Genomic DNA, 72,089 nt, shown 5'->3' with positions numbered 1-72,089 from the left:
ACTCAGCCGATTTTGTCTAGTCGGATTACAATCGTACCTATGTCGTGACAGATTCTGCTGCATCGGACCGAATTCCTAACAATGTTCTGTGTATTTGGGACGGTGTCCTGTGGAACGGGAATGATCTAGACGAATTTTTCATCGCTGTGTTTCTGCCGATTGAGTCCAGATTGCATCCAGATCTTGTCGATTGCGATTGTCAATGATACCCACGTCAGAGTCCCGACAAATACAGAAAACAATACGACTGAGACCAGAGAAAGCCTTTTTCAATGCGATAGAGCGGACCGTGATAGGATTACGTTCCGACAGTACCTGATCATCCCGAGTATGCTGACAGTTTCGAACGAATAACTTCCGTCAGCGTCGGTTCATTGTCTTGTCACTATCTGATCTCTGTCGGATTACATTCGGTAGAATCGGGACGCAGTCGTGACAGACTCGGTCGAATTTTACTTGGCGAAAGATACAAATCGGATTAGAAGCGGATTTAGAACGGGATTGTCGGGATAAATTCGCTTGGAATCGGTTGAATATCGACGCTTCCTGAACAATATCTGATTGTTGTCGTCTTTTTTTAAAGGAGTAGGTTCAGTAAGACCCCTTTTTGGCCCCAAAATTTAGCAGTTTTAGAAAATAGTGAATATGTTATCTTTAAGCTATCTTTTGTAAAACTGCTTTATTTTAAAATTAAAAACGACCCGATTAAAGTTCAAATATGAAAAATCTACCAAATATGCCGAAAAATGTCACTTTTCAGATGGGTTTTGTCAAAAATGAAAGTGGCCGCATCCGCGTTCATCCTCAACTTTTATATATGTTATGTATTATCATAAAATACAACTTGCATTTCAATATTAATGATGAACATGAATGCGGCCACTTTCACACGAAAACCGTCTTAAATTTAACTAAAATGCCAGAATTGTGAAGATTTTAGTAATTTAGCATGACTTAATGGTGCTAGTACCCGATGTATGTGCATTGTATTTAAAAAAAAACCAGCCCATATTTATGTAGCGGAAGCATTCTACTGTCCAATTAATAACTCAAAGTTTACATTTTAACAATTTTGTAAAACTGCTATATTTTTGGCCCAAAAAGGGGTCTTACTGGACCTACTCCTTTTGATAAAGGAAACCGACTTCTTTCTCCTAGTCAAGATTGAAGGAAAGAATTAGTTATCATTTTGTTGTATTCGTCTGTGATATGATTGGATATTTATTTACATTTTAACATGTTTTAATTTTGCGCCCAGTAAACAGTTCATAACGTTGAAACGAAGTATGAAAAATCAAAACAGCGTTGTAACTTTTATGAAAGAATACCAAGGATTTGCTGATTGTATTTAAAAAAACGATCACCCTTGACGAGTATGAAATAAAGAGATATTGAATAATTACCAAAACGACATTCTATCTACCAGATACAAAATAATGTAGATGTTAGCAATTACCATTATTGGTCACCGTGCGGCCTATTCTGATGATTAAAACCCATACCCTATTGTGAGCTATACACGTCACTTACATGACATAATGCAAAACAAATCAAACAAAGAAAACTAACAACGCTGAATTAGCTTTCAGTAATAACGAATACATTAAAAAAAGTAATGCATACATATGGGTTTTTTTAATAACTAAATGGATAGTTTACATTATAAAACTTATGTTCATATTGTTTTTCCATATTTAAGATGTTCACTTTTTGTAATTGCTTGCTTCCAAGAAGTAATTCGCCGACATATTTTCCGTATGCAAGCGACCTTAGCGTGACCCTCCTCGTGCAAATCCTGTGATAGCAATACGCATGTCACTTACAGAAACTATTATCTGATTATGCATGCTATACAAGTTCTCAATATCCATGCTTCTTTGTTGATTGTTTACTATAAGGTGACAATCCGTTAACTACGGCTTCAAAGCACGATATTTAATTACCTGCAATATTTTCACGTCATAACAGACCGAGAGAAAAAAATGACGATAATACGATATGTTTGCGTAAAAAAATATACAATCCTGCACAGAAGACTAAGTTTATGATATATCAATGCATTGGTTCAGGAATTGGATAAACATTGTTTTTTACCAGTCACTCGTTTCTTATGAATTTAAATCCAATTTCGTTCAGATAGTAAATTAGTGATCTATACGGTCAGTGTAAAACTTATCATTTCAAAATCTTTAAAAGTTTTCTCCAAATAGTTAACATCTATGAATTATAACAGGTATACTTTAACATGCTGCATGAATGATAAAATAAACTGTGAAATTAAACATGTTTAGGCAATGCATGTACTTTTTTTATTAAAAATTATTCATTTAAAAATTCAATACTACGTGGCTCAACCGCATATTTGATTCGACGAAGTAATAAGGTAATTTAATTGTTATAAAAAATAAAAATATAATAAAATCTTTAAATCCGAATTAGATTTAAAATATGAATTCTTAAATAAACTTATTAAAACAATATTTATCTTGATAGTGTATGTAGAATGTTTCTCTTAATTTTTTAACGTCCTCTCCGTTCGGTTTCCAAGGTAAAAGAGACCGTTAAATTGCACGGACTTTTACTACTCGGCTGTCACATGCTCAAATTAGCATAATAAGAGTAAAGGACGACTCGATTTGTCGAGTCTCAATACATGTATATGTTAATTCAATAAATTAATTTAATTTGCATTTAATTAAATTCTATTATTTACAGGTAAGCATAGCTTAAAATGCATGTTTGTTTTGTCAAATACACAATTTAAGGAACCATTACAGGCGGAAACTCAGTTGAAATTAAACAAAAAACAAATTAAACTTAATAACTTTTTTGTTATAAAAAGGGTTAAAAAAGTCGAATTGGGTAAATTTGATTTTTTTCTATCTGATCTATGGGCTTTAAAAGTTTAATGAATTTTCCTAATTAAGTTTTTTACGCATCTTATGTATGTAGGTTTACTTATATTTTTGAATAGAGCTTCGAGATATATGTACACTTTTAAATTATAGACAAATTTGCAAATTGTGGTAGGTACAACTTCGCGAGGAATTTTTGTTGCATAGATACAGCCGAAAATAATTCCCAGGAAAAATTATAAATTTATCTAATTTAAACATTAATTTGCATCTCTGCCCCTGGTGTCGTTTTTTTTTAAAATCCCCAAAACTGGGAATGATTTCATCGAAAGGAGACAGTCGAGTACACCTTTTTATGTTCAGGCGTGTTTGGGTTGACTTTTTGTCTTAAAACATATATAAAACAAAACTATTATATGTGATGCATAAACTCATTCATATTCTACCATGTGTATACATTTAAGCTATAATAGGTTAATACGAAAACACTACACATTGACAAATACTAAAATATAAAATGTATGGGTCAAGTTAAATACCTTTTTGACGAGTCAGTGTGTTCGAATAACACATTTTTACTAAAAATATGCAATGATTCAACTAAGATAAGCAATGGCAATATTAATACTAAGCAGGCTTGTCTATGAACCATTTATTATGAAAACGTTAACATGTTTCAAACTATAAAGTTAGATCTAGTTACACACCCCGCTAAATATCTTGTAAGTTATTATATGAAATTTGTGTGTTAAGGTTTATATACCCTTCTGTAGCCATTTTTGTACGAACTTTTCAAACTTCAATTGTATCAAAACTACAGATAAAATGAATAATAGAGATAAGCCATTTTGTACATATCCCAAGGGGAAACTTGATGCAAAGCATTATTTTTTACTGTGTCATTGCATTTGATAGAAAAAGGGGACTTTGTGGCAAATAAATCAAGACTTTTATAGAAAATCCACAGCCTTTATCCTTGTACTCTCATATTTGGCAATTTGATGACTGATCAATATAGGATTATTGCATGCAGTGCTAGCATTGATTTCCTTAAAACAAGTTTATAAATGTAGTTATTGGTACAAGTATAAATATGGCCAAAATCAAGTACACCTTTAAGGATGCGCTCGACTTTAGTGACTCAGTACGAGGTGTTGTGGAGTTTACAGGATACAGGTTGCCAAAAAGTCTTTTTTTTCTATCAAATGCAATGAAACAGTAAAAAATAATGCTTTGCATCAAGTTTCCCCTTGGAATATGTACTAAATGGCACATCTCTATTATTCATTTTATATTTAGTTTTGATACAATTGAGGTTTGAAAAATTCGTACAAAAATGGCTACAGAAGGGTACATAAACCTTAATGCCACCGGTATTACGTTAAATCCGGATAAAAATTGGTAAAAGTATACCGCTGTTCATTGTCATCAATCGATTCTTCGAAAACAAATCCGGGCTACAAACGAAAACCATGCTAAACACATCAACTATAAGAGGAAGCTTAAAACAACAAAATATCAGAAAGCAAATAATTAACATTTAGGTTTAATATTTTGATAGAATGTTGTGGTCGCTTTACTTAGAAAAGGAAATTAAATCAATAACTATAGTGAATTATAGTCAGACCAACTCTGTAAAGTTATCAACTGTTGAACATATAAAAAATCTCATTTGTGTAATTCAAAATGTTGGAATGATGAACTTAGTATTAATCATTTATGAAATTCAGGACTTAGTATTACCTTAGAAGGGCATACCAGCATCAATAGCTTTTATGTACATACTGAAGTTTACATTATTTAGAGCCAATATATCGTCCAAATATATAAAAGTGTTATTTAATTTTTGAATCGGATATTGTTTCGAAAGGTAATTGCTTAATTTTGTCATAACATGTCACTTACAACAGGTTCGCAATAAGTGGTGTACATTAAGTCTTCATGGGAATTCCGATAACTTGTTGATATACGGCATTTCCATAGACAAACAAAAATGTTATCTTGTAATAGTTTCAAGAGCTGTTACAGTATACAAAAATGTCCAATTGACATAGTTCTTTCGATTATTGCTACTAAAAAAAATCTAAAAGAGTTTGAAAATATATATTCGCATTATGACTTTTTAAATAGATATATATAAGAAGATGTGAAATGAATGCCAATGAGGCAACTATCTATCCAAATCATGACTTGTAAAAGTAAACCATTATTGGCCGATGTACAGTCTTTAACACAGAGTCTTCACTCACGCCGAACAACAAGCTAAAAAGGGTCCAAAAAAAGACTAATGTAAAACAATTTGAATGGAAAAACAGGTCTAAATCTATATAACAAAATGAGAAACGAGAAAGTTATGAACCATATCATCAACCAACAACTACTGAACATCAGGTTTCTGATTTAGGACAGGTGCCAAACAATGCATCGGGTTTAAACGTGTTAATAGATATCAACATTCATCCTCACAGGAAACAATAGTGTAACATCACAACATAAAAAGACACACTATAAAATAACAGTTGAAATAGCTTAACTCAATTTAAAGACATCAGGAGCCTATAATTCAGTGGTTGTCGTTTGTTTATCATGTTTATGTGATACATATTTGTTTTTGGTTAATTTTTTAATATAAATCAGGCCGTTAGTTTTCTCGTTTGAATTGTTTAACATTGTCATTTCCGGGCTTTTGCTGACTATGCAGTATAGGCTTTGCTCATTTTTGAAGGCCGAACGGTGACCTATAGTTGTTAATGTCTGCGTCGTTTTGGTCTCCTGTGCAGAGTTGTCTCATTGGCAATCATACTACATCTCCTTTTTTATAAATGAACACAAACAAGTAAATATACACTGAACTAATAAATTTGATCTATGACACATTGTTAATAGAAAATCAATATATTAAAGGATAAGATAATAAATAATTTGAAAAATCAAACCATAACCTTGAACAAAAAAGGCACCATAAAACGATGTAAACCTTCAACAAAATAGAATTATGCACACACGTAAATGAAAATAGTTTTGTACAGCAATGGAGAACGGAAAAAAAAATTTGTAACACAAATTATTATGTTGTTAATAGCATAAATAGTACGAGAACAGGAGTCATACCAAACAATTATCAAAAGCTGGTATAATTATCAAAAATAGAGAGAAGATCTAGATATAAAATTAAATTAGTAAACATTAAATAACAAAAACAAGTATTACAAATTTTATCAAAGGTCAAGTTAACACAAAAGTACGATTGGAAAGTATTTGCAGGTACTGAAAGCTAAAAAACAATTAATTATAACAAAAAATAATATGCATCAAAGACTTAAAAAAACTATAACAAATTCCAAGTATTTAGTATTAAAACGTCATGGAGAGTCAAAGAAGTTTTTTTTTCCTCAAAATTTTTATTCCTCAAAATTTTTTTTTTCCTCAAATTTTTTTTTCCTCAAAAAGTTTTTCAAATTTTTTTTTTCGTTTCCTTATTCGGTTTCTTTTTCCTTATTCGATTTTCATTTCTTTATACAGTTTCTATTTCCTTATTCGATTTCCATTTCCTTATTTGATTTTCATTTCCTTATTCGGTTTCTTTTTCCTTTTTCAATGTTCATTTCCTTTTTCGGTTTCTATTTCCTTATTCGGTTTCTATTTCCTTATTGGATTTTCATTTCCTTATTCGATTTCCATTTCCTTATTCCATTTCCATTTCCTTATTCGGTTTCTTTTTCCTTTTTCAATGTTCATTTCCTTTTTCGGTTTCTATTTCCTTATTGGGTTTCTATTTCCTTATTGGGTTTCTATTTCCTTATTGGGTTTCTATTTCCTTATTGGATTTTCGTTTCCTTATTCGATTCCATTTCCTAATTCGGTTTCTTTTTCCTTTTTCAATATTCATTTCCTTTTTCGGTTTCTATTTCCTTATTCGGTTTCTATTTCCTTATTCAGTTTCCATTTCCTTATTGGATTTTCATTTCCTTATTGGATTTTCATTTCCTTATTCGGTTTCTTTTTCCTTATTCGGTTTCTATTTCCTTATTCAGTTTCCATTTCCTTATTGGATTTTCATTTCCTTATTCGGTTTCCATTTCCTTTTTCGATATTCAATTTTTGTAAAATATTACAAGTCCAAACTGATTTTTTTTTTCCTTCTAAATTTTTTTCCTCAAATTTTTTTTTCCTCAAAATTTTTTTTCCTCAAAATTTTTTTTTTCCTCAAATTTTTTTTTCCTCAAAAAGTTTTTCAAATTTTTTTTTTCGTTTCCCTATTCGGTTTCTTATTCCTTATTCGATTTTCATTTCCTTATACAGTTCCTATTTCCTTATTCGATTTCCATTTCCTTATTCTATTTTCATTTCCTTATTCGGTTTCTTTTTCCTTTTTCAATGTTTATTTCCTTTTTCAGTTTCTATTTCCTTATTCGGTTTCTATTTCCTTATTGGATTTTCATTTCCTTATTCGATTTCCATTTCCTTATTCGATTTCCATTTCCTTATTCGGTTTCTTTTTCCTTTTTCAATATTCATTTCCTTTTTTGGTTTCTATTTCCTTATTCGGTTTCTATTTCCTTATTGGATTTTCATTTCCTTATTCGATTTCCATTTCCTTATTCGATTTTTGTTTCCTTATTCGGTTTCTATTTCCTTATTCGGTTTCTATTTCCTTATTCGGTTTCTTTTTCCTTATTAGGTTTCTGTTTCCTTATTTGATTTCTTTTTCCTTATTAAATTTTCATTTCCTTATTCGGTTACTATTTCCTTATATTTACAACTATCAAACATCAACACACACCAAACTGGATGTAATTGAAAGATATCTAGATGTCAATATACAGGCTCGAACAAAAGACAAAAAAGGAAAAATATAGCGAGCTTTTTTGGGATGAAGATGTAGTAAAGACCGGACGTCAGTTTTAGTCGGATAGACTTTAATGTTAGTCTTACATGTTGTTCTGGAACTCATTCCTCATTTATTCGTCAAGTGATCATCATTTTATATTGTTAACGTTTCATTGCGTACATCGCTTAATGTGCGCCAGTTTTAAGAGTTTTAAACAGGACAGTGTAGGAATCCATGTTACTTTCCCCTTTCTCTGAATAACGAAAACTGCTCAGCGGGTCATGTGCACAACTACAAGGAACATTCAGCGGACACGTTGTCCAAAGGAACAATTCATGGCTAACCACAGCGTGAGTTACATTTAAAACATTACAAATTGTGTATTTACATCAGCCATGAACTGTTTTAATATCTTTTCTTATGTTATAAAGAAATTATAAACATTTTACCGTTCAAACTGTTCGTATCTGCGATGAAACAACTTAATTCCAGACAGAACCCGACATGTGCAAGATTATTTATCTATTTATTATTACAAGTTTGATCGTTTATATCAATATACAATGTTATTTCCATTGTTTTATGCAATGAAGGTCTACATATAATAGTAATGCTGCAGTTGTTTTTATAAGTTTATGTAAATAAATTGAAAAAAAAACTTCGGTTTCTTTATAGTACAATCTGAATAAAATTTGGATCTATCATAATTTTCATTCGTATAGTTCTGGACAAAATATTCAATTTCATGATGTTTGATGTATAGGGAAAACGGTAGTATTACATTTTCCCAGCATTAGGTTGGCCTTTTGTGTACCCAAGACAGGGCGTAGGAAGTCAACTTAAGAACGCTGTGATTGGATGTATTAAAGGGTACAAGTTATTTTTTTATTTATCTATTAATAACTGCAGTATGTATATTTACAATATAAATTTTAGAACCTATTGAAATATTTTATAGAGAATTATTCGAAAATGTTGCATAATTAGTAAAGGTTGAATCAAGTGCATTTGGTTACTATGCAATTATTCTAAAAATAGTAAAATCACGTGAAGGCCGCGTGGAGTCTGCATGCACAAAGCGTGATAGATATTGTTCGGAACCAAATTGCGTTCTGAAATTCTCTTGACTTTTTATTACTTTAGCGTATTCTCAATCATTTATTTATTTAGTATATTGATATATAATAAAGCCTGACGAAAGTTCATTCGGTTGTTTTGGGATTGTTCTTAAATATTCGGATACATCGGGATTTTTCAATTTCAAAATTCTGAAAATCAAGTCAAGGCTGCTTGGAGTTTGCATGCAGCAAACAAAGTGAAACCTTTGGGGGAACAACGTAAAAGTAGCATGTTCTGACAGAATATTAGACTTAAGTGAAATGTTTTTGACATCTCTTTTGAAAAAGGTCAAAATGGCAGCCGTTGATATGGACACAGCAAAATTTGAAAAGTGAAGCATTTACGGCCTTCAACAATGAGAAAAATCAAATGCATTATATTTAGTTAGAATTTGTTTAAAAAATATGAAAAGTGAAGCATTTACGGCCTTCAACAATGAGCGAAACCAAATGCATTATATTTAGAAGTTGCTTTAAAAAATATGTAAAAATAAAGCATTTTCGACCTTCACCAATGAGCTAATCGCAACTGTTGCTTAAAGAGTGTTTCGATGGAAGTCGCGAATTTCTGTATTTTTCCCATTATCATGTCATTGGTCTGTATTCTTTATTTTTGTTTAATTATTTTGTTTAAATTTCTTTATACTTTACCACCCTATTAGCCTCTATTTTTTTATATTCGGGTATACAAGCGTATAGTATGCATTTACAGTTTAAGATGCCATAAATAAATTAATATAACTTCTGACACTACAAATTCTGTTAATAAGATATTTATTTAGGCGCTCCGTATAAATAACATGCTAAGAATCAATCAAGTTCATATGGACAGGTTACTCTGACATTTTTCTATAAATAGAGAATCAGGTGAAAGCTGCATGGGTTCTTATTATAGGACATTAATCACGACCAGGTCAAAAATGTTGCATAATTAGTAAAGGTTGAATCAAGTGCATTTGGTTACTATGCAATTATTCTAAAAATAGTAAAATCACGTGAAGGCCGCGTGGAGTCTGCATGCACAAAGCGTGATAGATATTGTTCGGAACCAAATTGCGTTCTGAAATTCTCTTGACTTTTTATTACTTTAGCGTATTCTCAATCATTTATTTATTTAGTATATTGATATATAATAAAGAACTTTAACGGCTTTATATATCTACGAACTGTTTATCCGTATATTTTATGGACTTAAATTATCATTGAACACATTGTAAAATTGTATTTATATTTTATTTTCAGTTTTTCATCTTTTGGATTGGTAGTGAAATAAAAGTCAGCTCCTGATTGTTTTATCCTTACAGGTATCAGGTCCGTTCGCGCCCAATATACTTTCGCACCCAACACGTTCGCACCTCGCACGTTCGCACCCAAGGTCCGTTCGCACTCTACACGTTCGCGCCCAATTTTAATTCAAATTCCAGTTGAATATTTGGAAAATCAGGATTGTTGTTTTTAATTGCTTTGACGTAAATACTGAATGTATTTATAGCTTGGTATGAGTAAAAGATTGAATATTTTAAATGATAAATTAAACCCAAAAGATAATTGTTTTTAATAACAGCTTGGTCCCTTTGATCTGAAAGAATGAAATAATGAAATATAGCAATACAGCAATACACTATTATATAAACCAAAACATGATTAAATTTATTCAACTCACAAAAAAAAAAACGTAGTCAGAATCTCACTTCATTTTGAAACAAGTCAATGAAACAAAGTTACAGGCAATACACTAAACAAACCATGATTAAGTGTTATTCAACACAAAATAAAACGTTGACAGAATCCCACTTTAATTATAGAAAGGAATATTATTATTTGTTAACAATACGCTCTAAAAAAACATGATTGAGATTTATTCAACACTTAAAAAGTGCTGTCTCGCTTTAATTTGAAACAATGAAATCAATTATACTTTTAATAATACTACTTGCCAAAACTTGATTGCGCAAAGTTATTAAACACAAAACCAGAGACATATAATGACAAAACCAATTAGAATTGGGCGCGAACATGTAGGGTGCGAACAGACTTTGGGTGCGAACATGCGAAAGTGAAAGGGGGCGAACATGAGTGGGTGCGAACGTGAATGGGCGCGAACGGAGCCGGATTAATCCTTACATTAACCCAGTCATCTTGGTTACACTCACTGGTCCGGCCAGTACACATGTATAGATGTGTATATATATCATTGATTCAGTTGGCGATGGCAAATAGACACTGATAAGTCTTAAATGAAATTTTATAGTTTTGAATGTTTCTTCATCAGTTTACTAAAAATAAGTGGAGGTATGTTCTTATTGCCGACAAGGGAGGCACTCATATTAGGTCCGAGTACACAGTTATCGTCCTTTGATTTTTCGTTGTCTACGAATACAGTCCTTAGTGTGGACAGTGTGTTACTTGCCAATTTTTGTTATATCCCTTCCAAATTTATTTCTCCATGTTTTATGCCTCATATAGCAAGTTGGGGGGTGAAATGACACTGTAAAAAAATTTGAGTCATAAATATTAATGGAAAGTAGTGATTAGGCCCAGCTGAAAAAGGTAAAAAATTAGCACTTCGGAAGCTGTCAAAAGATTTCAAGACCCCCTTAACATAAAATTGTCCATATTTTGAGTTAGAGCTGATGAAGTTTTCTATAATTTTGATATAATTTGTCCCAAAAGTAGTACAACACACTGTAAAAATATTATTGAGAAAGCGCAGGTGGGATTTTTTTAATTTTAATTTATTGTCTAAAAGAAATGCACTACGAAATAACTGTGTACTCGGACCACTCTCAATATATTAATTTGTGCATAAAGCGATTGAAAGTTGTTAGATACTGAATGCTTTTACCACAAATGCGCCTAAGTTTTAATCTGTGTATATATACTTAAAATACGATGATAAAATTTATGTCTTTTTCAGGATTTCTGTCAGATCCAACCATGTAGAAGTCATGTTTGTGAGATATGGTTTTAGTCGATGATGTTCATGAAGGACCTGTAGTACAAAGTATATCACTAGATTGAGCTCTCTGTCTAAGTGTATCATTAAAGTGCTTTGCTTTGAGCTGAGTTCATTGCTGTGCAATTCATTTTTTGTGAAATAAAGATTTGGCAGACAACTCTCATGTACAAGGATTTGTCAAAGTAGTATTCATTATATGTACAATGCAGGGTTTCCCCTGGGTCTATAATTTTTTTCGCCACCTCTTTCGCCAAAACAATATATTTTTCGCCACTTCATCATTTTTTTCGCCAAGTAACACAATTTTTTTTCTTCAAATTTTCCTTTTTCCAGCCCCACCCCCCTCCCCTAAAATAGGAAGTGTTTTTTTTACAACAAAACGAAGCATCTTATAACTTGGAATTGATCGCTCGTGTAAGGTGTAGTCATAACATTGAAGGGTTACTCTCATGCCAACATTTTGAATAGATTTCTTCATAACGACAGTTTTCTTTTCTAAACCATCGTAAATAAGTAAAACAATATGCTTGAAACACGTGTGTAACAGAAACGACTTTGAAGTTCCCATTCAAATCAATGACCTAAATGAAAGTTAAATGATAAAGTTTTAAATCAGAGACCGTTCTTGCTTTTGAACATTTTTCGTCATAACAACAATTTTCTTTTCTGGACTATCATTAAAAGAAGGAGAGGAAGCGTAAAAAATTTGCTTCAAACACGTGCGTCGCAAAGTGGTTAATAAATCCTTTTTGTGACATGTGACAGAAGCCATTCAACAATATCATTTTGTCATATCATACAATCAACACCTTTATTAATTAGTCCTTTGATGTCGATAGCTATGAATGCAATCAGCTGATTATTGATTTTCTGTCTAAATCTTAACGGGTTCAAGGTGAATTCCGAGTATTGTCTGATCGGTAAAGTCAGAGAAACCCGACAAAAAGTAAATAAACAAGATGGCTGAAAATAAATCGTTATATATTTTCTTTCGCCAAATTCTTTCGCCAATGACGAATTTTAATCGCCACAATTTTAATTTTTTCGCAAATTGCTAAAGTGGCGACAGCCAGCGGAAACCCTGCAATGTATGTAATCACTGTGCTTAAACGGCCGTGGGTAACTTAAGTTACCCACATCCCAAGATGGCGGACTCTAAACTTGTTGAGATGATAGTTGATACGAAATCTACTTTTTGCAACGTTTTTCATGATCTATGTAAATATTGATAAGACTTTTGATTGCCATCACTACATATGTGTTAATTTTGACTTCATTTTAGCGCAAGGCCAACTTTTAAAAAAAAGCATAAGATGTCCGTAACTTATAAGTCAAAAATAATCAGACTGTCCGTAACTTTATTTTCGGATGTGGGTAACTTTGTTTTCAAAACTGTAAGATTAACAATTTCAACACTTAAAGGACAATAAACACTATCAAACCCTTTAATTATTACATAGATTTATACAATAACCATATGCTTTAAAAAGCAAACAAGAGTGTCACGGATTTTCCGTTAAATTAAAAAAAAAATATTCCTGGGATAAAACGGGATTTTACGGTACGGCGAAATTGATCTAACATTCTTCTAGCTTTAAAGATTGTTCACTGATGAGTCCTTGGTCGGTGTAGCCGCGGAAAAATTGATATCCTTTCCTTTAAATCATGATATTCTGAATTGTTAGTCTCTTCACTATATCTAGTGTGATGTGTTGTTGATTTCGAGAGAAAAAAAATGCCAATATCTAGGAATAGATGGAAGGCTATATTGTTGAACAGGATTTAGTTTATTATAGCAATAAAAGTAGATTTAAAAGCTTCTAAAAGTTTCATTGACCTCAGGGATTCAATAAGATCGGTTATCAAATCATATATCTTCTTTAGAGGTTTGGACTGATATATCTATGAATTTCTGCTAAGGATTGACCTCCGAAATTGTTCTTCTAATGTCATTTGCATATGTTCACAATTAATTGATTGATCGATTTTTGGTTGCTTAACGTCCAGTGGCAAATATTTCATGCACATCCAGACGGTAACAAGTTCACAATAAATACTATAGGTAGGTCTTGAAATAATAAAAAATCGGGGAAATTTGGACTGCCACTGGAAATTAATGGTATATCGGATAGGGACAGAAATTTTGCCTAGCTACAGGCCACTTACGGACCCATCAAAGAAGTGTTGCAAGGGTTCTTAACGTGCCCTCCTTACACGAGGCATCGGATTTAACGTCCCAAATCTGACCGGACGTGACTGCGTAGTTGATACATCCCGCACAGCCAAACGGACGCCTCACTTCGGCAAGTGTTTTACTGCCGGTCGGGAGAAGACCAAGTGACCATATTTCTATTCCCCAGTCACCATTTGGGGTGTTCACTATTAATGTAATTTCTACAGTTGGAAATGGTGAGATTTATAACCTGCATGTCATGATTTATCATCTAAAACTTAAGCAGTAAACAATCTATAAAGTCAGTAGAATGTATGATTATACATTAATTTTGCCGTACAATTTTCTACATAGGAAAATGCCTGTACCTAGTCAGGAAAATGGCAGTTGCTATCCATTCGGTTGAGCTTTGGATTTTTCCATTTGATAAGGGACTTTCCTTTTTGAATTTTCTTCAGAGTTTAGTATTTTTGTAATTTTAGTTTTTAATGCCTGTACCAAGGCAGGAATATGGCCGTTGTTTTCTATTCGTTTGGTGTGTTAAATTGAGCTTTTGGCTTTGCAATTCCATAAAAGACTTTCCGTTTGAATATTCCTAGGAGTTCGGTATTTTTGTTATTTATCATTTCTTTTTTTTTATAATTAAATCTACGAATAAAGATTCTTTGAAAATTACTGACATCATGCTAAAGTTACGGACAGCCCTATTGGTATAAGGAAAAAAGTTACGGACGAGCTGTTTTGAAGTTACGGACATCATAAGTGTTTTGGAAAATCGTGCTGTAATCAATTATTTTGTAGTAATAAACCACGTTTTACATTGCAGAGTTTTCTTAAAAGATTTATATAACTTTTTAATTACTGAACATTTCTTTTGTATTCATTGTATTATAATCATATACAGGAGCAAACTTCCTAACCGAAGCCAGGCGGCTCCATTTTGGGCTGTAGATAACTTAAGTTACCCACGCCCGTTTAAGCACAGTGATTACATACATTGTACATAGAATGAATACTACTTTGACAAATCCTTGTACATGAGATTTGTCTGTCATATCTTTAACATACTATATAGTAAAAAATCATTTCTGTAGATCACCGAAAGGGGAAGTGGTCTAGAACACAGTATTATTTTATTTAGGGGGTTCACTATACACGCAAATTGTTATTAGTCCTCACAAGGATTTGTATAGTGAGATCTAACTATACAAATCCTTGGTCTTCACTTCAAGGTTAATCGAGCAAATTTTATTAAATAAGGCTTTTTACAGTTTTTTTTACTTTACTACGGGCTCACAAGGATCTTAAATCTGATTGTATTGTTGTGTCCACAATAGACACAGCAATAGTATTCCACGTATTTCACCTGTATCGGTTTGGAAAATTCCATGGACTATTCCATACACACACCATTATGCTTAATGGGTTTTCATATGTCATGTCAAAATGATATAGGCTATTTACCGTTGTTTGCCACAAAAAAAAATCTGGTAAAGTTACTTTTCTGAAAAACCAATATAAATATAGTTAACATATTTATATATTAAATCTAACTGTGTTCATTGACCCGAATGTTTTAATGACAACACACACCTAAAATTCGTTTTGGTCTATTCCGTTCATTTGGAAAATTTTACTATCTATTTTATGTGAACAATTGTCATATGTGTTTGTGTTTCGTACATTTAAAGGATCAACGTTATTTAAATTCCGTATATCTTCATTTGACATCAGGTTTGTACGCATGAAGTCTCTTCTCTAGTCTATAATCTAAACTGAAGGCCGCGAAGGGACACATGTCATGATAAAACGTGCTGCACAATCCCACACATTTCAACGAACAAAAAAGTTACTATTGAATAGACTTTATCAGCTGTTTATAGACATTTATATGCATTTCATCCCCTAATGTCAGTCATGATAACACTGGCATTAACAGCGGAAACCGTGTATTCGCGAATTCTGTCTATGGAAGATTCCATACAACATTGTAAATTAGGGGTTTACATTATGGACGATTCCAAATAACATTGTAGTTCAGGGGTTGTTTACATGTTAAGTCGTATCTGGTATCTTAATGAGAACGATGTACATTATTTCTACATATTTGTATATGTTGAAGTAAACAGCTCAATTTTAGAGGCGGATTTAGGGGGTGGGCGGGCCCCTGCTTTTTGAGAAAAAATTTGGTTGCTTATATAGGGAATCACTGAATCGTGAATGGAGCGAGCCCCCTCTTAGGTCAGTCAGTGGGCCCCCACTTTAGAAAATATCTGGATCTGCCACTGGATATACAGTATCGAACAGAAGATAAACAAGAGGCTGAATCGCTCACCTGAATTTTTTTGGTTAAATCTCTCATCAATGATAATTTGGTTTTTCAATTTATTTAAATGTTCTTTGAATCGTCCGATTTTCTTCAAAGCAAAAAAAAATCAATTTCTCCTATGTTCTTTTTTAGCCATGACGGCCATGTTTTTTGACGAAATAAAAAATAAAGCACAAATTTTATTTTATACACTCTACTGATCATTCAGTTGAAGTTTGGTTGAATTTGGTTGATTAGTTTTAGAGGAGAAGATTTTTTAAAGTTAGCAAATATGATGAATAAATTGTGAAAAATTGTCATTAAAGGACAATAACCCCTTAAGGGGTCAATTGACAATTTTGGTCATGTTGACTCTTTTGTAGATCTTACTTTGCTGATAATTTTTGCTGTTTACAGTTTATCTTTATCTATAATAATATTCAAGATAATGACCAAAAACTGCAAAATTTCCTTAAAATTACCAATTAAGTGGCAGCAACCCAACAATGGGTTGTTTGATTCATCTGAAAATTTGAGGGCTGATAGATATTGACCTAATGAACATTTTTACTCATGTCAGATTTGCTCTAAATGCTTTCGTTTTTTAGATATAAGCCAAAAACTGCATTTGACCCCAATGTTCTATTTTAAGTAACGGCGGCCATGTTTTTTGACGGATCAAAAATCGAAGCACACACTTTGTGCAGGATAATCTAAGGAACAATCATGCTAAGTTTCATCCAAATCCATTCAGTAGTTTCAGAGGAGAAGATTTTTTAAAGTTGGCAAATATGATGAATAAATTGTGAAAAATTTTCATTAAAGGACAATAACCCCTTAAGGGGTCAATTGACAATTTTGGTCATATTTACTTATTTGTAGATCTTACTTTGCTGATCATTTTCGCTGTTTACAGTTTATCTTTATCTATAATAATATTCAAGATAATGACCAAAAACTGCAAAATTTCCTTAAAATTACCAATTAAGTGGCAGCAACCCAACAATGGTTAGTTTGATTCATCTGAAAATTTCAGGGCTGATAGATCTTGACCTAATGAACATTTTTACCCCATGGCAGATTTGCTCTAAATGCTTTCGTTTTTGAGATATAAGCCAAAAACTGCATTTGACCCCTATGTTCTATTTTAAGTAACGGCGGCCATGTTTTTTGACGGATCAAAAATCGAAGCACACACTTTGTGCAGGATATACTAAGGAACAATCATGCTAAGTTTCATTCAAATTCATTCAGTAGTTTCAGAGGAGAAGATGTTTGAAAAATTGTTAACGACGACAGACGACGACGACGAAGTGATGAGAAAAGCTCACATGGCCTTTAAGGCCAGGTGAGCTAAAAAGGGAACACTATGGTGAATTTTAGAGATTAATATTATTTCATGTACATGCATTTGAAATATTTAAGATATATTGTTTCGATTTTTTTAGTTCTAGGTTCCACGGTGACCTAGCTTCCATTTTCGAAAACTGTGATTAAAATGCTAGTCTATTAGAGGGATATTTCCTTTTCATTGGTTGTAGATATGGAATCTTATTTTTACCATGAAGTCAGATTTGAAACTGACTTTGGGAATGAAGATATCGTAAAGACTGCAGAATGTCAGTTTTAGTCTTATATATGTACGTTGACTAAAATTAGGTGGAGGTTTGTGTGTTCTTATTTCCAACAGAGGTAAACTCAACACATATCAATATGTGCATGAAGCAAATTGATAGTTGCTAGATACGGAATGATTATACCACAATAAAGTTTTAACCTGTGTATATATACTTAAAATATGATAAAAAAAATCATTTCTTTTTCAGGACTTCTTAATCCAACCATGTAGTATGGAATGTTTTTGAGATGTGGTTTTGATCGATGAATGTTAATGAAGGACCTGTAGTACAAAGTATATCACTGAATCTAGCTCTTTGTCTAAGTGTATTATTGAATACTTTGCTTTGAGCTCAGTTCATTGTTATGCAAATCATTCTTTGTGAAATAAAGATTTGACAGAAAACTCTCATGTACAAGGATTTGTCAAAGTAGTATCACCTCTATTTACGTACAATGTAAGTATTAGGGAGATAAAGGCATTCTATTTTGATTTGAACCAAACGTATTATAAAAAAAAAGAACAAATTTACCCGAAAATGCTACTTCCACTACTAGCAAACTACCACTACTAGCAAAATGATGCTAGGTTGTTTTAATACATCTGTACTAGCTGCCTACTGTTGACTCGGTTCTGAGTGTAAATGGTCCTTCAACTATATGCGGGGGAAAATTATAGACACATCTAGGCTTATCAATTTCTAAAACAATATTTCATTGTACCAAAAACAGGTCCCAAATAAGCATTTTTCTTGGTTTTTTGAACAATACCTTTAGCATAAGTAAATAGAAATCTATTAAGGTTTATGACCACAAAAGGAAGGTTTGGATTATTTTTGGGAGTTTTAGTCCCAAGGAATAAGGGGCCAAAATTAAACTTTGTTTGCTTTCATAAAAAAAATGAATTATTGTGCTTCTTTGATATGCCAAATCTAACCATGTTAAGATTCTTAATTTTTGGTCCTGTTTTTAAATTGATCTACATTACGGTCCAAAGGGTCCAAAATTAAAACTAGCTTGATTTTAACAAAAATTGAATTTTTGAGGTTCTTTGATATGGTGAGTCTTAACATGTACTTAGATTTTTGATTATGAGCCCAGTTTTCAAGTTGGTCCCAATCGGGGTCAAAAATTATTATACTAATAGTAAGTATTGTGCAATAGCAAGAAATTTTCAATTGCACAGTATTCTGCAATAGCAAGAAATCTTTAATTGCACAGTATTGTTCAATAGCAAGAAATGTTCAATTGCACAGTATTGCACAATAGCATGAAATCTCCAATTGCACAGTATTGTGCAATAGCAAGAAATTTGTAATTGCACTGAATTGCACAATAGCAAGAAATATCTAATTGCACAATATTGCGCAATAGCAAGAAATTTTCAATTGCACAGTATTGCCAATAGCCAGGAATATTTAATTGCACAGTATTGTCCCGTTTTCAAATTGGTCTACATTAAGATCCAAAGGGTCAAAAATTGAACTTTGTTTCATTTCAATAAACATTGAATATATGGGGTTCTTCAATATGCCGAATCTAACCGTGTATTTGGATTTTTAATATTTGGGCCCGGTTATCAAATTGGTCCACATGGAGGTCTAAAGGGTCTAAAATTAAACATTATTTGATTTCATAAAAAAATGAATTCTTTGGGTTCTATGATATTCTGAATTTAACCATGTATTTAGATTTGGGATATTGGACCAAAATAGGTAAATGTCCAATTTAAATTTTTCAAGTTGAAGTTCTAATAGACCACATGCAATCTGTGTCAGAAACCTATGTTGTGTCAACTATTTAACCACAACCCAAATTCAGAGCTGTATCCAGTTTGAATGTTGTGTCCATACTAGCCCCAACTGTTCAGGTTTCCACCTCTGCAGTCGTATAAAGCAGCACCCTGCGGAGTATCTGTTCCATTCATTTGTTATTTCTTAATTTGTGTGAATTAACATTGTTACAGTAAATGTTAATTACTACACTTGCATACCACAACAAATACTGTATTGGTACATGTATCACTTATATTTGTATCCATATAACAAAACAAAAAATGAAAAGGAATAATTTTGCAATACCTTTTGAGTACTAAATAGCTTTTTAGGTATTTGGACATATTAAGACTTATTAAGTAGATGTTGATTATATCTGTTTGACATGCTTCAAATTCGATCGGATTACTTTTGGAGCAGTTATGAGTCTTTGAAGCATGCTCACAAAGGTTCTTTTGGTGAAATCATTTTTATATTGGTCAAAATTTGTCTTTGCTTCGACCAGCTTTGGAGGAGATATAAAGAATTGAAATAAATCAGCACAGAGGTTTACTTCCTATCTTATTTAGCCCCAATAATCATGTCAGACATAAGCCATTGTCATTACTTAAAACCAATAAATGTATTCTAATCTGAGGAAGAAATCCGACATTTTAACAAAAATTTTTACTAATGATACTGACGATCCACCACAAAGTAATGTAAATAAAACCATACCAATAGTAAGCAAATACATATAAAGAAGATGAGGTATGATTGCCAATGAGACAATTCTCCACAAGAGACCAAATCGACACAGAAATTAACAATTGCTCTCCCAGCTACAAAATGTATCCAAAACCAAAGATGTAGAACATGTTCTATCATAATCATTTGGTAACTAATGTAATTACTGTCTCCCCATGTCTGTATTGAACATAAAAAAATATCAAATAAATAACACTTCTAATGCTCAGATCGGTTGTCACCGTGCAACACAGTTATTAACACCATATAGGAAAAACATAGAACTTTATTGTCATAAGACACTGTCAAACATCCAAACATACTATCCACACTCATCTGTGTCCACACTTGTTATTTCACAAAAAATGAATTGCACTGCAATGAACTCAGCTCAAAGCAAAGCACTTTAATGATACACTTAGACAGAGAGCTCAATCCAGTGATATACTTTGTACTACAGATCCTTCATGAACATCATGGACTAAAACCATATCTCACAAACATGACTTACTTCATGGTTGGATCTGACAGAAATCCTGAAAAAGACATGAATTTTATCATCGTATTTTAAGTATATATACACAGATCAAAACTTAGGCGCATTTGTGGTAAAAGCATTCAGTATCTAACAACTTTCAATCGCTTTATGCACAAATTAATATTGGTAGAGTGCCTCTCTTGTCGGCAATAAGAACATACCTCCACTTATTTTTAGTCAACTGATGAAGAAACATTCAAAACTATAAAATTTCATTCAAGACTTATCAGTGTCTATTTGCCATCGCCACTGAATCAATGATATATATACACATCTATACATGTGTACTGACCGGACCAGTGAGTGTAACCAAGATGACTGGGTAAATGTAAGGATAAAACAATCAGGAGCTGACTTTTATTTTACTACCAATCCAAAAGATGAAAAACTGAAAATACAAATATAAACACAATTTTACAATGTGTTCAATGATACGTTAAGTCCATAAAATATACGGATAAACAGTTCGTAGATATATAAAGCCGTTAAAGTTCTTTATAATAATAAATAGATAAATAGTCTTGCACACGTCTGGTTCTGTCTGGAATTAAGTTGTTTCATCGCAGATACGAACAGTTTGAACGGTAAAATGTTCATAATTTCTTTATAACATAAGAAAAGATATTAAAACAGTTACTGGCTGATGTAAATACAAAATTTGTAATGTTTTAAATGTAACTCACGCTGTGGTTAGCCATGAATTGTTCCTTTGGACAACGTGTCCGCTGAATGTTCCTTGTAGTTGTGCACATGACCCGCTGAGCAGTTTTCGTTATTCAGAGAAAGGGGAAAGTAACATGGATTCCTACACTGTCCTGTATAAAACTCCTAAAACTGGCGCACATTAAGCGATGTACGCAATGAAACGTTAACAATATAAAATGAAGATCACTTGACGAATAAATAAGGAATGAGTTCCAGAACAACATGTTAGACTAACATTAAAGTATATCCGACTAAAACTGACGTTCGGTCTTTACTACATCTTCATCCCAAAAAAGCTCGCTATATTTTTCCTTTTTTGTCTTTTGTTCGAGCCTGTATATTGACCTCTAGATATCTTTCAATTACATCCAGTTTGGTGTGTGTTGATGTTTGATAGTTGTAAATATAAGGAAATAGTAACCGAATAAGGAAATGAAAATTTAATTAGGAAAAAGAAATCAAATAAGGAAACAGAAACCGAATAAGGAAAAAGAAACCGAATAAGGAAATAGAAACCGAATAAGGAAATAGAAACCGAATAAGGAAATAGAAACCTAATAAGGAAACAGAAATCGAATAAGGAAATGGAAATCGAATAAGGAAATGAAAATCCAATAAGGAAATAGAAACCGAATAAGGGAATAGAAACCGAAAAAGGAAATGAATATTGAAAAAGGAAAAAGAAACCGAATAAGGAAATGAAAATCGAATCAGGAAATGGAAATCGAATAAGGAAATAGACACCGAATAAGGAAATGAAAATCGAATCAGAAAAAAGAAACCGAATAAGGAAATGATAATCGAAAAAGGAAAAAGAAACCGAATAAGGAAATGAAAATCGAATCAGGAAATGGAAATCGAATAAGGAAATAGACACCGAATAAGGAAATAAAAATCGAATCAGGAAAAAGAAACCGAATAAGGAAATGATAATCGAAAAAGGAAAAAGAAAACGAATAAGGAAACGAAAAAAACTTTGAAAAACTTTGAGGAAAAAAATTTTGAGGAAAAAAAATTTTTGAGGAAAAACAAATTTTGAGGAAAAAAAAATTTGAGGGAAAAAAAAAATTTGAGGAAAAAAAATTTTTAGGACAAAAAAATTCTGAGGAAAACAAATTTTGAAGGAAAAATTTTTTTTAGTTTGGACTTGTAATATTTTTCAAAATTAGAATATCGAAAAAGGAAAAAGGAACCAACTTGTGTCTGGTTCAAAATTTTAATTTTTTGATGTTCCGGTAAAAGGATTAAATTATTAAATAGCCAAATTATCACTTATGCATTATTTTTTCATTACACATTTGCATAATTCAAAATAGTATTGTTTGTTTAACAATAACTTTAGGTTGCAAATGAAAAGCCACTTCAATTTCAGTTATGAAAAATTCTTAGCGACAACCTAGCAACAAAAATATTGCCTAGCAACGGTTACACAAAATGTAAATTCTACCATATGAGGCATAAATAAAGCAATATTTAAAGATTTAGCTATCGTAAATGGTTTTTGATTCATATATGATGTCTGAGTCACTGTCATTATTATTTTTTCTAGACATATTGACCATTGCAACCTAACAGTTGCTAAGCAACAGCCGAGAAAGAAATCATTAAATTGAACTACAAACAACAAGATTAGCAACCAAAATAATGCCTAGCAACGGTCAAATAATGTGTTTTTGTATACCGAAGTAGGACATAAGCTTCATTATTATATTTTGATGAAGTAAATATTAAATTATTATGCTGTTACCAAAAAACAGGGTTGAGATCTAAAAAAAAAATGTTTAACCACGTGTTTTTTTTGCGCCTGTCCCACGTCAGGAACCTCTGCCTATAATCAAATATGTTATTCCAGTGAGAGGTTTAGCTAGCTATAAATCCAGGTTTTAAACACCATTTTTAATTTAATAAAATGCCTGTATCAAGTCAGGAATATGAAAGTTGTTGTCCATTCGATTGTTACGTTTCAGTTTTTGATTTGGTATTTGATAAGAGACGTTTAATTTTGAAATTCCCTCGCAGATCAATACTTTTGTGATTTTTATCTTTTTGATTTTTGGCATGTGTGTTATATACCTTCCCTGAAATACCTTGTTTGATTTTGTCCTTTGTATTTTCTCGTAATCTATAAGAATAAAAAGTGTCTACACACATTTTTTATTCAACATCATTTGTAATTTTCATTTTGTTTGGATAACGTCACCAATTTTTCTAGCATTAATTCACAATATGCCGTGAAAACGTAATGGCAAGCTGACATGACATATGACAAATTTCCAATGTATGACTTGACGTTGATTTCTGTCTCTTTTTTATAAGAATGGAGATAACAAAAGCGACTTCATGCTCCGACGGCATCAATTGATGGTTTGGTTCCGTTGGAGATAACAATATAATACGCTATTTCCTTACTCGTACTAATTGAGAAAAGGATTTCAATACACAATTTATGTTGATTGAAGTAGGAATAGAGACAGTGTTAAACATAAGTCATTGAACTAATTTTACGATTTCTATGTTGTGACTTGTGTATTGTTGTTTGTCTGTTTGTCTTTTAGTCTTTTTTTTTCAACCATAGGGATATCAGTTTATTGTTGATAGATGAAAGTGACACAGAAACGCTATGCACTTGCAAACACTTTCAGTTGTATTTTAAAAATCAAACATAATTTATTAGAAAAAAACAAAAAAAATATCATTAAATGAAAATGTAAATAGTCAGTACAGATCCCATGTACATATGAAACAAGTTTTGCAATAAAAATAAAACAAGACACAGTAATTGCTGAATCTAAATATATAATGTTAAACAACAAATCAGACAGGTTTTAAATCTATTTCACATGTTGTCTTTCTCGTCACCTGATTTGACTGAATGGTATTCTACAGTGCTCGTTGGTTGATTTGTGATTCCACTTGCAGTGTTTTGGCTTACATTATAATTCATATTACCACGTGAAGATTGTTTAAATTTTCTGTAATTAATGAATGCCAAAATCGACACAACAACGACGACAATGATTGCACACACTATTACCGTTATGACGATTCTTGTATAACTAACATCCTACAAACAAATGAGCATATTTGAAAATATTATAAAGTACATTGAAATGCAAAAAATATCTAATTTTATGTTATTTAAAAGAGGTTGAAACATAATTTCTATTATGTTATGCTGAGAACAATAAGGGGATGTGTAGCTTCAAAAACATTTACATATACAGCCCTGATAGTCATAAATGTTTTATTTTAATAACAGTAGAATAGGGAATAATAAATTAAACAAAACTACATTTTGTTTGTATTAAGGCCTCAAGTATTGACCAGTTTGCTCCCAAAAGTAATACTGTTTTCTAAATGCATAAGTTCTAAATGTACTAAATGTCACAAGATTTATAACATTAATTGTGGTAGATATATATATATTTAGAACAGCAGTTATACTTTAAAAGTAAACCATTCAACAACAACAAAAAGTATGATTTTGGTAATGGCCTTTTTTGGACATTTTTATTGACCAGTATAAATGCCGTAATGCGTTCAAGACATTCTATTTTTACAAGTTTATTTGTGTGATAAGTTTTTTAGATTTATGGTTAGACATTACACATTTATATATTTTTTTATCTTTTCATTTTTTCGTACTGAACATTGTATTTTAACAATGTACATATCTGTAACAATGCATAATGTTCCATAGAAAATTTCGTCTTTTCTTTTGTCTTTTCAAAACTATGGATAATAGAATAAATTTATTCACGTCTCTACGGATTTGAGGTTCAAGCAAAACTTACATTTTGGAAATAAGGTTACTGCAGTTTTGGATATTTTTCACCATCTATGTTCAATTTGAATAATTTATGTATGAAAGAGCAAGATAATCTATTTTCTAGATATTCACATCGTAATTTTACCGTTTTGTCTTTTTCTTTTATTGTAACATCTATGTCATAAGATTCCATTGATTTGACAATTTCTCCATCTGACAACTCTATTCTACACAATGCTATGTATCCATCAGTATCGACAGCTGCAATAACGACTGAGGGCGTACAGCAACTTCCTCTGTATTAAAATTAAACAAAAATGTTAATTCATATAACACACGATAGCTATTTTAAAATCATTGCAGAACGGCAACAATGTGGTTTCTTGCATTGAATCTTACATTTTAATATTTAAATACGATTTGGGGTTTGATTTCATACAATGCTCCTTATTGATATAGTCTTCTTAATTGTAACCTGTAATTGGAATTTTATTCATTTCGTCATCCGTCATATGTCAATTGTGATATTTGATGCCATGAAAATTGATTACCTTCTCTCGTATGTTGTTTCCTTAATGTTAATAGTTATTCCAAGTTTTTTTATGATAAATGCATTACCTTATGCTAAAACAGGATGTTTTAATGTTTCATTTTTAATAAAATGAAAATTAAAATGTTCAATTCCTAATAGAAAGTTCATAAAATTTGTAAAATATAGTACAATGTTTCCAATCAAAATAATGCCTAGCATCTGTCTTCTTTATATGAGACTCTTTATTACTATGATTACACTAAAACCAATACAATTTGAGACTAGATTATACATTATGCGAATACAAAGTTAATACACAATAATAAACATAGTATCTAACATTAACAATAAACATTCACTTTTTTTTGGAAGCAGGTTAGAAGTAGAAACAAATGTAAAATCTGATTTTTTTATGACCTTAGAAAAAAGACAAACACTTATTGCATTCCCTGCTTAGATATTTAAAGAAAATAGGGAGGTGTCTTCTTCTATCTTGGATTTTGAAAAAGCAGAAAACAATCGGTCAAGATATTTAATGAAATTTGCAAACTTTGAGAGTACTATTTAATTCATGTCAAACTTTACATTTTGATATAGAAAATGATTTGTTTATTATATTTACGGTTATATTTACCAAAAATCGAATTATTTTAGTTTTTTTTATCTTTTTTGAATTGTGCCAGATAAGGATTGGTGACTCAGATATAAGGGAACATAACTCATAAATAAGGAAACATAACTCGATAAAGTTACTTTTATAATAGATATTGTTGTGAATTTACACATATTTTATTATGTAGCACGAAAACGAGTCCCGTGACCATATCATTTCTTTTCCTTTCTGAAAGCATGTAATTAGAGCTATATTTTCATATTTTATCTTAAAATTCCATGGTGAGGTTTTCTTTTTATCACCCAAATTTGAGTTTTCCATGCATGATCTATACAAAATATGACAATTTTGCTTAACCCGTAGTGTGAAAAAAGCAGTGTGACTCATACATTTTATTACATGATTGAAAAAAAAGTCTGATATAAGCTTCATTTTGACAAATGCAAATTAACAAGAAATGTATGGATTTTTAAATTAAGACCCCACAATCTACCTTAATGTGTATTTTATTTGACGCCGTGTGAGTCATCCTCAAAATGAAAAAAAGCATACCTGATACTGATATTCACTGGACCATATCTCAGACCAGAAATATCATCAATTAACAATTCGGTTGCTGATCCAGCAGATGAAGTTATATTTTCTAACTCAGTTCCTTTGAAAGAAATATTGGCATCTGCGAACCAGTGATATTTATGGCATTGTGCTGTATTCAACGAAGAACGATTACAAGTTCCATTCAATGATACAATTGTGCACACTGGTCTTTCAATGTCAGTCATCTTAAAAGATAAATGTCCACATATGCGTCAAATAAAGTTATCCCGTTCGAGCATGATAAGAGTTTAGTATTTTTCCCCATTCCATCTGCAAAATCAGGAAATTAGTTCTTTTCAGCTTTCCGTAGAAAGACATCTTAATTTTGTTTTGATTATCTTACTTCTTACCAAAACTTTTGATTGTGAAATGTCGTTTTTGTTTCACAACATATTCGTAAAATATTTGCAATTCGAAACTCCCTCTTTTAAACAAAGCATTTTTCATAAGGAAGTTTTATTCCAGTAAAAAATGTAAGGGCTTTTGATATGAGGTCCTTATTAGAAACGCGACTCCTCATAAAGCGTAACAGTTATCAACAAATGGTTTTGGGCAAACTTTAAGTTGCTGCATGGTGCTTCATAGTTTGGTCAAAGTGTTCTGTGGACTTTTTGTGGTACTCGTCACCACTATAATAATCAAGGTTATCAGTGTTGTAGGATAGTTTTTTTTAACCATATACAGAAATAATAAGATGTTGAATGAGCCCAAAAAACCTTAGTGTAAAACAATTTAAACAGAAAAATAAACCAACTCTAACCTATAATAAAAACCGAAAACATTTATGAACCACATCAGCAAACGATAACTACTGAATACTTTTTTTTATATTAGTTATAGATATGAGTTTTTTTGACATGAGATCTTCCTCGACCAGCATTGGAATTGACCGTGTTGTTCTATATTAACTCATCATAGATACCAGGATTATAACTTAGTACGCCAGACTAGAATTTTGTCAGCAAAAACATTGGTCATTTAAATTTGTCGGCAGAGAATTTTAGGTCAATATGGTTAACCTCAAACACTATGTTTTATACTTACGAGGACAGTTTTCGAAATTCTCTGAGTCATTTCTGAGGTCTTACCCATGTAGACTGTTATGCTGAATTTCCTACAATAATTTGTGAATTAATTAGGGAGTATATAATATATATGTATTTCATTCATCCATCCATGTCTTTATTGGTTATACGAACGCATACATGTTTAAGTAATGTAATTAAAAGATACCTCGTAACTAATGTATTTAATAAACAGTGAATTTCATTTCATTCACTAATTCTACCTTTTTCGGATATTTCATAGATATTTATCTTAGAAGAAGTGGGCTGCAATTACTACATTGTATTTCCCCCATTCGCACACAGCAAGTGCATCACATATCACATATGACTTAAATGGTTCAAGAATGTTTAAAAACATGAAAATGGAGAATAATAATGAAAGATCCATGCATATTATTTGCTATGTCCAACGTGGGTTGTGTCTACATTATACTCATTAGTGGATCTATATAATTAAAGTTGAAGTCAAATCCAATCCGAAAAACTGCGCTTTGTTTAGGCGAAAGTAGTATCGCTGTTCAAATCTCATATATTAATTATAAAATGACAATTAAGCTAGCAACCAAAACAAAAGAACATTTTGTAAACTTCAACACACGATTGACCGGATACGTCGACTGGTTCAGTGTGTCTTCTTCTAGGAATGCATCATAGCTATGCTTATTGACAGGTAGCCAACTTCGGAAAAAGTAGACGCTATTGGTTAAATATAGATCAGACAACGTTACTTGCTTTAATCTAAAGTTTTAAGACCGCAATAAACATGTCGCTAGTGAATTGGGACACAAACAAATCGTATCGATCAAACAATTCGTGATTATGAACTAGTAACATATTAAGTGTAGATTTCAGTCATACTTTCCAATTACTTTGTTGTTTCAGTTTTTTTGTTAACTGAGATATATAAAGTAACTTTATAAGATGAGGCTTAGAGGGTATGATCTGTGAAAAACGGGACAATAACAAACTGAAAAGTTAAAATCATCATATTTGACTGTATCTAGGTCGACGTGGACTATATGTCGATATTTCAAGAAATAGATAAATATATGCACTAAACATGCTTTCTTATTTCGAAAGTATCATTTTTAACATAAAAAAAACTAATGCATTTTTCTGGGGTAACAACCTTTAACTTGTATATAAAACGATATTCTTGTAAAATATTTTTCAGGAAATTATTGAAACATAACATGCATTTTTTTCTAAAGTATTAGCCGAGTGGTCTAAGTTGATCACCTACAATCACAATGAATCATCACTTGCCTTTCAACACTGCGATTGTGCGTGCGAACTTCGCTCGTATAGACGAGGTAGAATACAATCTCAGTTGAATAGAATTATCAATGTTTCGGCTGATTGCGTACATTTAACCAGTCAAACGCTTGTTGGACGTATATTTACATGAGTTCTAAACAAATCTGCTGGTATTATTTTATTTCAAATACAACTGATGTTGTAATAAACTAAAGGTTAAGCTAATTCCATACCTTACACTGTTGATCAACTTTTATCCGTGTTTTATTTTTGTCAGCTCAGAGAATTCATGTGTTAAGCAAAATACAATTTGCATAAAGTGCCTTTGGAAATTCTTATTAAAAAAATGAAATGTACAGAAAATGTTCTAATAATCTGCTTAACGACAGGGAAAAAAGGGACGCTCAAGGTTCAAGAAGCTCTTGGAATGATAATGTACAAATCCTGCATTCAAGTGTTTCCTGGAACTAAAGATTGTTTTTTTTAAAAGCAAACTGTTAAAGGTAATATAATGACTCATAGAGTATCATTTTTACCTCGTTTAGCCAAAAGATATATATATATAATCTCAGTCATATCTGGAACAACTTTTTCTTTGTTGTTTTTATCAAGGTATTTATATTTTAACATAATACCCCTCTTGATATTAATATGGTTTAGTTTTGTCTACTAAAATCGAATTAAATCTAGTATTATGAAATGTGAAAACAAAAACACAAGTAAAGGGATCAAAGAATCTAGTATGGTTTCAAAACACTCACAGTCACAAGGAGTATTCCCCTCACCATATCTGCTTCGAACAATATTTTTTACAATTCTACATAGAAAAACATTAAAACTAAAACATCGTATGAAACAGTTACGAGGTTACCACCTTGACGTAAATTCATTATACAACTACATTCTAGATAACATTTTGTCAAGTTTTGTGTAAAAGAAGGTTTCCAATTGAATTTCTAGAAAGAATTTTCAAATGCTTACAATGAGACAATATCTCTTAATAAAACAATAAAAAATAGTATATAAACCACGAGTAAACTTACAAGATAACAGATGATGAGGTAGGCTTCAATGTAAATGATCCATTACTTATGTAACCTGCAAACACTGTATGCTGTCTTCTTTTTGGTAATACTGCAGCAGAGTCGTCGTCTGTTATTGCTACTTCATATGTTTCATTTATTGTTCCTGCATTCTCAACTTCATAATATACCAGCAATTCTTTTCCGATAACTGCGCCTGTGTTGATATATAAACAAGATGATGCAAATTGTATGTTTTTAAGGTAGAATCACTCTTAATTGTATTAACACCAAGAAAAATCAAATTGGTTTACAATGTTAATGTAATAAGCATTCGACCGGCATCTTCTATGGTGTATTTAACTTTTATATCAATAGCTTTTACATGAAGGTAGAATACACGGAGAAAGTTTATGGTAATATTGAAGTCACCAATACTAAACGTTTAACGGATGCCTAAATAAGTCATCTAAATTTTGCAAAATAGCTTACTCGCAGATTCTTCAAGATACAATATGAAAAAGAAGATGAAGTAAGATCGTCAATTGGACGAATTTTCACACGAGTCCAAAATTTCACATTAATCAATAACTGTAGGTCACCGCACCGCCTTCAACATAAGCAAAGCTTAGTCAGCTGTAAAAAGAATGTAAAACAATTCGAACGAGGGCTAACGGTCTATATTTATGTACAAAAAAAAACGGAAAAAATTATGTAACACAGGAACAAACGACAACCACTGAATTACAGACTACTGACTTGGAATATGCATATACAAAAAGTGGCAGGGTTAAACATGTAAGCGGGTGTCCACCTCCCACTTATATTAGTTGTCTCTTTCCTTCGTAGCTTAAGATTTATCACTCACGTTTTACTTATTATGAGTTCTTTTACGTATGTCACATGCCTAACTATATTTAGTGGCGCGGCGGAGAGGACAATTTTAGAAATTTAAATTACCTAAATACCTCATGGGATTTTAATAGCTCGTTGGAAAGCTGAAATCCTGTTCTTTTTGAAAATATGTGTCGTCAATGTCAAATCTGGTACAATAATATCGAAAATCAAGGTCAAAGGTCATCACTTAAAAAATCCTTCTTTCATCGAGAGAAACAATACATGTACCATTGATATTTGTCAAAATTAATAATCTATTCAATAAATTATACGAGTAGTATTATGTAGAAAAACGTTAGTTCATACATAATCTTTCTCATATTTGCAAATGACGTCAGAACAACGTTTTATTTAACTTTTTTGAAGGTAGTCCATGGTACATACAAATTTTAATGCCTAATGGAAAACAGGAACATATTAACATTGATAATTGACATCGACAATTCGTTTCAGTTTTCAAGGATTCGAAGTGTCAACGAGTTGTCTTAAAATGAATTCAAACTATCTCAATACAAGATACCTTTTTATTTAATATAGTTATTGGAGTTTGATATATTACTCAATTAGTGCAAGCGTGTTGTAGATCAAATTCCTAAAATTGAGACATGACCGTTATGGTATCTATGATGAGTTTATTTTCATACCAAATGAAACGTCGAAAACATTATAGCAAATTAAAATAAAGTTACCAACATTTTGACAAAAATCATCAATCAGTGCAAGGAAGACCCTGCTCCTTGCAAACACGTGCTGCCTAGCATGTTTTCTCCCTTACATGAACTAATTAGATCTTGTAGAAAGTCCGATGCAATTTGTCCCTCAAAGAAAACTGTCTCTAACTTGTCATGTTGCGCAGTTTTCCAACAAAGGCACATGGGGAGCCATTACTTCGGTTGGCTAGATTTGCCGACAACCGTACTTTGCTTTGCCATATTGTACGTAGTACGTGATGCTTAAATACGAATTCCCATGCCGAAAGCTTTTCGTTTGAATTGTCGTACACTGTCTTATCGGGGTCTTTTATAGCTGGCTGCGGTTTGGCCATTTGGGCTTTGCTCATTGTTGAAGGGCGTTAGGTGACCTAAGGCTACAAGATTACCGAAACGGCTTGGTTTTGTCCTAAAGAGGTTGAATACCGACTTTGAACCGATTCCAAAAAATAACTTGAAGTGACGTCACACCCACCCAGGGCATGAACGACCGGCATAATAAGACTTTAAATGGAGTAATTATGTTATTACAATTTGACACCAGGCACTCTTCGAGAGTAGCACATTTTCTCCGAATGTCATGCGAAATATTCATTGATACTGAAGAAAAATGTTTCAAAAGACTTTGTCAAGAGACAAGTAACAAAAATTATCAAACAGGTTGACAACATTGCTTCTGGTATTTCCAACGATATGCATTTGTACTTGGTTATTTGCACGATAATAATCCCTAGATATATAATCATTTTCCATTTTTTATCATACAATTGAGGCTGCTTCATAAAGTACATGCATACCGATTTGTCGTTGGTTTTGGTGGAACTACATGTACTTAAGTCGGCTTTTATCTCAACCATTTTTAATTATGCTTTGATTTTATTCGCTGTCTTAACAGCGTCTCCAATGAAAATATCGCTAGCAAAAACAATGCTAGACTAGATTTATATTGTCCTTGTTGAGCAAAAAAGGCAATGGCATCCCTGTAGTATCTCACAAGTTTAGCCTTATTTTTAGAGGAATTACAGTATGTCTTACTTATTTTATCAGGTAAAAAAGACTAATACCTTGTCAAAAGTGATGATAAAATAAGAGACTTTTTCCAAGAATAAGGTCTCTGTCTATAATTTAAACTACTGCTAAATGCCAAATCATACGCAGATTGATCAGTGGATTTTGGTCTATATGCCATGTTTGTGGTCAGACATGCTGCGTGATACACTGCATTATTGAGCAAATTATCTTGCTCTATTCGATTAATCATTTTACCGTCGCATGCTCTAAAAGCAGCATCTATAAGATTGACTAACCTTTCAGCAGATGAAATTGTATGTAATGTTGTCACCCTTTTATGATATTTTTTTGGCAAATAATACACTTTTATGTATTGTGAAAAAAATTTCAGGCACCAAACAATTTATAGATAAATCGGAGTCTATATCTGGTGATTCCTTTTCAACTGATACTGATTTTAAATTCTGCTTACTTGTGTAGCTTTTGTAACATAACCTATAATACCTAAATACGGGTGATTCACTTGCTGTTTCATTGCAGAATTCGTTCAAATGACTGAACAAATCATCATCACGTCTCTTTGCTGCAGCAGTAATCAGACTTTTTCTTCCAGATTCTGTTGATGTTAATAATATTTCATCAAAAACAGAATCGCAGATAACACAAACTTCCACTTTCTTTGTTTGGCATCTAGCGGGACCAGTTTTAACGAGGTTGTTAAATTGTCCATGTGATTGAATAAAAAAAAACAAATCAAACACACCTGAAAACCAAGCGAACCTTAAAATGAAATTCACTTTCCCAGTTCAATTCAACAAAAACGAGTATACAACAATACCAAACAACATAAATTAATCACAAGGCTTTGGAAATGATAAAATGAACAAGAAATATGCTTAAAAATGACTACAAATGACCTTCGCTAAATCGCTGAATGTGTGACTATAACTAGAAACCACAACAATGTCGGTAAATCTGTGACAAATATTCGGACTTGAAATCTGGATAAAAAGCAGATATTTAGTCAAATATTCATATTATTAGGAATTGACTTCAAAAAGTAAATCGGGTCGATTGAAGTATTATACGGCGGCTTCATTGTTGTGCCTTTAAAATACACATATACTGCACGTGCAAATAATACTAGATGAAAAACGATGATTTTACAGTGTTATTTTCAACCATTTTCAGATGCATTAAGCATTAAATTTAGGACTATTTGGAAATGTCCATACATTGTATGAAGTTCACGAATAACTGTATTTACCAATTTCATTCAACAATTATTTTTTAGAACGGGTTTGTCGTGCAACTTGACTACCGAATCGGCAGTGGGGTATTCGATGCAAGTTGGGTAACGTCAGTAAAGGCTATTTTTAACGTCATTTGTACCACATTTGATATTGACGACAAATATGTTTCTAAAGCTGAATAATCGATAAACATTTAAGGACCTTAAAATTCCATGAGGTATTTAGGTAATTTAAAATCGTTAACTAAGCGACTTTTTCAACATTCGCCGCTCCACTAATTTGGTAACCTTAACATAACACGCGAGTTTTGATGGGGATCTAGGTTTTCATCGTAAAGTTTTCTGAGTTATGGTTTTTTTTATTTTGCGTATTTGTCTTAATTTTGCCTATATGCCATCCCTTATTCAATTGTATAATTATTTGCGATTTATCACTCAGTATATTCGTTATAAATGATTACTATTTCATTTTCATTTGTCGATGATTAAAATAGAGAATATCGACAGTCTTACACCAAATCATAAACAAATGAAAAAGTACATGACATTAATATTTACCTTATTATGTGGCAGATATACATCAAATCATCTAATAAATGATCGTGTACTTCAACACTCTGACATGTAAATCGACACCGTTATTTATTCTGATATTTTTCATAAATAAGATTGAAACAGCGTCGCCATAGTTTAAATTTATACTATTTCAATCGTACTTTATTTGGTTTTTTAAACTTTTTTGGATTCGAGCGTCACTGGTGAGTCTTGTAGACGAAACCCGCGTCTGGCGTAAATACATAATTTAATCCTGGTATCTATGATGAGTTTATTTGGTTTCTAGGCCATTTACACGTGTCATATTTTAGATTTCTACTTTTGGTCTCGAGTCCTCTGCTTTAATATTAATCGTTATCACTAAGTGCGCATATAAATGATATATATTTTTCTGAAACCTTTTAGTGATCATGGGGATGTCGAATTGCGGTTTTATAATAAATCGTAAGAAACATGTTCATGAAAGAGATGTAGAAGATACTGAAGGAACACTCATAGTCATATCTCAAAAATTAAAAAAAGATGCTTTTTTTTTAAATATTTGTATACGACAGTTTGTAAATGTTCCAGACCATATGAGTATTTGGACCGTACGTGTACGGTCCGGACCGTATGCGTATCCTTGTACGGTCCGACCATACGCGTACGGTCGGACCGTATGAGTATACTTGTACGGTCTAGTACGAACTGGATCTTAAATGTATTTTGATTAGTATGGGTTAAGTTCAGGCGAACATATCTTTTATCGGCGTTTACAAATGAATATTATTACAATTAGATGAATAAAGTGAATAAGTGAACATTTAATTTCAATCAATTGAAATCAAGTATTTATTTAATTGTCTATATGAATCCTTATTTATTTTTTATTTATTTTATTTCCATAGTTTGATTTTTTTTAAATTCTGTCCAGTATTTTTCTCAGTTTTTGTAGTAAAGATCGTAAATATTTTCAAACAAAATAATCTTCCACAATATGATTACTTCCAATAACTTCAATTTCAATGAGTGAAAGTTAATTCCATGTAATTTGCTAAATACAGAATATTTTTACAGATGAAAATAACCTGTCTTTTTTAAATAATTGAAATATTTAAGTTTGTATTCAATTTACAATTTAACATTTAAAATTGATACGAGATTTCAGTTATCTTGATCTGTAATATATATTCTAGTCAGATTAGTAAACTTGAACAACTTCTTAAAATAAGTCAGACCGTACGCGTACGGTCCGACCGTATGAGTATTTTGAAAAAGTCCGCATACGGTCCAGACCGTACGTGTACGGTCCAAATACTCATATTGTCCGGAACATAAACGTATTTAGGCATACAGACTAGTTCAGATCATTTCTTTATATCTACAACAAAAAAATCGTATTACTCACTTTCAGGAGACACTATTCTAAACTTGACGTTAGTTGGTTTAAATACAAGGGCATTTTTTCTTGTAAATTCCAATCCATTGTTGTCAGTCCCGTTTAACTTTAACTGGAAAAACTACAACGAAAATTATATATCAATACGCACAGTTACTGAAAACACACATTAATGTGAAATAAGATACAAAAAGGAGCATCAGTCTTTGTCTTTTTTTTAAAGGCAACATGCTTTGTGTCATAACAGGCTTACATTATGACAATTACTACAATTCACATGTTTTCCGGTAAAATTTACTTCGGGATACTTTTGTATGATCATAAGCAAGCTTATGTTCAAGTTTGGTAGAAAACCAATAGTTTAAGAAAATTATTTATATTCAAAACATATAACCACAGAGTGAATATTTGAAAACGACGCCGCCGCCGCCGACGACGACGGGATGTAGTATTGCTCAACAAAAAACAACGGCCGGATATATGACAAAAAAATAGACGAAAAACAAATATTACAGACTTTTAATATTTACTGCAATCTACAAATTACTTAATAAGTTAGTTTTCAGCCATTTTAAGATCAGTTCATTACAAAATAAAAACTTTCTACTTATTTGTATATACCTGGTTTGGAGTATTGAATATGGCGGCACATCTTACTGTCATAAAATTTGTTGTCTGAATAGTATGAACATTAAACAATTCATTGCCCAGCACATCAGTAAGAATAAGGTCATTACAAGTCCCGTTTTCTCCAAGGTTATATATGTTAACATAAAATGTATAGTTCTTTCCTACAAATTAAAGAAAAGGGATTACTGTATCGAAAATATATTCTGATAATGTGCCTTTACATCAAGGAAACAATAATATTATTACCATTTTCCAAACTTGATTTCTTCGATTTTTTAATGACGATCTACGTATTACATAAATTTCTATCTTTCTAGTTTTTACTTTCCGCGTATATTGTTTTATCTTACCTCCTATACATTTCTAGGAATACAATTGGTTGAAAGTATCTGCGTTGAGACCGTTTATATTCCATATTAGGTTAGTAGGGCGGCGGAACGTATTTCAATATACGGTTAGTAGTTTCATCCCTTTATAAAACAAAACGATTCTGAGAAAAAAAATCTTAAAAGTTTCAACAGAAATTGATGATGAAGATTGAAATAAATTCATAAAACACATTTAAAGCTAACAAGTGGTTATTGTTGGCATATGTTTTTGTATGATCAATGGAACAAGTTTTCTTAATGCTATAAAGGTATTGAACATTTACTCTGTTTGATAGGTCACTAGTCTAAATATCACATGTTAAGATATTCGGTAAGATAAAATCGTTACATAGTGTGCTAGTGACGTAATACGGTATATATGGGGTCAGTAAATTCCATATGGGGATTCGAGCTTCGCTTTCACTTCATATGGAATTTACTGACCGCATTTATATCGTAGTAGTCACTAGCACACTATGTAACTAATAATATACACCAACGAATAATAGTAAATAGAAAATGTATACGACAATGATGAAATCATTATTAAGAAGTTTGTGATCTAAATAAAAACAGTTTGCATACAGTTAGATTACACAAAGAAACAATAATAAATATTTTAACAGACAACAAATGAATATTAAATATTGAATAGATTTACGTGCAATAGGACTTCCTTTAAGAGTAGGTAAGGCACCAGTATTTTCAAGTATTTCTGTTTCCTGTTTAACTAGACTTTGTGCTGTTATATTTACCGACCCTGACCAGTTACTCGATGACTTTCTCTGTAGACTATATCTGCCTGGGGGTGGTCGCTGAAAATAATCAAATTTCAGAGATATCAAATATTGTATTGGACTCGGTTTAAAATGCAACCCATGGTAATATACAAATTATCTTAACCAATACACGGACACATTATTTTCGTCAACAAATTTCCACCTTTCATACAAACTGCAATAACTATAATCGTTTGAAGTATTGTAAACGTACTTTAACTTTCAGTTGTAATATATTATAACCAACCAGTTATCTTCATGTATTGGTATTTAACTATGGGGTGGGTTTGCAGGAGTGAAGTGTCTTAATATAAATGTCTTAATTATGAATAGTTCATACATATCTTTACTCAATTTCTAATTGTACAATCGATAGAAATTGCGTTGAGAAGTTATTGAGTAAATTATCATATAATTGACAGAGACAGAAGATACCAATCAACATAAGATCATAAATGAAATTTTAGTATTAAGACGAAGTGTACACTATTGCAAGCCTCTAGCGGAATTTGGGATTACCAACGTGAGTCGTTAACTACGCAAGTTTTCTCCCCTACTCCAAGTAAGGAAAAAAGAGCATATGAAATACAGATGACTACGGCTGGTCTATCATGAATCAAAACAAGTATTCCTATACTATCTCAAAAATTTAATAGAAACCATCATAATGACTTCAATCAGAAATTTAAGTATTCTAGTGCGAGTTAGTTTAACTTTTTTACCACTGTATTAAGACAAGCAGGAGCAGGTTCTGTTTATTTCAACAGAATGTGAAACGAAACAGCAAAATAAAAAAAATATAACCGAATAACATTATAAACCAGTGACAATTCTGCTTAGTCTTATCCTCCTCGTTCAAACCAGTATTGACCCTACTATATTTGTTTTGAAAAATCAGTTTTGAATTAAATGTCAATGTAGCGTAAAACTGTAAGTAACGAATTAATATATTGCATGTGAATTTGTGTGTTGAACTAGAAAGACGTTGAAGTTATATCAAAAACTCCAATCTGTTTTATTTTGCTGAAATTCATGTGTGTGTTCTTCTTTTGACTTCGTTACAGCCATATAAATTCTTAGGATAATATTCAGATGCAGTTTTAATATTTTTTTGGTAATCATACATGTGAATATTTTACAAATTATGGTACAATAAATTATTTCCTTTGTTACTGAATCTTATGAAACGTTATATCATGCTTTGTCGTGTAGTTAAAGAAATTGGAAAGCGATCGAGACAGGGACTTTGAAAATAAATTGCAGAATGTTGTCACTTAGTAATAGGGAACATGTGTATCAAGTTTTAAGTTGATTGCACTTCAACTTCATTAAAAACTACTTTGAAAAACATTAACTGAACCTTGACTGTTTGTTTTAACCTGATATTGACAAACGGACGACGGACGGACGAACAGACACACAGACCGTAAAATATAATGCCTCCAGGCGGGGCATAATGAGGATAAGGAATCCTGCCTAATTTAGAAAAGACTTACAGTATATTAATTTGACAATTTGCATTTTTTTTTTGGCAGCAGAAATATCCTAAGACATTATTCAGTTTTATTCCGTATCATTCGATAATACTTAAGCATTGTCAATAAAAAAGGAAAATTGGTTATACACACTCACGTTTTTTCTTACGACACCTAACGGTATAATAGCGTTATAGAGTAGAATGTGTGATTATTTTATAGTAGACATCAATAGCGTCGCTGAATATTTTATTTTTTTCCGCAATACATGAAACTTCCAGACAATATAGCTTGAAAACTAGCAAGACTGCTAAGGACTTCTTTGCACCAATGGATTCGTCGTTTATTTTGAATAACATTTAAATTTTTTTTAAATTCTGTGGACCAACGATTTAGAAATCTTCATTAAAGAAAAACATTTTACCGATTTTTATGATTTTCCCTGTGCATCCTTAGTATTTTTGGCGAATCATGCTGTTAATTTCAACAGCTTGTATCGGGAAAACGAAAACACTTACTCCCTTTTTTCTGATGTATTTTAACAAGCAGAATCAACATGTAAAATTAAAATGTTTAAAGACTGACCAATCAGCTTTGCATTATGCAGCATACTTCTCACTAAATATGTTTATCTTCCCCGCATTTTTGCGCATGTCCCAGAAGCCTTCGGCATTTTTGTTAGTCTTGTATGTTTTTTTTTTAATGTAAGTTCACTTATTTGTTTTGGAGTTAACTATGACGTCCATTTTTACCGAACTAGTACACATATAAAGTCCGCCTTTGGTCGGGTTGTTGTCTCTTTGACACATTTCTCATTTAAATTCTCTATTATATCCCTAGTACTATGCTATTTTAACAAACCTTCTACCATGACTGTTTTTTCAAATATATGTTGCTTTGCTTGTGATATTTGAATTTCCATCAGAAAACTTCTATACTGTTGAAATGTGTGACCATACCATATAGAAATTTTACTTACTTTAAAGGTAAATGTATGTAAATTTACAATTACATCATGTTTGAAGTCACATGGTGAGAGATCAACATTTATTATCAACTATCGAAAAGATCTAGCATAATTAAAAAAACAATTGAAGGTTTCCTTCTAACGGACCAAAGCTAAATAATGCCAAATTAATCGTTAAGTCGCGTCTTTATCTGGTTATCAGTTCAGTATATTTGTTATACTATCAGATTATTACATGGCATTTTTCATATCGCATGTATTATCAGCCCTAGGTTCAATATCAGCCCAAGAGCCGCATGGCTCAAGGGCTGATATTAACCAAGGGCTGATAATACAAGCGATATGAAAAATGACATGCTATGATCTTTTTATCATATGCTTCAACAATGGAGAAAGATAACAGATTCATATATTGATCCTTTTACGTGGTTCCCAAATAGAAGTTCAAAGAGTGAAAAGTTCATGGACGTCGGACCTCAAATTTAGTACATTCGATATGAAAGCTTTCTATAATATGCCTCAACAGAGAAGAAAAACATTTTAGTATGGACGAAATTACAAAAAAATAATTCAACAATATACATAATGAACACTGTTTGGAAAGTTCAACTTTTTTTAAAGTTACTTTCTAAATTATGCTTGAAACTTTTAAAAAATGCATTTATTTAATAATTTGTTTGTGTTTTTTTATTATTTTACACAATATACTTTCCAGTATCCAAATAATTGTTTTGTACACTACTTTGTAATGTTTTTCACGGAAAACGTAGCATTGAGGTGTATTTTCCGGAATTTGCCGAGTATCACCGGAATGCCATGCGATAACGTTACGGAAAGGCATGTGATAAACTTTTCACATCAGCCCGCTAAGCGCCAATTCAAAACAATATGGAATTTACGTTAATTTAATGCTATTATCATACAGTAAAAATCATATGTTATTTAGTCTAAGTATATGATAATAAGCATTACTATATCGCTATCATAAACTTTGCAATTACATGTTCTTGTGGAAATTTTCATCCGTACTTCTGTTATATTGCCAAATTTATGAATGAATATATTTGTGAAGTACTTAATGGATATCAGTCTTTTACCTTGCGCTCTCTGCTTTCTAAAATAAAGACGTCTGCTTTAAGTTAAAAAGACAGAGTGTAAAGAAAACTGTATCGAGTTGTCAAAACCAGTATGTTTGATAGCTGGTTTTCCAACCATAGTCTTTTTTATTAAACATTTATGTAACAAAAATTAAATTACTGGTTTTATAACCTACCGAATTAGACAATTACCGGGTTTGTTATTACATGACATACACGACGGGTGCCACATGCGGAGCAGGATCTGCTAACCCTTCCGAAGCACCTGCGATCACCCCTGGTTTTTAGTTTTCTATGTTGTGAATTGTGTACTATTTTTTGTCTTTTTGTCTTTTTCTTTTTAGCTATGGTGCAGTCAGCTTATTTTCGATATTTGAGTTTGAATGTCCCTCTGTTATCTTTTGCCCCTCTTTATAGAAAATGAGAAAGTACATACTTGCAGAGACATTATTACTTCGTGCCTCGTAGTGAACAGCTGTCGTGATATTCTACTTGCAAATGTTTCTCTTGTTCCTGTAAACATTTATATATTATTATTTTTTTAGATCTTATGTGTTATAAGGAATATTTATCAATTCTAACAAAAAAGACTGCTATGTTTGTTTTCTTTTATATTTTTGTTTTGCTTGCTTGAATATAAGTACCAGTAAAACGGATATCTTAAACCTTAAGTTCATTGGAATATATGAGATGCAAGCACTCACTGACATGAGAACTATCAATTCGCAGTATATCATCAATAAATCTGCAAAGAAACTAAAATCCTTTACAACATGCATTTTCTTTTTGTTTTGGGAAGAACCTGTATGAATCTTGCTATAGATAATTGTACAAATAAAATTTCAGGATACTTTAAATATTCAATCTCATAAATTACCATTTGGGTAAAACAAATCTACTCCACTGTCTGCACCTGGACAGCACACAGCAATTTTAAGGACTGTTATTGAACTATCAACAGCAAACATGACCTTGTTACTTGATGTCCGTGACCAGTTAAATGCATCTACTATAACTCCACCAACAGGGAAAGTTTTCTGGTAAGAGAGAAGATTTCAGTGCCATGTTATACACAAGCATGTTGAAATTATTTAAGTATACATATCACATTTAAGATTATCAATACTATCATTTGTTTGTTTTGTTCACAAATCTTTGTCAATACAATGGAATTTGGTAGCAATTTTCATACAACTGAGTGGTTTTGCTAGATATACAACCAGGTTCAATCCACTTTTATTTACATACGAAAATGTCTGTACTAAGTCAGAACTATGACGGTTGTTATCCATACGTTTGATGTGATTGAGTTTTTGATTTTGTCACACGATAAGGGACTTTCCGTTTTGAGTTTTCCTCAGAGTTAAGTATTTAAGTAATTTAACTTTTTGTTGTTATCAATATGAAAATAGAATACATTCAATATTAAAGGTAAAGGTGGTTTGCCACAGTTGTACAAAATTCAAAAATTAGAATAAATAACAACTTCAAAACATTTGAATATGGCCATTGTTATATTATAGTTCGTATTTGTGTGTGTTACATTTTAACGTTATGTTTCTGTTGTGTCGTTTGTTTCCTCTTATATTTGAGTGCGAATTCACATTGCATTAAGACGTGTCTCGATACTTTTCTATCCCAAATTCATGTATTTAGTTTTGATGTCATATTTTTTATTCTCATTCTCACTGTTGCCTTATTGAACACAGAATTACGAGACGAAAATATTGTAAAGATAAAAAGAAGATGTGATATGATTGCAAATCAAACAACTCTCCACAAGAGACTAAAATGACACAGAAATTAACAACTATAGGCCATCGTACGGCCTTTAACAATGAGTAAAGCTCATACCGCATAGTCAGCTATAAAAAGGCCCCCAAATGACAATGTAAGGCAATTTAAACGAGAAAACTAACGGCCTTATTTATATAAAGGCTTACTTTAACGTAGCGATTTGACGATGAATGTGTGAACTTTATCAATGATAAATACAAAACGAAGAAAGCACGTTTTCATTGTTTGTGAGGAATATATCTACACAACCTGAATACCAACATTTTGAAGCTGGGGCTTATATTTCATAATATGAAGTAAAATACACATAGTATTACGATTCTCCCATAAAATTGTCAAATTTAGAATATTTAAAAAAAAAAAGACTCCAAACTTCTCAATTTTTATTCTAAGTGATTTTAAATTTTACCTCAATAACATCATTCAATACAGCAGTTATTCCTTCTTTCGTTGTTCGATAGACCTTCCCTCCTGTTGCCTTAGCTAGACGGTGAAAGAATGACGCAGTGTCTTTTCTCTTTACAGCTGACAATAAAAAAGAAGACCATTAATTGAGGATAACAAATTATATGTATAATGAAGAAAAATACTGGAATGAAATATAATAGAATCGATTTAGACATGCTTTGACAAATATAAATAAAAAGCTAAATATCTAACGAATGATTACTTGAGTATGATCAACACTACTTAGTATATGCACAAAACATAGATCATATTATGATTCCTGAAAACAATTTAATCTATTTCAGTTACATATCCTGCTTATCTACAGTAAGATTTACTCTTTTTAGCCAATCAAACAAAATTTAAATGATTTATTTTGGTTTGTTATGTATGTTTTGAGAAATCTATATTTTTTTAGTACAATATGTCTAGATTATCACAACGATATTTCTCACGCTCGATCTGAATAACGATATTGTACAACATATATAAGTTATATACGTCTAAAATGTGAACAAAAACACTAAAATTTTAAACAGGAAAACTAAAATAAATATAATTATCAACAAATATTTCGGATAACAATTATCACCATCAGCATAATGTTAAAAATAGTCTTAATACTCTGTGCTGGTTTTTTTTTTATAGCAAACATCTTCAACGTTATCTAAAAGTTATAATCGAAACAACATTTGCATAATATAAATTCTTGAACCAAGCACAAAGTAAGTATTAATAAAAGACAAGGCTTGCATATATATACATCACAAATGGTACGAACACATCCAGCTGATAGGTTATCCCTTCACGATTTGAAACATACCCTTTCGTGTTTTGATTAAGCCAACGATTTTAATTTGCTTATCCAAAATCATTCCCGGACTGATGTACGTGCGTTGTGGTCAGTAATAGTTATGGTCAGTCGAATTATTATTTGCCCCACAACCTTATATACCTATACAGGTATGATGGTTTTGATTGTTACAATTAACATATGCCGTGTTACTAAAACTAAGACAACAGTAGTTTACCGATATGCATCTCTCATTAAAGGTTACGAAGACAAATCAAGATACCGAACATAAACTGAAGGAATTGCACCGGATGCGTCCAAAGAGTAAGTGTCTCATGTCTTCAAGGAATCACAGACCATGTAACTTAACCAGTGGTGTTGAATATCAGATATACCTAAGTTTATCTCATTTTATGCATACGGCAAATAAGTAATAGGGGACTGATATTAAATTTTTTATAACTGCAGTATTCGTTGAATTAAAGATTTTTTAGATATTGTCAAAGGTAGGACTTTGTATCTTTTACTAACTTACACTGAATCGCCCGTCGACCCCTGGCACAAGTGCCCGTAAGAAATGGGCTTATACTAATACGTTTAGTTATTGCAGCATCTGTTAACTCTTGTTGTCTATTTGCATCCTTTGCGTCGGCGTCAGTAATGACAAATATTGTAGAACCGTTTCGAGATATACTGATGGCTACAAAGAATAAAACTGTGAAAATAATTATATGCACATATTTTTCCTATAAATAACTTCTTGTGGTCATAATTAATATCGATTTTTTTTTCTCGCAAAGAACTCATCCTCAGTAGTTCTTACAAACTACAAGTAAAATATCATAAAAATTCGGGTATTTATTTGGCTAGATTTGTCATAGAAAAGTATTAATGATTTGAATTTATCTTTAATATTTGATTTTGTGGCCAATGTATTGCATTTAACATATTTAAGGAATAACCGTACCTACAAGTAAAAAATCACACCATTCAGTTAATACACATGTAACATTCCCAAAAATGTATTTTCCCAAATCATTTGCAAAAAACACTGATTTTTTTCTGTTTATGAATGTGTTTTCCTTGTGTCCTATCTATAAAAGATAGATAAGTATAATGTATCTTATTACTTTATTTACCTCTAGCTATGCCGTCGGATGCAAACTCGGGGCAGTCATAACCTCCAGCTACTGTGATATTTTTGATTCTCTTAATCATTTCGTATCCATCTCTTTCGACGAATGCTTTATTCAATGTAACTAAAAAAGCAAATAAACTTCATCACAAGTTGTCACCAGTATCATAAACAAACATATAAAAGTATATTTCTCTAATTCTTACTCGATTTATCCTTTTCCTGACTTGTTGATTATTTTTATTTAACTGGTTTGTTTGATCTCAGTTGTTCATTGATTAAAATTTTATTATGACGTCAAATTTTTTTGCTTTTCTCTTCTCTGAAATTCCTATTGTAGCGTTATGAAATAAAGCGACAATGCCTGATGATGCCGCATGGAAAGAACACATCTTTTGCGAGTGGTTCGAAAGAAGGATTAAGAATGTCTGCAAATCGTCTAAAACTCTTTAGAGAAACAGATTCCACCAACATATCTCGTGCAATACGAAATGTATCCACTCTCCACAGTTACATTTGGAATATTTAAAACGCTCGGTAAGGCGCACTTTTTAAATATAAAAAGTTAACTTTCTCGAGTGGATAAATATCGTAATACACTCGATGATGTGGTAGAATCTATGTATAAATATATTCATCATACTTGCTCTACATTTCTAGGAATTGTATTGGTGAAACGCGATCTCCTAGAGACCATGTATAATTATTATTGGGTTAGTTTGTGTGTTTTATTAAAATTAAAGGTTAGTAGCAGTGTTACGCCACTATATAAAAAAAACATGACATGGAAGAAAACTTTGCACACAGATCACAAATGAACAAATTGAGGGTAAACGATTGACAATAAATGCAGAAAACACAATGACGGCTAGCACATTTCTGTTTTTGTTGTTTATATTTTTTTTTTGTACAGACCAATGAAATTAGGTTCTAAACACGAAGAGATAAAAGGCTACTAGTCTGAATTTATCTCCACATGTTAAGATAGTCAGTACGATAAATTAGTTTAATGACCCTGTGTATATCGATTTAGTTTAATGACCCTGTTTATATCGAATTAGTTTAATGACCATGTTTATATCGAATTAGTTTAATGACCCTGTTTATATCGAATTAGTTTAATGACCCTGTTTATATCGAATTAGTTTAATGACCCTGTTTATATCGAATTAGTTTAATGACCCTGTTTATATCGAATTAGTTTAATGACCCTGTTTATATCGAATTAGTTTAATGACCCTGTTTATATCGAATTAGTTTAATGACCCTGTTTATATCGAATTAGTTTAATGACCATGTTTATATCGAATTAGTTTAATGACCATGTTTATATCGAATTAGTTTAATGACCATGTTTATATCGAATTAGGTCATTAACACTCTATATAACTAATAATAAAGGAACAAATTAATTCACATACCACAAAAATATAAGGACTATTTTGAATAAATTTGAATCCCTTTTTTAATTTGCGATATTCATTTACAAACCTGGATCACTAAACAGTGATAAAACATAATCAGCTGGTTCATTGCCAGAACCGATTGTAGCAGTCACGTGTTGAATTATTTGTTCTCTAACAGTAGCAATTTCTTCCTTCATGGAACCTGAGAAATCTATAACAAACGCTAGTGATACATCCTCTCTTGTTTTTATGTTGAATATTTCGTCGAAAATTTTACTCCCAAGCATTTTTAGAATACCTGTATCTATAATAGATATATATACATATTATATGTGTTACATATATCGATGGAGAATAAACACACACAAAATAGTACATGTAGTATATGAAAAGAATTGGTTATGTTGAATTTGATTGCAGCTACTACGAACATGTGACTAAGGCACGATTTTCTAGTTAGGACAGCTTGTTATTAAAAATTGTTAGGTTTCTTTTCATTGCCATTTTATGTTTACAGACGTCTAGCATTTTGTCAAGTATCTTGTGACGTGCTAGCTTTTGGCGTGCTCCAGACGACCTTGGATAATTAATTATTATTCCGTTTGGTGAACTTATTTTGTTTTCAGAATTTGATAGTTTAATTTGTTTGCTATTGATTAAGTTAAATACATATTTATTCAAAATATGACTCTAATAATACCGATATTTTTAATCGATTGGGTTTTCTTCGCCTATTGTGAGGAAGCTGAAAGTTGCTTTTAACGTCATTTTGGACTTCTTATTTGAAATTCATTATTTCGACATTTTGGAAATTTATCTACATTCTATTGTTATGATAATTAAATTTATACTTCTGTTTTATTAACAAACACTATTGATAACTTTTAATCAACATGTGTTGATGCATTCAGCTGATATTCCTAGGAGCGCATTGCGTGACATGTTTTTAAATATTTCTAAATGAGGATATTTGCCTTATCATGTCGTGACTACAATCCCGTTCCCTTTTCACGAATGTGACCTCCCAAATAAAACTTTAGCTCTTAACCGGGCTTGTAATAACATTATCAACACGAAAGGGAAACATGTGGAGCAGGATCTGGTAGCCCTTCCGGAGCACCTGAGATGGCCCCCAATTTTTGGTGGGGTTCATGTTGCTTAGTCTTTAGTTTTCGATGTTGTGTCTTGTGTACTCTTATCTATCTGGGTTTTTTTTTGTCTTTTCAGCCATGACGTTGTCAGTTTATTTCGATCCGTCAGTGCGGTTGTTTTGGGGATATACATTGTAAACCTTTGACAATTTGGCGGGAAATGATTCACGCCGGATTTTTGATATATTTAACATTGGTGCCTTTTTCTTTCAAAACAAATAACAAGGATTTTATAAGATTTTCAAATATGTTTTTTTTTAAACTATATGTAATAAAATTATGAAAAAAAGGAGGGGTTAGTGACCTAATTTTTAATGACACTTCATGGAAACAACCAGAGGATTCCAAATATCTGGCAAAAGTTTTAAAACCATGAGGAGCAAACATCCTATATAGCTAAAGTGATAAAAAAATGTGTGTTTTCCAATATCTACAATTTGCCGATTTGAAAACTTTGAAAAAACAATATCATTCCACCACGAACTTTCAAATGTTTAAATAATTTTCAAATACCGTTCATAGTGAGAAAGTCTGTTGTGGCAGCAATAGCAGCTAAATAGGCCTGTTCATGAAGATAAAAATGGGGAGATAAACGTTCTGTTGGTGTTTCTTTGTTTATTCCACATTTTGCTACCATTTTACGACTCTCATCGTCAGGTCCACCATGACTACATTTTCCAGTGGGTGCACCTTGAGTTTCTATAAAATGATGATATAGTCACGTTTTTAATCTATAAGATCATATGGTCGATTCAACATACATATTTATGTTATTTTTATTTGCTGGCTCAGGCAACCAAAGTATGACAGAAATATTAAACTCCAAGATAAATGCAAAAAAAAGGGAGTCAATAAACACAGACAAAAAAAAAGCCTGTCACATTCCTGACTTGTTACAAGCATTTGCCGAAAATAAACGGTTTGTTAGAAATTGTTTTATGTGTGGATAAATCTCGACATGTATAACATTTGATTTTATTTCCGTTATATTGAAATTAATTGAACAGTTGTCCCACACAGACATAATAGGTTAATGTGACAATAATTGTGAGCCAAAACTGTACATCACATACATGTTTGTGTTTCAGACATAGGGAAAATATCGAACGTGAAGCCTTTATTGTAAATCTTTTTGCTAATGTTTCACCAAGCAATCATATGAAGTCTAAAAGATGCTTCATTTAGTTGACAAATTATTATTTCGATCGTATGTATATGTCGTGTACATGTTGCGATTTTGTACAGGTTATAACATGTACAAAAATATAGTACATGTTATAACTGGTATAATGCAAAAATACAAGTTATAACATGTACAAAAGTACCCCATACATGTTATAACATGTACAAAATATTGCTTAAAAATGGTGTTAACTTGTACAAATATTAAAATAAATATAAAGGAAGTAAAATAGACATTAAAATTTATTAATGAATAAAAGAACAACAATCAATAGGACAGAACATGTTTTTTCTTTACAGGAAAATGATCACAAAGTTTCAGAAATGTATTCTTCATGACTTATGTTGGCATAATGTGTTTTCATGTAATTGTATGTTGTATGCAGTCCGTCATGGCTTACATCAGTGTGACACTTAAACCCCGAAGTACACCGCTTTTTGATCAGTTTGGTGATGAGGAAAGTCACTCTATGGTTTCTCTTTATCAATGAATTTATGACCATATATTTGACAACGAGAAGCTGATGACTTGCAGATGCCTAGCCTTGTTTTACTTTTGTTACAAATACTTGAAATGTCATTAGGTAAAGAACGTATAATGAAGGTCAAAATATAAAGTGTGTTTTCAATTTTTAATGCTTCCATATCTTTAATTGTAATTTCATTTCAATTGATAATGTTGATTTGTAATCTTGACAATGTACTTTTATTCAATACTTCTTTTATATTTGTGTATATTGCTTCATTGAAGAAAGACAAATGTGGACGCTTTTGCTCAAGAAGTGGATACATTCATCATGCTTTTTGAAAGTTTCATTGGTTTAATTATAGACCTTTGTACTTGGGAAAATATAAATAATAAAAAATAAAAATAAATTTTCAATTTATTCAAATAATTTAACTCTGAAATCATTATGTGAATATTCAATGCATATGTATTTTAATGATAAAAATTCTTTCCTCTAAAACTAAGGTCATTGTCTTTTCTCTGTGAACTGTTATCAGATGTGAAACCACAACCTCAACTGTCACAAGTTGATAAAATACTGTAGCTGTTACAGATCTTACAAATTCAGTCTGGACTGAAGTTTTTCGGGGTTTAAAGCATACATTTCTTTTCTCTTTTATTTACTTTAAGCATACATTATCTTTGAAATTCCTAGATGACAATACACTAGATACTAGTAATTAATTTTTTACCTCAAATTATTATTTTTTTGATAAATTGTAAGCTATCATTGCATGAGGCGAATGTCATTCTGATGTTTTAGATATATATATCCTCTGCTTTGAAAGCAGATATTGGTGGCCCTCGGCTGTTGTCAGCTCTATGGTCGGGTTGTTGTCTCTTTCACACATTACTTATTTCCATTCTCAATTTTATTTGTAGAGAAATCTATCCTGGCTATCAGCTTTAAAATACCTGATCCCTACGTCCCAAAAAGGTCCTGCTCCTCTGAAAATGATCACAAAGTAAGGAATACAGGAGAGGTGTCTAAGGAGGGTCTTAGGATAGTCAAAATTTTATTCTCATTTATTATCGTATCAACTTTCATTTTCCTGCTCAATCTTTGTAGGTTGCCGGATTATTATGAGTTGTCAAGAATAACCCTTCAATTTATTGATTTTAAGCAATGGTGCACGAATTTCAACCTTGAACTTTATCATAACCGATACAGTGACACCTTTAATAGATATAGGAAGATGTGGTGTGAGTGTCAATGAGACAACTCTCCATCCAAACAACAATTTCAAAAAGTAAACCATTATAGGTCAATGTACGGCCTTCAACACGGAGCCTTGGCTCACACCAAACAACAAGTCATAAAGGGCCCCAAAGTTACTAGTGTAAAACCATTCAAACGGGAAAACCAACGGTCTAATCTATATAAAAAAAAAACGAGAAACGAGAAACACGTATAAATTACATAAGCAAACGACAACTACTGTACATCAGATTCCTGACTTAGGACAGGTGCAAATAGTTGCACATATTGAGGTTAATAACATCCGTTGCAATAATAGAAGCATATTTTTAGTTTTCAAATTTGTACAAGTTAAAACCATTTTTAAGCAATATTTTGTACAGGTTATAACATGTACGAGGTATTTTTGTACATGTTATAACTTGTATTTTTGCATTATACAAGTTATAACATGTACAATATTTTTGCACATGTTATAACCTTTACAAAATCGCAACTTGTACACGACATATATATATATATATACATTTATTCAATTTTATGATGGAAAAGGATGAATATAATATAATACATCATGCTTTTTTGAACTAATCTTACTTGTAGGTTTTGTGTTTCCTCTTCCGTGATGGTAACCACTGGTTAACTTGTTTTGTACTTTAATATTTTGTCCACAGTCAGTACTTAAACAAAACGTAAACTACATCGGTACTATGGACTAATATATGAACAAAATATATGAAATTTCAGGGTAAATCCGATATTCGATTCTTGTAAAACAGTACCGGACAACTGCGTATTTCTGCGATTCTTATTTTATTAAAGCAAGTAACTGATTAACACTTTTGTTTAACAACGTTTTACAATGACAACGATAGACAAGGCAACTTTACTTCTCCCTCTTACACGATTCGTCTACATTTTATATTACCATTTCTCTTTATATAAAATAACTTACTCTATATTTGTAACATCGTTACAGGTATCTTCGTCTGGTGAAGCTACTGCCATTAGTGTCTTCCCTTTGATACCTTTACAAGAAAATGTACTTATAAGTTAATCATTTGGTATATGCAGTATCTATGTGTGAATAGAAACTTTTGCACCCCAATATTTAAGACAATAGGGTAACAGATCATACATTGAAAAGGCAAGCGCTTTAGGTAAAAGGCAGATTTGGAAGCAATATAGAACACGTAAATTTTTGTAAAAGCTATGAAACATACTTTATTATGTAGTGAATAATGCTCTGAATATACCGTATTTACATACGAAATTATCATGGTAGTCTTCGTACAGAAATTGATAACAAACATATATATATAATCAATTGATTGTGATGATACAATGGTGAGAGATCTCATGAAAAGAAAAGGAGTGCGCAGGATTTTTAAAAATCTTTTTAAAAAGCAAATAATTTAAATAGTTCATCCGCTTCTCCTCAGTCAGATGGGGAATTACGAAAGTCTCTTACAAATGAAATTACATATATATATTAAACATGCATCATGTGCATAATGACACAAAAATGTTGAAAGTCTAACAGGAAATAATTTTCACAATCAATTTATGCAAGTAAAATAATAAATGGAGATTCATAAAAATTACATTTGAGATTCAACTTGCTTGTAGAAGAAATAATAACCTGAAGACTATACCACATCAATTACAATGACATATGACATGCATTCGCTGTTGTGGTATAAGGCCATGTAAAAACGCTAATCTTAACATAGGATAACTTTCTTAACACAGGTTTTGCATTATTTGCATTTTTGTGTTTTCAAATGTTTTTTTAGTTTTAAACACAACACAAAACTGATAAACTGATATGTAAAAAGAAATGCTTGCAGCATCATCAAATTCAGTTGGTGAAGTATTTCTGTTTTTGATCTTATGTTGTCAATGTATCAAGGTTCAACTTGCACTGAATAATTGTGGTTTAAACCCACAACTACACTAAACACATATATTGTACACTAGATATAAATGTCTAATTTACATCATCTCCTTCCATGTTTTACCTAAATTCACAGGAAGATTGACAATAGGATTGGCATAAGAAAAAAATGATTATCCAGTCATATTGAACACAAAACTACTTGTATTCGGATCACAAGGTCCAACGCTTTGTGTAGTATTTAAGTGTATTTTTTTGTTTTCTGGTTTGTTTTTTTTTTGTATTTTCACTATTTGCACTCTTTTCAAAAGATTAGTATTTTCTTCTTTCCTTGTTATATGCTTACTCATTTATTTTTGTTCCATGTCATGTAAAATTGCATGCTTCATTTATGTTTTCGTTTATCGGAGTTTGTATTTCAAGGAAACGGATTAACATAATCTGCGCACAGCTTGTTTCCGATTCCTATTATTCTGGTATATTTTTTGTATGATGATATATGTGTAAAAAAATGACGAATAAATTTGTTTAATCTAAAGCCAAAAAAAGAAAAATATACAAAACTGTCAAGAAAACATTACGCATTACGCAGAAAACTGACGATTTAGAAACATTAATCCAATAAAATCCGGAGCTAACTTTATAGTGCATGATACAAAGAATGCATAACACTTTTAGACTTCAGAACAATTTTAAATGCTTCATTCAGGTAAGGACAATATAAATAGCAAAATCGAAATATATATTTTATTACTTGACTTTTTTTAAATTTCTTTGTGATCGACACTTAAATCATAGCTCACATGTGTTTGGAGTATAATGTGGTACGATTGTTTTACAATGTATGGTGTCAATCCTAAACTTTTTTCAATTGTTTTATCCAAACACTTACCAAAATCCTTATAAGGTACTGCACCGTTCATTTCGACCCAGTTGGTGTTGCTGTAAAACGACTGCACAGTGTAAAGACATTCTCCCAACTGTTTTCGAAGCTCCACTACGTCGTTTTTTAATTGGATGAGTTTATCTTTACACGATATCACATGGTTATGAGCTACAAAGAAGATTTATGAATGATCAATACATGTATGTTCATGCTTAATCACTCAAAGGGTTATGGTCTCAATGAGTCAGCACGTCAGTAGAACTAAGGAGTAATGCTTTAGTGTAAAAATTAATTTTGAGTCTCACATGAAAATTAAGTGTTTAACCTTAGTATTCTATTATAAGGTTATTGATTTAAATGTATGTGTGGCCCCAGCACAAGCATCCTAAAGATAAACATTTCCATGGAACCGTGTTTACATTTAGCCATGCAAAAGGGCTCGATAATAATTTGTAAGGTAGTCAAATCCAGAAATTGGGAATTTATACTAGCATAATAAAACTGACAAGCTTAAGGGAGCATACCCTGAAATAATTTGCCTGATGTAATGACCATGCTTGATTAAGAGTTAAAAAAAATATGGTCTTACTACAATAATCACATAAGCTTAACATCAATAATTAATAACAAAACGGTCAGGGTTAGAGGAGCTCAGATAGAGAGACACGTGCACCTTACAATCATTCATAACAAATATAGTTAAAACTATGATTAACTTTTTAAAGAATAACATCAAACTGCGAAAAGAACTTCAGATTGACCAATAAAAATATAAAATGGGGGTAAGGTCGGATTGTATATGACACACATACATGTACTCCTTATAATCATTCCTTGCACCAAACATAGTTAAACTACTGCTTAAAGTATATACGATATTATTACGCAATCGCAGTAGATGTTTTCGGAAAAATTGAAATGTTTAAATCCGAACATCACAACAGTAATGCATTAAAATAGGGATAACAGGACTGTAATTCTTTATAACTAATTATTAAATGAATTACCTAGTGATATTTGATCTGCATGGCAATGTACGTAAGCTATCTTCTCCTTGTCCACTTGTGTATTTGTAATTGCCTGAACAATGGTATTTATTGCTTTCTTCATTTCTATTTTACTGGTGGCATCTATAAAAAATGTAGAAAGCTGATGAAATGTTGAGAACTTTAACGATGATGAAGTACTTTAGGTATAACCTTTCAACTAAAATGCAATATCATATATCAGGAAGTAAGTAGCAGCAGTAAAACATAGTATCGCTTTTGATTACATATTACGTGATGACTACATGAAAAAAACAAGCTTGTGAAAACATCTGTTTCATGTAAATGTGTGCTTTTAGTTTGTATCTGATAACTTGTTAGAGTGGTTTATATTTAAGTTGTTGTTTACATTGTATCTACATGATCTATCTTATACTGTATATAACTGTTTTATATATTATCTGTGTACATGAGGTGGCAGAAACTGTTTTCGAGTCTTTGTCTTTTAATTTGTTGTCTTGTCTTATAATCAAACGATAAGTGATTAAGATGGCTTTTTGTTGTAATTTTTTGCAAAATATCTCCTTGACGTTAATCTAGTGCAATATTTTTTTGAGTAGTAATCTTTCATCTTCATCTTAATAGAAATGTAGTAAAAAGAGCTTGATTTTCTTATTACTAAAGTCGTTTTAAAACTTGAAAAAAAATTGTCCGCTAACAGTTTCTTAAAAAGATAACTGATTGTGTCATCTAATGTATAATTTTATTAAAAAGTAAAGTAACCAAAGCATCGAATTTCATAGGAAATTCAAAAAGGAAAGCCCTTTCTAAACATAAACACACGAGGATTTAACTTGCAGGCTCGGCAATCTACGTAGAGCTAAGAAAATAAATTTTGCAAAGATAATGTCCACGAGTTTCTACGTCTCGTGCATTTCTGGTCGTCAGCTGATAGCAAGTCATGATCCGTTCTTTTTTTAGACAAAACCTCAATTTGTGTAAGAGGGGTACATTATCAATTTTGATTCGTTATACAAAAACCCGTTAATTTTCATTTAAAAACATCGTTCTTTGTTTTAAATCTACTTTACAAAGTCCACTGTTCGAGAGGATACATGCTGAAAAGCTTTAGCTTAATTTAATTTGTGAGTTATATACTTGACGTAAACAATATGTCTTCATGAAAGTATTGATATACGCATTAAGTTGAATAGCATAAAGAATTACACTTACCATTCTTAAAGAAGTCATCAACAGCTGAGTTTTTGGAGCCAGTTTTTTTTAATTTATTTTCCCAAATATAATTAGACAGTGCCTGCTTTGTTCCTTCTTGAGTTATTGTTTCGTGGGTGTTTGGAAGTCCATCTGGAGACTGACGCGTATAAAATGCAGTTGTACAATTAAATATTGAAATCAATATCAACACACCAATTCCTTTCATATTGACGTCTTAACTATTACAAATTGGTAAGACGTCACAATATATACTACTTTTTTTACTTGATGATTATTACGCTGTGATTCAATTGAAAACTTTTGAAAATTCCCAACCAGTATCTAAAGCATCAATTAACAACTGCACCTCAACACGAGAAGTTAAAGATAACGATGCTTCCCGATTATAACCTAGATACAATCATAAAGTATACTACGGAACAACAAATGTTAAATGATTCTAATTTGCAAACATGACTTCCGGCTCATATCATTTAACATACGATCTTTGATGTCGTTATCCTAGTCAAGTTTGACACGTTATTCCCAACCTCCTATTTATACAAATTACACATGGGTTTTTTTCGCAGAATAATGTTCGCCAAGTCTCATGATTATGAATCATAAGTATTTCCAAAACTTAAATATTTTTCGAGGTAAAAGATTGAAATGTTCTACCTCACACGATGTCCTTTTCTAACCTTCATGTTCAAAGAAGTCACTTTGATGAGGACACTTTTAAAACAAACAAAAGATCACTAATTACAAAATATATTTATCAAATGTTTTCCTTCCGATGTTCACAAGACCGAAGTCTGTCACATTTCAATTAAATCAGATTAAGCGCTTCAGAAATTCAAATTTTAATATAAACTGAAAAAAACGCAGCAAATAACTTTAGGTCCATTGAAGACTTATTTATCTTATATTTAGATATTTGTATGTGTCAAGGTCTCCCACATAAATATAATTAGTTTGGTTCAGCATTTCTCAGTATCGGTGTAAGCATATGCATTGTAAAATAATATTGTCTGTTGTTTCATGGTCAATTATTAGACTATTTGGATTTATAACCACATAAGCAACACGGTGGGTGCCTTATGCAGGATCTGCCTACCAATCCGGAGCACCTGAAATCACTTCCAGTTTTTTTGTAGGGTTTGTGTTGGTTAGTCTTTAGTTTTCTATGTCGTGTATTCTGTACTATTATTTGTCTGTTTGTCTTTTATTTTTAGCCATGGCGTTGTCAGTCTATTTTTAATGTATGAGTTTGACTATCACTCTGGTATCATTTGTCCCTCTTTCAAAGTGTTTAGGTTATAACAACATGAACAATATAGCATGCACTTATCATGCTTATGGATCAAAGTATTTGAATTAAAAAGTTTGGGAATTTCAATTATTATCTTAAAATGCATTTCTGTTTTGGCAAAGGAAGTAAAAGTATCAACCATAATTAAAACATCTTAAAATATATTGATAGAACTAATCAGATTACAAAGGAAAATAAATATGTAATTAAAACTTAACTTGATTGAACGATTCTAATTACAGTTATTTTACTTCTATTTAACAAACTAGAACAGGATCTATTAAATAAAACATAATTAATGGTGTGGTTATTATCATGAGAAAAAATAAAATGAGTCAAGTGGTTCCAGATGTTTTCTGTCCTTGTGAATCTTTGATTTTATATGAAGTACATATATTTCTATAAGCTTCTCATCAACCACCGTTTTGTTAGTTTTGCGTCTATAGATTTATTAATTCGTTAGACAGTTAGAGGAGTAAGTAGAATTTCCCGTTAAAGTTTATTATAGTTATTTAAAATATCAAATGAATCAATATATGAATTTGCGACATTATTTTAAAATTATTTTGTTACATTGTCCTTGGTAAAAAAAATATAATTTGATAGAATCATTAACGCATAAAATCATAGATGTTATAAAGTCACCTCTTTGTCTTGACATATTCTTAATTTTTAGTAACCTAATTAAAATTACATACTATTTTTTTACAAAATAAATCCGATTTGAGACAAAAACCTATTTTAAATCAAAACCTCTGTTGCTTTTTCGGACATGCGATAAAGACATAAAATGATGTCTGACTTCTACAAATCATCTGGCTTTCGCAATTGGAGTGATGCTGTCTCGTTTTATTCGTACTTGACAATGTTTCCATCTTTAAGGGGTCTAGGTTGCCGCGTGGTCTAAATCGTCGAATGATCATGAACAAACAAACAGAAGTCGAACTCCTTGGTTTCTAGCCCTTCAACATTCGTGGTTTTGAGTTAGAATCCGTAACGCAGGAAGTGAATCCGACTCCTCCAAACTTAATCAGTGTTACAACAGGAACTATATTTCAGTTTTTACATTTGTATTTTGCTAGCTTATTTTTTATTTTCTTCAAGGCAAAGAAGTAGGTCTAGCTGTAATGGGCCGATTTTGGCCTCAAATATTATTTCAGGTTCATCTAATGAAAGATTTTAGACACTTTTTAAACACTTACGTGCTTTTCCAGCAGTAATGGGCCGATTTTGGCCTCAAATATTATTTCAGGTTCATCTAATGAAAGATTTTAGACACTTTATCCTGGTACTTTTGATAACTATTTAAACACTTAAGTGTCTATTTCAATTGATTCGATTAGTTTATGTGACATATTTTTACTGATTTGGTCATTAAAAACAGCATACTAACACATCAATAAACATTTAAAAAAATATTTATTAGAACAAGTGGTGAACAAATACTTACACATGAATTTTGATTTAGAAACGTAATTCTTATCAAATAAATCATTAAACACGAGTATATAACTAACATAATATCTATGTCAGTGACAAGCAAATAAGGACACATATAAGTAATGTATTATGCCAGCTATGCTGGCACTTATGGTAGAAGCATCGTTTTGGGACAAAGAACGATAACTCTTGCTAGACGACCCATCTGAAAAGTTTCGTCACTCTCGTTAAATCTCGTACGATTAATTTTTTTTAATGGCTGCCAAAATTCTCGTTTTAACGCGATTTTGAAAAACGGGACAGATCGGAATAATTTCGATGTTAAATACGACATAAATTTTTATTTGTTGGCAAAAACAAGAATTCAGAAATTTTGGCTACTTGTGTAGCTCATTTAAATTTTATTGTACCACGGAAATTACCGAAGTTATGACAACAACTTCTGACGCCATGTTTCGTCTGCTTCAACATTCCATTATCAGTGAGGTCAAAACAAATGTTCTTAATAATCACAGGTACTTCATTCAAAAGTCACAAAATCATAGTTAACGAAAACAAATTTAGCGTAAAAGTTCCGCCCAGCCATGGAAACACAGAAAAAAACTCTGCAAGCAATACATTTCGCATTTCTTTTCAAATTGGCCATGCCGGGCATGCGGGGTAAACTCCGGTGCACTGGTTGACCATGACTCCTTATGTTCATCTGCCACATATCATTATTTCCCAAACCAAGGAACAGTGATAATTTTACAGTTGAATGTGATCACGGTTATTCATGTAGTCAATGGCGAATCTAGCATTTTTCATAAAAAAAAAAGGGGGGGGGGGCTGACGGGGCGCTCCAGTCATGCTTCAGTTATTCCCTACATAATCATCATTTTTTTTCTCTAGAAAAGGGTCTCCCTCTGGATCATATGGTAGCCCACAGACTCATTCAAAACTTAACAAAAGTTAAAACATTCAAATAATTCACAATCTCCTAATTCTGTACTTCCTAAATGGCAAACTCTCAAGACATCTTTTCAAATTTCCATTCACTGATTATGTCACACCTTATACAGTCCCAGGAAATGGAAACTGTTAAATCATAAAAGGAGACTTGAGTCTGAGTAGTACATTTAGAACTGACTCAGTGTTCTCCCCAGGGCCTTATAGCATCAGGGTAATGTGATGCTATATTTTTGAATTTGATGCTATCTAAAGTGATTTTCTTATAGATTACATGCATGTTATGGATGTGATGCTATAATTTTTAGAAGCAAGATGGTATTTTTAATTTCCCTGTTAACCATGATGCTAAATGCAATTTCTGGGGAGAACACTGTGACTACTGTATATATTGTATGCTTCAATATTGTCCAAAATTGGATTTTATGGGAAGATGGAGTTATTATGATAACCCATGAGAATAAACCATGATAGGTATATACAGGGCATGTTACTTGGAAGAATGTGGGCTACATTCTTTAAAATTCAAGCTGCAGCAGTCGCCTGCATATTTTATGCATCAGTTTATCCCTGTTCAAAACATTTTCACTCTACCAAGTACTTTATCACTATATCACTATCAGGTTCATATTTCAACCTATTTAGCAATACACACTTATGGTATAACATCAAAGTACCAAAATTGTACTCAGTAACCAAATTGCACCTATTCAACAAAAAATACCTGCAAAAATCTTACAAGTTTTGTTTCACCATGTGAAATTATCTTATTATCACCTTTTACTCTGGTAGATTATTTGATGAGTGATAGATTTCTCTTAGAAGAAATTTAAAGGTCTGAGTGACTATAAAATATACAGAGAACAATACTTGTTGTATTTGTTCAATGGGATAATAGAACTGCAAAAAGTTTAAATGGACAGGTAACTATCAGGCGAATCTATGGAAAGGTTCAATTGGGTTCCAATAAAATGAGCAAATTAAATGTGTTACCATGAACATCCTTTTCTTCCAAAAATAATAGTTACAGCATGAAATAAAACAAAATCTCTGTTTATATCCCAGTTTAAAGGATTTGAAATTAACCATACATTTGGTTACTGGCCTCATTACAGGATCATGGATTGTTTGGATGTAATTTCAAACTCATTTTTCAATGACTCTACATGGACTCAAAATTAAATTGGTGTAACTCTATTGTAAACAAGAAAAGTCTACAAAATAAGCACAGAATAAAAGTTGGGTAAAAAAATCAGACAATTTTGATAAAATTAGGGTATTCTCATGTTAGCAACTTCACAACAGACTTACAAATTCATTTTCATGACCAAAACCCCCAAAAAAAAGGACAAACCTGAAGGCAATAAAATGCTTTGCCATGCACAGCCTGATACGTATATTGAGCATATAAATAACACCAATTTTTTTTATGTCAGTTGAAATCAAACATATTTTAATTTTGAATCCTTTAAACATCAATATGGACTAATTTGAAAACAGGTATCAGGTGAACCCAGCTATTTTTATTCAGCAGAAGTTTCTAATTACAAATCTCTTTAATTTCAAATGATAGCAAGTCCTACAAAAATATTGATAATGTTTACATTTATTTTTTTTCTAGTTTCTCTCATGTGAAAGCAGTACCTTTTTGGTCACTATTTATGTGTTGCGTCTAAATAAGAATTGTAACACTTTATAGTGACTGAGCAGGTTAAACAAATACTTCTCGAGAAACAGAAAAAGAAGACAACTTGAAACAGCACCAGCCATGCCAGTATACATGTATGTATGAATAAAAACTCAGATCAGAATAGCATGGACAATATATTAGTTCTATGTCCTTGTGAATATATTGTGAGGAAAGTTATCAATAATTCTGCAGATAATGCAATTTTATAAAATGTATGGTTACCTATAGTTGTTAATGTTTGTGTCATTTTGGTCTTTTGTGGATAGTTGTCTCATTGGCAATCATACCACATCTTCTTTTTTATATTTTGTACATTTTCTGTAAAAATTTTCATGCAATCAGTGAAACGTTCAAAAAGACTAAACTAAATTTAAATACTGAAAGTTTCAAACAATGATAAGTATTTTATTTACCAAATAATTCATGTTTCTGTGAGAGAAAAAAAATCAGGTGCAATTTTTGGAATTTAAGGGAAAGAAGATCCTTTAACAGCGCACTGGCACATGTCAATTGGGAATATATACTTACCAAATATATTTTCTTTATCATGATACTGACATTGATATTATCATAGGAAAATACCCAAATTACAGATAAAATATTTAAAACACCCTATTTTGAGTGCATCTTCTTACTCGAAAGAAAATTTTTGACATGCTTGTATTTCCCATTTCCATTCTCAATTTTATTTTGCTTTCATATAAAAACTTGAAAAGAAAGCTACATCATGTACATGTAACAAAAAATATATGCAAGAAATGACATAAAACTGACTCTGAATTAGTACATGAAATTGATGTAGAACTCCCAAACTGAAGATGATCTGAAATACAAATGTTTTTTTATTCGAGTCAGATTTTTTTTTAACAAAGCCCTTCAGTACTATCAATTAAAATTATTCAGTCAAAATGTAACACTAGTATTATGGTTTATCACAAAAAATTGGCAAATACGGCCTTATTATCACCTAAAAAAACCTTCTGTGTTACTGTACATACTGACATGTGCGGTTTGGGAAGTTTTTATGTTTTTGGATATATAAAAGTAAAATTTATTTTGCATATCTGAAAGATAAAATTATCTTTGGTGAAGATCTGGATTCAAAATATTTTTTTTGTCCTATGCCTGACAGACTTTTGGCATTCTTTTACTATAGGGGTCCCAACATTTTTGGATTTTACTTTAGGGTCCCAGTCCATAAAAGTTTGTGGTATGTTATTATATAAAAAAAAAATAGTTCCCTATATACCTGTTTTAAGTGTATTTAATTTTTTAATTAATTTTCCAATCTTTTTTGGTGTTTTAAAAGGCATTAGCTTTTAGTAAAATGACCTAACATTCACTTTTTTGTTTTTTGTAATACATTTGGACCCTTAAAGTAAAAGAGTGCTATAATGCTTTCATTTACTTTAAGGGTCCCACAACCTATACATACAAGCCAAAAACCATATAAAGATTATTTGATTTGGACCCTAAAGTAAAAGAGTGCTATAATGCTTTCATTTACTTTAGGTGTCCCACAACCTATAATATACAAGCCAAAAACCATATAAAGATTATTTGATTTGGACCCTAGAGTAAAAGAGTGCTATAATGCTTTCATTTACTTTAGGGGTCCCACAACCTATACACAAGCCAAAAACCATATAAAGATTATTTGATTTGGACCCTAGAGTAAAAGAGTGCTATAATGCTTTCATTTACAAAAGAGTGCTATAATGCTTTCATTTACTTTAGGGGTCCCACAACCTATACACAAGCCAAAAACATATACAGATTATTTGATTTGGAACCTAGAGTAAAAGAGTGCTATAATGCTTTCATTTACTTTAGGGGTCCCACAACCTATATACAAGCCAAAAACCATATAAAGATTATTTGACTTGGACCCTAAAGTAAAAGAGTGCTATAATGCTTTCATTTACTTTAGGGGTCCCACAACCTATATACAAGCCAAAAACCATATAAAGATTATTTGATTTGGACCCTAAAGTAAAAAAGTGCTATAATGCTTTCATTTACTTTAGTGGTCCCACAACCTATAATATACAAGCCAAAAACCATATAAAGATTATTTGATTTGGACCCTAGAGTAGAAGAGTGCTATAATGCTTTCATTTACTTTAGGGGTCCCACAACCTATATACAAGCCAAAAACCATATAAAGATTATTTGACTTGGACCCTAAAGTAAAAGAGTGCTATAATGCTTTCATTTACTTTAGGGGTCCCACAACCTATATACAAGCCAAAAACCATATAAAGATTATTTGATTTGGACCCTAGAGTAAAAGAGTGCTATAATGCTTTCATTTACTTTAGGTGTCCTACAACCTATAATATACAAGCCAAAAACCATATAAAGATTATTTGATTTGGACCCTAGAGTAAAAGAGTGCTATAATGCTTTCATTTACTTTAGGGGTCCTCCCACAACCTATACACAAGCCAAAAACCATATAAAGATTATTTGATTTGGACCCTAGAGTAAAAGAGTGCTATAATGCTTTCATTTACAAAAGAGTGCTGTAATGCTTTCATTTACTTTAGGGGTCCCACAACCTATACACAAGCCAAAAACATATACAGATTATTCGATTTGGAACCTAGAGTAAAAGAGTGCTATAATGCTTTCATTTACTTTAGGGGTCCCACAACCTATATACAAGCCAAAAACCATATAAAGATTATTTGACTTGGACCCTAAACTAAAAGAGTGCTATAATGCTTTCATTTACTTAAGGGGTCCCACAACCTATATACAAGCCAAAAACCATATAAAGATTATTTGATTTGGACCCTAAAGTAAAAAAGTGCTATAATGCTTTCATTTACTTTAGTGGTCCCACAACCTATAATATACAAGCCAAAAACCATATAAAGATTATTTGATTTGGACCCTAGAGTAAAAGAGTGCTATAATGCTTTCATTTACTTTAGGGGTCCCACAACCTATATACAAGCCAAAAACCATATAAAGATTATTTGACTTGGACCCTAAAGTAAAAGAGTGCTATAATGCTTTCATTTACTTTAGGGGTCCCACAACCTATATACAAGCCAAAAACCATATAAAGATTATTTGATTTGGACCCTAAAGTAAAAAAGTGCTATAATGCTTTCATTTACTTTAGGGGTCCCACAACCTATACACAAGCCAAAAACCATATAAAGATTATTTGATTTGGACCCTAGAGTAAAAGAGTGTTATAATGCTTTCATTTACTTTAGGGGTCCCACAACCTATATACAAGCCAAAAACCATATAAAGATTATTTGATTTGGACCCTAAAGTAAAAGAGTGCTATAATGCTTTCATTTACTTTCGGGGTCCCACAACCTATACACAAGCCAAAAACCATATAAAGATTATTTGATTGGGACCCCTAAAGTAAAAGAGTGCTATAATGCTTTGATTTACTTATTATAAGGGGTCGCACAACCTATATACAAGCCATAAACCATAAAAAGATTGTTTGATTGGGACCCCTAAAGTAAAAGAGTGCTATAATGCTTTCATTTACTTTAGGGTCCCACAACCTATATACAAGCCAAAACCATATAAACAGTTTTAATATAACTGACATATTTAAGCCTATAATATATAAACAATCAATACAATAGAATATTATTTAATATATCATTTACAAAATTTTTTCAAACAAATGTATATAGTGGGACCCTCCATTTTTCAACAGTAATGTTGGGACCCCTAAGGAAAAGGAAGGCCAGATTTTTTATTCATCAATTTGGGAATCAGAAAATTTTTTTCAGGAAAAATATTATAACCCTTCTGCCTTTTCCAGTTCAATGTTTGTTCCCTTAACCCTATCCATCTGAACTTATAATTAAATTTTAGACATAAACAATACGTTAATTAGGGAGGGGGTAGGAGGGGTCCTGATCCCGAAATCCCGGGCTTAAAAAAACGAAATCCCGGACTTGAAAACACGAAATCCCGATGTCACGAAATTGGAATAAAGAATTCCCGGATCTCGAAAGGGTCAATCCCGAAATCCCGACATAAAAACACCGGATCTCGGAGTCCCGATAAAGGTCCTATCCCCCATCGTTAATGTAGCCTAGGACATTCGTTCTGAACATGCATGAAATATTTGCCACTAGACGTTAAACAACCAACAACCAATCTATATAGAGGACATTGTCTTAGTATAAAGCTGGCATTTAAGGTAGCGCCTTCCTCATATTACGAACACATGTTTTGGTTTGGAGTATTCTGTATAAGAAGTAAGAAAATTCCATGCACCTTAATTAAGGAGATAACACTAAAACACATGTGTATTACACTTTATACTTAGCCGAGAGGTGGAAAGTACCAAAGGGACACTCAAAGTCCTACACCGAGAAATTTCACTCACATAAATTTTGCGTGAATTTAAATCATGTGATTTCACGTGAATTTCAACTGCATTTCACCTCAAACGAACCTAAACGTTAAACTCACGTTCATGTAAGTTTCACGTGAATCTCAAGTACAGTAATTCAAAACAAATTAAGGAATGAGTAGTATTCAAAAGTCATGAGTCGATTGAGAGAAAACAAATCCGGGTTACAAATTTAAACCGAGGGAAACACATCAGCTATAAGTAGAAAACAACGAAACAACAGAAACAACAGAAACACATAAGAACAACAAAAATAAACGACAATGCAACATACATAGAAACGATCTATTAGTCTAAGACAACCACTTTCATATTCCTGACTTGGTACAGGATAAAACATACAATTGTTTTTATTAATTTAAAATTATGAAAAATACTAATTTTGTATTAAAGTTCTCGAGAAATTCACATTAAAATTGTCTCAAGAGGTTAATGTATAAGCTAGTTTGAGATGAATATCACGTGACATGTTGCCTCTGTTTGAAGACATACTGACAACGCCATGGCAAAAAACGAATATCAACAATAATATCAACAATTGGTTTTAAAACACGGTAATTACTAACACTTAACAACCAACTGAAACTATTAACCAAAAACTAGGGTGGTTTAAGGTGGTCCGGAGGGGTAAGCAGTCGACAATGTTTAAGGTTTTTAATGCAACAGCTCTCACGGAAACATTAATCTGTCAAATGCGTATTACTTTTTTAAATTCAGGCGAGTGACGTTCGTTGATTAAGTTGGGAAACACCAAATAAAAAAGAATATGTCTGATATTACAGTACATAATCATGTCAGCAGTAGAGGGGTTTAGCGAACTAAAAACCAGGTTTAATCGACCATTTTCTACACAAGAAAAACTAATCTGAAAACAGCATTTGACAGAATTTTGCAGCAACAATTTATAAATATAATACTAAGGTGCCTTTTTGGTAGTCAGGAATATGACAGTTGTTGTCCATTCGTGTGAATTGTTTGAGCTTTTGATATTGCTTTTTGAGGGACTTTCCTTTTTGAATTTTCCTCGGAATTCAGTCTTGTTTTGTTTTTGGACTTTTAACCAAGAAAAACCAAACAACATATATTTGATACTTAAATGCATTATATATAGTTTTGAATGTCTAATGATTGGTTAAACTTGAGTCTATAAACGAAATCGAATTAACAGAAATAGTAAATTTTAATAACAAAAAAATGAAAGCACAAATAAACGTGAAATATAAAACATATATATATGAGAGACTTTTTTCTTAACTTTTATTTATGTCTAATCACGAAACTACTTTTGTAACATTATATCATTAAACATCTCAAACAAAAGAATTTCTGGAATCTAAAGCCATATAATTTTAATGCGACAAAATGTTCTGAAAAGCATTTACTATCGTGTAAATCTAATCTCATAACGCACATATACCAACACTTTAAACACAAATAAAGCTAAATAAAATTTCAGGTTTCAAACAAAAGTGTTATAGACAATAAGTTAAAAATATACTAGTAGTCTAAATAAGGCAGTATAAACAATTATGCAATGTTCGGATGAGCCCTAGACAAAAACATAAAATTAAATCATAACATAACATGATATAACAAGTACAGTTTTTTTTAAACATATCAATCACCAATAGCTTAATACTAACGAATCAACGTTTTGGTATTATTTCTTAAACATCATGTAAAATATTTAATTTCATAATATACAAACATTTTGATAAATACCAAATTTAAACTTATTCACTACATGCAGAGTGTAATGCCATAAATATATTAATATATTAATGCCCTTTCTATTGCAATACTTTTACATATTTTTATTTTATCTATTAATTACCTGGCTGAATTCTTCACCATGAATGTATTAAAATAAGATAATATATAAGTCTTTTGAAACCATAGAGTGAAAATGACCGCAAATGATCTGTCTTTTTTTGGGGGCAAAAAGGGGGGGGGGGGGTAATTCACAAAGATAATGTATGTCTTTGATTTTGTTTTATCTAAAAACAAATTCATTCTAATGGGGAGAATTACAATAGGAAATAAGTCTATTGAATTAAAGAGAAAAAAAACAATTTATATTTGAATATGCAAATTTGTACAGCCTTTAGGTTGAAAAAACATGGTGACCTACAAATGTATTTTAATTTAATCATATTTCGAACTATAATTTGACAAAGTGAAATAACTTTCCGAATTCTACTCCTATAAGACTACGACTTTTGTTGCAGTATTGAAAATATTTCGAATCACTTTGTAACGAAACAAATACTGAATAATAACATTCGAAATAACAATAAACGTGATGAAAAATATAATTTACCTGAGCGAGTACCTGAGAAGAATATGGCAGATGTTATCCCTATATTCAACTGCGCGAGAATCATTACACACTTTCAATCCAAATACTGCTAGTTATTACTTTTCGTAGGGTTTCAAATTTAGTGGATTTCCTAAGAATAGGCAAAGCAAGAAAATGTTCTCTCTTGATTTGTGTTAGCTTTTATCATTGACCAGTATACGTACATGCAGTATAAGTTCTCAAAAACTATTAAAAAATTAATAAAATTTTATAAAACTTTTACAAATGGTTGTATAATTATACATGTAAAAGATTTATGAAATGCAAAATGAGGGCTCATAGGAAAACTATTTAAGGCATTCAAATGGATAAAACCAGAGGATTTCGAAAATCTGACAAAAATTCCAAAACATGACAAGCAAACTTAATAGTTTTCAAAGGTATCAAGATTATAATTTAGTACGCCAGACGCACGTTTCGTCTACATAAGACTCTTCAGTGACGCTCATATAGGTGCGACATAAATTTATCTGCAGTATAAATTTCTTTGAAATTTAACTAATCAGCTTACATGTTACTTTATTCTCCACTGCTCCTTATATAATGACTTGAGAGAATCTACTTTTAATGATATATTTTCTGGCAATAAACTAAAAGATATGACAAACGATGAAAAAATTATCTTTTTGATGACAAACTATCCTAGAAAGCTGGCTAAGTTAAGTATACAGTGAAAGCGTTCCGGCATAGACGTGAAGTGTTATATAATACATGAACAGTTTGATAAACAGTATATTGCAATTCCAGATGACAGTATTGATTGTATTTGACTGTAATATGAAAATGTAAAAATGTTACTTCTTGGTCAATCTAAAGATTTCCAGTTTCTTTATTATAAATATTAATTTATTATGCATTCAACTTTACTTAATCGATTTTCTAATAACTTCATTTTTTATATAAGTTTGATTTTTTCATTATTAATTAATTATGCATTCAACTAAACATTTATTAAATCGATCTTCTAATAAATTCATTTTTAATTATTTATTTATATTAGTTTGAATTTTTCATTATTAATTAATCATTTTGAAATTTAGCTTAATCTTACTTTTCATTAATTTGTTTGAAATCCATGATAAAAGAATTATGTTTTATTATTTGAAAGTGACTTATAGACCCAATGGGTCGGGTGTATTTTATTGTGTATGTAATATATTTGTACTTTATTGAAATGTGATTACACAGGTCACTATAACAAACATTTACTTACTTACTTACTTACTTACTTACTGTACATATAACGATAAAAGAAGAAAAATGAACTAAAACTTTAAAACATCAGTATCAAATAGTTTCAAATGTAACAACCTGTCCTTGCCTGTTGCTTTTTTCCCCGTTTTAGTTTACACCAACGCGAGAAATGACTTGAATCATTGGAAAAGAATATAAACTGCTGTTCTCCTAGCCGTTCCGATGCCCTTTCAATGACAGTCTCGACGTCATAAACATTGTAGTCTTGTGGACTGTAATCAACACGTTCTCATCTAAAATTAGAAATTCTCATATGCCACTTAACTTATTTTTGTGTGAAAAGGCTACAACATTTGGAAATATTGATATATTTCGCGTAAAAAACTGACTGTATAGCATTAACAATATTTGTTTGTCATCTTTTGGCAAGATTTGTGATCTTTCTTTGTAAATGCGAACCAAAATTTCATTATTTTATCATAAACCTTTTTCATAGGATGCTAGAATGAACTATTTTAACACCAAGGAAATAGTTCAAGTAAATAAACCTTAAAAAAATACTCATTCTGCATTTTTGTTATACTTTTATGTCATTTTTGAAATATATACATAAAATAGCATTTACCCATCTTTATTTCAGATGTTTCAATGAAAAGAATGCTAAATTAAGTCTTTTTTCTCTCACTTGCATTTGTCAGGTCTGTATGCCTGCATACCACCCTGGTGTATGCTAAAACCTCACTGTATGTGTATATTAGAATTTGTCAGGTCTGTATGCCAGCATACCAACCTGGTTAATGCTAAACTCTCACTCTATGCATATACAAGTAAATTTCAGGTATGTATGCTAGCATACCGACCTGGTTAATGCTTAACTGTCACTCTATTCACATCCTAGTATTTGTCAGGTCTGTATGCTAGCATACCGACCTGGTGTATGTTAAACTCTCACTCTATGCATATATACTAGTATTTGTCAGGTCTGTATGCCAGCATACCGACCTGGTGTATGTTAAACTCTCACTCTATGCATTTACTAGTATTTTTCAGGTCTGTATGCTAGCATCCCGACCTGGTGTATGTTAAACTCTCACTTTCTGCGTATATAAGTATTTGTCAGGTCTGTATTTCTGCATACAAATCTGGTGTATTTATGCCTGTATACGAACCTAGGATATGTAAACCGATTTTTTTTAATTTATTTTGGCTTTTTTCGGCTAGGTACTTGTATGCCTGTATGGATTTTAAAATTTTATTCTGCATTCATGTTTGTATTGGCAAGTGTATGATTGTGAAATGAAAAGGTCAAATTACATGGATGTAAGGAATGACTCATGTATAGCCTTCAACTTCATTTGAATTTGAAAGAAAGCTCTTAATTCTTAACTGCAACACTCAGGGGTTTATTGCCTTATACCAACCCGCTTTTCAATAATCCCTTGTAAAACAATGGAATTCATGGGTTTGATTGTCGGCATACCAACATATAATCCTATACCCATTGGAACATAAAAGTTTGCATATTTGTTTGACATTTTCAGTTCACGGTATTCTTGCATACAACACTGGTGTACGGTGAAAATTTATTTTTCTTGCATGGATACATACAAGCTTTAATTGCTTGTACACCCATTTATGTTTTATTGAATTGAAGTTTTACATACATTCTTGTATTGTCAAACCTTGCTAGTGTTCAGTAAGCTTGTGTTATTGTGTATGGTTTGCCCCCAGTCTTCAATGTCTGCATATTTGGTGGCACTTATTAGATATTTTAAAGCAAGCTGAATGGTTTGCATTCTAACCAGCCTTATATTGTATTCAAATTTTGAATTGCAAAACTATCATTTTTCATCATTCTCTAAGTTATAGACTTCAAGAGGGTCGAAAGATACCAGAGGAACAGTTAAATAAATTCATAAATCGAAAAAAAAACTGACAACACCATGACATGAAATATACAAATTAAAGTACACAAGAAACAGCATAGAAAACAAACAAAGTCTGAGCAACACGAACCCTAACCAAACACTGGGGATGATCTCTGGTGCTCCAGAAGGGTAAGCAGATACTGCTCCACATGTGGCACCGTCGGGTTGCTCATGTTTTTACAAACCCGATAACTAGCTTTATACAGTAAGTCAAATTCATGAAAAGGGAAGGGGATTGTAGTTATGACGTGAGAAACATATCCGATATCATCTGTGAAACGGTTATTCCATAACGGTCAACCAACTATATACTATGGTAACAATTGTGTATACACTGGAGTTGTAAAAATAAATCCTTCAACCAGCAGGAAAGCCAAAGAATTGATGCCTTTTCTAGTTAAGCCATGCAAACATTATTAGCAGGAACAGCAAAAAGACTGGTGTTGTTCATTGGTGTCATCGTTTTCTAGGAAGGCATTGGTTTAACCTATCCAGTCACTAAGAAGTGTTACAATTGAATTCATAAGCAACACATAAATAGTTACATGAAAGGTATAGCCAATGTTTGAAAAATGCTGAAACGAGAAATGAAAACTACATATTATATAGTTACATATATATATATGCGAGT

At 31.6% G+C, this 72,089-nt stretch overlaps 1 protein-coding gene across 2 annotated transcripts; it reads right to left on the bottom strand.

The window, feature by feature from the left end:
• Positions 1-24,439: 24,439 nt before the first annotated feature.
• Positions 24,440-69,150, bottom strand: LOC134695911 (uncharacterized). 2 transcript variants are annotated; one of them, XM_063557396.1, is made up of 20 exons: positions 68,298-69,150; positions 54,989-55,111; positions 53,988-54,149; positions 52,154-52,226; positions 51,796-51,878; positions 48,824-49,009; positions 47,245-47,463; positions 45,758-45,877; positions 45,154-45,318; positions 43,788-43,903; positions 42,459-42,618; positions 42,018-42,094; positions 37,925-38,078; positions 36,887-37,056; positions 36,275-36,386; positions 30,484-30,679; positions 28,161-28,230; positions 27,072-27,301; positions 25,520-25,670; positions 24,440-24,669 (listed from the first exon to the last, which is right to left on the bottom strand). In XM_063557396.1, the coding sequence occupies exons 1-20, from the start codon at positions 68,359-68,361 to the stop codon at positions 24,442-24,444; spliced, it is 2,859 nt and encodes a 952-aa protein (XP_063413466.1). In that variant the 5' UTR covers positions 68,362-69,150; the 3' UTR covers positions 24,440-24,441. The 2 variants fall into 2 exon arrangements, with proteins under 2 accessions (XP_063413466.1, XP_063413465.1); XM_063557395.1 differs by lacking the exon at positions 68,298-69,150 and adding an exon at positions 56,201-56,842.
• Positions 69,151-72,089: the final 2,939 nt, after the last annotated feature.

Source organism: Mytilus trossulus, chromosome 14 (assembly GCF_036588685.1).
Source record: "Mytilus trossulus isolate FHL-02 chromosome 14, PNRI_Mtr1.1.1.hap1, whole genome shotgun sequence".
NCBI classification, from domain to species: Eukaryota; Metazoa; Mollusca; class Bivalvia; order Mytilida; family Mytilidae; genus Mytilus; species Mytilus trossulus.
The sequence above is the reverse complement of the archived record's forward strand: the minus strand, read 5'-3'. Positions and strand labels throughout refer to the sequence as shown.

Bases quoted from the DNA above. Each gene is read 5' to 3' on its own strand.
- LOC134695911 (XM_063557395.1), bottom strand. From the start codon at position 56,408: ATGAAAGGAATTGGTGTGTTGATATTGATTTCAATATTTAATTGTACA. The intron at 45,319-45,757 runs GTAAATAAAGTA...TATTCTTTGTAG, and splicing joins ATCCGACGGCATAGCTAGAG to CCATCAGTATATCTCGAAAC. The intron at 43,904-45,153 runs GTAAGTTAGTAA...TTTTATTGTCAG, and splicing joins GGGTCGACGGGCGATTCAGT to CTGTAAAGAGAAAAGACACT.